Source organism: Cannabis sativa, chromosome 8 (genome assembly GCF_029168945.1).
Source record: "Cannabis sativa cultivar Pink pepper isolate KNU-18-1 chromosome 8, ASM2916894v1, whole genome shotgun sequence".
NCBI lineage: Eukaryota > Viridiplantae > Streptophyta > Magnoliopsida > Rosales > Cannabaceae > Cannabis > Cannabis sativa.
In genome coordinates this window covers 10,097,386-10,169,474 of record NC_083608.1, presented here as the reverse complement: position 1 = coordinate 10,169,474, position 72,089 = coordinate 10,097,386, and the positions used below count along the sequence as shown (strand labels likewise).

The 72,089-nt window shown below is 34.4% G+C and overlaps 5 protein-coding genes across 6 annotated transcripts; 1 reads left to right on the top strand and 4 right to left on the bottom strand.

The window, feature by feature from the left end:
- Positions 1-24,666: 24,666 nt before the first annotated feature.
- On the top strand, positions 24,667-28,601 carry LOC115712279 (uncharacterized). The gene is made up of 5 exons (XM_061102366.1): positions 24,667-24,775; positions 24,889-25,927; positions 26,580-27,324; positions 27,529-27,976; positions 28,266-28,601. Exons 2-4 carry the CDS (start codon positions 24,903-24,905, stop codon positions 27,973-27,975), a joined length of 2,217 nt encoding a protein of 738 aa, XP_060958349.1. The 5' UTR covers positions 24,667-24,775; positions 24,889-24,902; the 3' UTR covers position 27,976; positions 28,266-28,601.
- A 15,764-nt stretch (positions 28,602-44,365) lies between these two features.
- LOC115713494 (uncharacterized) lies at positions 44,366-47,300 on the bottom strand. The gene is made up of 5 exons (XM_061102363.1): positions 46,902-47,300; positions 46,373-46,788; positions 46,137-46,287; positions 45,491-46,047; positions 44,366-44,717 (listed from the first exon to the last, which is right to left on the bottom strand). The coding sequence occupies exons 2-5, from the start codon at positions 46,675-46,677 to the stop codon at positions 44,525-44,527; spliced, it is 1,206 nt and encodes a 401-aa protein (XP_060958346.1). The 5' UTR covers positions 46,678-46,788; positions 46,902-47,300; the 3' UTR covers positions 44,366-44,524.
- Positions 47,201-51,747, bottom strand: LOC133030386 (uncharacterized). The gene is made up of 5 exons (XM_061103123.1): positions 51,577-51,747; positions 49,550-49,619; positions 47,581-47,661; positions 47,432-47,497; positions 47,201-47,305 (listed from the first exon to the last, which is right to left on the bottom strand). The coding sequence occupies exons 1-5, from the start codon at positions 51,720-51,722 to the stop codon at positions 47,201-47,203; spliced, it is 468 nt and encodes a 155-aa protein (XP_060959106.1). The 5' UTR covers positions 51,723-51,747.
- A 1,783-nt stretch (positions 51,748-53,530) lies between these two features.
- On the bottom strand, positions 53,531-54,969 carry LOC133030016 (uncharacterized). Its single transcript, XM_061102195.1, has 3 exons — positions 54,817-54,969; positions 54,265-54,711; positions 53,531-54,100 (listed from the first exon to the last, which is right to left on the bottom strand). Exons 1-3 carry the CDS (start codon positions 54,913-54,915, stop codon positions 53,783-53,785), a joined length of 864 nt encoding a protein of 287 aa, XP_060958178.1. The 5' UTR covers positions 54,916-54,969; the 3' UTR covers positions 53,531-53,782.
- Positions 54,970-55,733: 764 nt separating this feature from the next.
- LOC133030140 (uncharacterized) lies at positions 55,734-59,856 on the bottom strand. 2 transcript variants are annotated; one of them, XM_061102364.1, is made up of 4 exons: positions 59,639-59,856; positions 59,045-59,134; positions 57,069-57,154; positions 55,734-56,718 (listed from the first exon to the last, which is right to left on the bottom strand). In XM_061102364.1, exons 3-4 carry the CDS (start codon positions 57,150-57,152, stop codon positions 55,801-55,803), a joined length of 1,002 nt encoding a protein of 333 aa, XP_060958347.1. In that variant the 5' UTR covers positions 57,153-57,154; positions 59,045-59,134; positions 59,639-59,856; the 3' UTR covers positions 55,734-55,800. The 2 variants fall into 2 exon arrangements, with proteins under 2 accessions (XP_060958347.1, XP_060958348.1); XM_061102365.1 differs by lacking the exon at positions 59,045-59,134.
- Positions 59,857-72,089: the final 12,233 nt, after the last annotated feature.

The window sequence follows — 72,089 nt, the reverse complement described above, 5'->3', positions numbered from 1 at the left end:
GTATAGTGATTATCGTATGTGAGTATAATGTGCGGTATGAGACTTGATGTGTGCATGTGAGAACAACATGCGTTGTGGATATATTTATGGAATGTGAATTACTGTTGATTAATATTAAAGAGAAAATTATGTCAAGTAACTAGTTAGGAGGGTTATGTCCTACATAGCTCTTCTTACTGGGCGTTAGCTCACTCGGTACTCGTGTGCGGTGTAAGGGTAAGGGCCAAGTTGAGAATGAAGAGCTCGAGGCGTGGACCGCATGTTGTGGGCCGGCACAAACATTTTGCTTTTAATGTTTTTTTTTATCTCATAAACATTTTGGAACTATTATTTTGACTTAACTAGTTCTTATTTAAGTTTACAGTACTAAAAGAATTTTGTTTTAAACAATGAGATCTCATGCTTGAATATTTTTCAATAAAGAAGTATTTGTTTGTTTTTATTTTATTAAATTGTTTTATACGGACTATCCTATGTGACATCTCGGGAAATCGGGGTGTTACAATATGGTACCAGAGCAGTACGGTCCTAAAGAATGTGGTTAGCCCTAACATGTAAAGTTCACCGCCATGAGACGAGCTCGACTCACTGTACTGTAAGTGGTTATTACTTATAATTAAGTTGCCTTAAATTTCTGCATGCGAGAGGGTAACATTATTTTCATGTAAAATTGATGATCAAAATGATCTTGATGTGTATTGGTTTGTGTGGTTCAGGAGTTTAGAAATGCCTCCTAGAAGGTCAGTTAGAGTGGGTCGAGGTCGAGGTCGAGGCCAAGGCCAAGGCCGAGATGATGGAGGGATCAATGAACCACCTCAAGCACCACAGGGATGGGAAGAGCGCATTGCCGCACTGGAAGGAATCATTCATAGGCAGGATGAAGAACTTCGTCGACTCGAGACGTCAACCGAGCCGCCACCAATAAGCAAGCGGTGATGCGTAAAATAGAGACCCACCACTCGCAAAAGGGTATATCCCGGCTGGCGCAGGCTAGACATGAGTTGTTAGCAGAGAGATTTCGAAACAACACCCACCCGAGCTCGAGGGAGGCATAGACCCGTAGTGGCCGAGGAGTGGATAAGTCGCATAGAAAGCATTTTGCGTATGCTAAGGGTGGATGGCAATGACCGAGTGAAGTGTGCATCTTACATGCCGAGGAAAGATGCTCGTATCTCGGTGGGAGGTGGTGGAACAAACAAAGGATGTAGATACCATGAATCGGGACGATTTCAAAAGGGTCTTTAATGAGAAGTATTATAACTCGCCAGCTTCTAGCAAAGAAAGGTCGATGAATTTACATCGGGTTAGTCCGGCGGGAGTCTTACTCGTGACCGAGTATGCACAAAAATTTGATAGATTGGCAAAATTCGCTCCCGTATCCGGTACTCATCGATAGAGTGTGAGCACATCGATTTGTGGAGGGCTCCGAAACCAATGGTTGCTCGAGATGTGGAAATTGTGTCAAGTGGGTCAATTCAAGCTATGCTCAAGTTGTCGAAATGGCTCTTGCGATGAGCGAGTGAAAACAAAATTTGGAAGGAAAATGCCGCTAGAGAGAATCTAAGAAAGGTGGAGCCAATTCTAATGACCACAAGAAACGGGGACAGACTGGGCCCGGCAGCCAAGTCAAGACAAGAGGTACAAAAGTGATAACGACCAACGATTTAATGGCAAGAAAGGGGCGAAACATTCCAATGCCCTAAATGTACCAAACGTCATCTCGCGAGTGTCGCGCAAAAGCATGCTACAAATGTGGAAAAGAAGGACACATCAAACGCAATTGCCCACCGTGGGGACAAGATCGGGGAACAAGAGCAAGTAACCCAAGAAAGATGACAAGTATGTTCCAAACCGCAGTTTTTGCCATCACTCGCGTAAGCCGAGGCCATTCTTCCATTGTATCAGTCGTATTCCTATGGCCAACACCACTTGTAAAGTTTTGTTTGATTCTGGTGCAACTCATTCCTTTATTGCTAGCACAATTGTAAATCATATAAATGCACCGAGTGAATTATTTACCGTGGGGTATTGGACCATGTTACCATCTCGGGGAGGTTGTAATCTCTAGAAGTTGGCTTAGGGGTATACCTCGTCGTGATAGATGGTAGAGAATTATTTGTAGATTCCGATTGTATTAGATTTATTTGATTTTGATGTAATCTTGGGCATGGATTTTCTTACCAAATATGGAGCATCAATTGATCGCAAGCAAAAGAAAGTTGTTTTCACACCGTAAGATGGAGAGACTTTCGAGTTCGTGGGGGTAGGAAAGAAACCCCGCACTCCTATTATTTTGGCAATGAAGGCCGGGCAACTATTACGCGTGGGTGCTTAGTGGTATCTAGTTAATGTGGTTGATGACACCAAGAAAATTGAAAGAAAGCCGAGGAAACACGGTAGTTGCTGAGTTTCTTGATGTATTTCCGTAGGAGTTACCCGGTTACCACCACACAGAAATCGAATTTGTGATAGAATTAGTGCCCAAGACAAAGACTAGCTTCTCGTGCACCATATAGAATGGCACCATCCGAATTGAAAGAACTCAAAATACGCTTGGAAGAATTGCTTAAGTTAGGGGTTTATCGACCTAGCTACTCTCCGTGGGGCGCACCCGCTCTATTTGTTAAAAAGAAAGACGCGTACTATGAGAATGTGCATAGATTACCGAGAATTGAACAAGGTGACTATAAAGAATCGTACCCACTACCGAGGATTGACGATCCGTTTGACCAGCCTTCAAGGGGAAAAGGTGTTTTCTAAGATTGATCTTCGTTCGTGGTATCATCGCTTAAGAATCAAAAATGAAGATATACCGAAGACAAATTTTCGTAACGAGATACGGCATTATGAGTTCATGGTGATGTCATTTGGACTTACAAATGCCCCAAATAGCCTTTATGGACCTCATGAACCGAGTCTTCAAGGAATATCTCGGATCCGCCTTGTCATTGTATTCATGTATGATATACCGGTTTATTCTAAGACAGAGGAGGAACATGAGGAGCACTTACGCTTGACCTTGCAACCGACCGAGAGAACATCAATTGTATGCCAAGTACAAAAAATGTGAGTTCCGGTTGTCCGAGGTTGCATTTTTGGGCCACATTGTCACTAATCTGGGAATAAAAGTAGATCCCGCCAAGGTTGCCGCAGTTGAAAGAATGGCCTAGACCAAAGACCGCCTCGCAGGTTCGAAGCTTTTTTTGGGTTTAGCAAAGTAGAAGGTTTGTTGAGGGTTTCTCAAAGATAGCCACACCCTTAATGTAATTAACTAGGAAGAATCTAAAATTTTCCCGGTCGACAAGTGTGAGCAAAGCTTCCAAGAGTTGAAGAATAGACTTATCTCAAGACTAATCCTCGCCTTACCAATGTAAGAGGGACAATTTGCGTATATTGTGATGCATCTAAACAAGGGTTGGGTTGTGTTCTAATGCAAGAAGGGAAGGTAATTGCTTACGCTTCAAGGCAATTAAAAGAATACGAACAGAGATACCCGACACATGACCTAGAGTTAGCCGCAAAGGGTTTTTGCACTAAAAATCGCGTCATTATCTCTATGGAGTGAAATGTGAAATCTACACCGATCATAAGAGTTTAAAGTACTTTTCACCCGCAGAGAGTTAAACATGAGGCAGAGGAGATGGTTGGAGCTAGTCAAAGACTACGACTGCGAGATAATGTACCATCCCGAGAAAAGCCAATGTGGTAGCGATGCACTCACTGCAGAGGTCCCGACTCAGTTTCCACTTCACAAGGAGTATCAAGGGAAATTAGTGGAAGACATGGAACGAGCCGGTATAGAGTTTATTACAGGGCAACTTGCAAAGGTCACACTTCAATCCACTTTGTTAGAAAGAATTAAGGAGGGGCGTACGATGCATCAAAAGCTCGTGAACTAAAGCAAGAAATTTTGAATAGTAACGCCAAAGATTATAAAATATCGTACACCTGATTAATTCTGGCTCAAGGGACGAATTTGTGTGCCCGATAATGATGAGCTCAAGAAGGGGATATTGGTAGAAGCTCATACTACACCTTATTCCGCCCATCCCGGACCACTAAAATGTACCATGACCTAAAAGCATTGTATTGGTGGCCCGGGTATGAAAAAGGATGTAGTTGAATTTGTGGCCAAATGCTTAACATGTCAACAAGTTAAAGCAGTAGCATCAAAGACCACGGGATTGTTACAACCACCGAAGCTCCCCGAATGGAAGTGGGAAGAGATTTCCATGGATTTTGTGACCGGGTTACCTAAGACTACAAAGCAAAGATGACGCCATTTGGGTAGTCGTCGATAGGTATACAAAATCGCCCATTTTCTACCGCACGCATGACTTACTCCATGGACCATTTTGTCGAACTTTATGTGAATGAGATTGTGAGATTACATGGGGCACCGTATTCTATTGTTTGTGATCGAGATGCCCGGTTCACTTCATCTTTTTGGGAAAGCTTACAGAGAGCAATGGGAACTCGATTGAAGTTCAGTACTGCATATCATCCAGAGACAGATGGTCGACCGAGAGAACAAATCGATCTTGGAAGATATGTCGTAGGCATGTGTGATAGATTTCCAAGGATCATGGAGCAAATACCGCTTGATTGAATTTTCTTACAACAACAGCCTATCGGGCCTACTATCTGGGTAGCACCCTATGAGATGTTGTATGGAAGAAAGTGCAGTCTCCACCGCATTGGGGATGAGCTGGGAGAGAACAAACTCCTAGTGGCCGTATGCAGCTCAAGCACACCAATGAAGCTATTCAAGATCGTGGCTAGAATGATCACAACAGCGAGCGTATTTAAATCTTATGCATCGAAGCGGAGAGAGACATTGAGTTCGAAGTGGGTGATCATGTGTTTCTTCGAGTGACACCACGAAAAGGACTCTGCGGAAGAGATTTGGCAAGAAAGAGGGAAACTAAGTCCCGTATATGTTGGTCCATTTCAGATATTGGATAGAGTGGGCGTGTAGCTATAGTAATAGCTTTACCGCCATCATTATCTCTGGGTGCACAATGTATTTCTATGTATCTCAACTCCGAAATATGTGTCGACCCATCGCATGTTTTCGAGCTATGAAACACCGGGTTTGCAGGTGAGGATTGGTCCTACAATGAACGTCCGTAAAGATTCTTGATCAAAAGGATAGGATTTTGAGAAATAAGACAATTACCCCGGTGAAAGTCCTATGGAGAAACAAGGTGGTTGAGGAAGCTACTTGGGAGCTTGAATCCGATATGCGAGAACAATATCCAATTATTTCGAGTAAAGTTTCTAGACGAAATTTTCTTTTGTAGGGGATAATTGTAATATCCGCTAACTCCGAAAGGGTATTTTTGTAATTTTATTTAGCCGAGAGTATTTTTTTTATGTTACATATTTATGGATTTAAATATGTATGGGATTATTTTTATGATGATATAATATTTGATTTTATTGGCATGTGTATAATGCCTAATGTATACATATGTCCGGATATTGTTATATGGGTATATTATTATTATTATTATTATTATTATTATTATTATTATTATTATTATTATTATCATTATTATTATTATTATTATTATTGTTATTATTATTATTATTATTATTATTATTATTATTATTATTATTATTATTATTATTATTATTATTATTATTATTATTACCGTATGTATATGTGATACGTATTCACGAACCGAAACGAACCGAACGCCTATTTTGGTGGAATGGGAATCGCTCCACTTCGGTTCAATGCGATATTTTGCTTGGGTTTAAACACGATAGAAATTAGGTTTTAAACTCTATTTTCGTTCACCCAAAACAGAACCAACGAGAGAGAGAGAGAGCACGTATACGGCGTATACGATACCGAAAATTTTCGTTTTCTTCAAGCGAGTGAAACTCGGGTGAACGTGGGGGTTTGGGATCACTTATATACGACCTAAGGAAGCTTTTTAACGTGGTATAAGGGGCTAAGTCGTCGTTTTGAGATTCGCCATTTTGAAGCTTCAAAGGTGCGCTTAGTTACGACTTTTCGAATTCGAACGTGTTTAAGCTTGTTCTTGGGTCAAGAGAGGTTATATTTGAGTGCATGGGACCCTAAGGATTGTTTTTGACGTAAGAAAACGAAGCTTTAACGTCCAAAACGAAAATCCAAAATTTTGACTCCATTAAAGGCGGTACACCGCCAACGAAGAAGACAATCCCGATCTGCCCTCTCGGACCACTTTTCTTGATCGTTTTGAGGTCCTGAGCATTGTGGAGAGCTTCCCCAATCGAAAGGACGCTTCAAGAGCCATCGGAGACAAAGTTACACTTTACCGGCGACGAAACCGACGAGAACTCCGCGACACTCCGTTCGTGGGTTTTTGGAGGTTATTTTTCGATTTTCTTTCAGTTCTTGACTTGTGCTAGGTGTTCTTAGGCCTACTATGAAGTTTGATAATTTTCTTGCAATTATTTGATTTATTATGAATTATTTGGTTTATTTGTTAAATTAATTATGAAAAATACTTAGATTACTCAGAAAAATCTAAATATATTTTATATGATTAGTTATGAGGTATAAACTATTGCAAAATTGGTAGATTCGAATTTCGATTAATTTTGTATTTTTCATGAATTATTTGTGTTATTTATTAAATTAATTATGAAAAATACTTAGGTTGCTCAGAAAAATCTAGATTTATTTTATATGATGGACTATGATATATAAACGGTTATAAAATTGGTAGATTGAATTTTTAGGCGATTATGTATTTTTCATGAATTATTGATGTTATTTCTTATTTTAATTATGAAAAATACCTAGGTTGCTTAGAAAATTCAAAGAAAATTAGTTATGACTTATTACAGATTATAAAGTGTATTAGAAGAGTTAGATTCGGTTTTTAATTAATTTTGGTATTTTTCATGAATTTACTTAATTAATGCTTAAGTTAATTATGAAAAATAGATAAGTGTTGTTAAAATAGTAAAATGTATTTTTGAAATACCATTTACTGTCTATGATATCAAAAGGAATATGTTTTATTATTTATTGGTTGCTGTAGGTATTTATTATAATTATTAGTGATTAATTAACTATTTATTTGGACTTTAATAAGAATAAATGGTATTTTAGTAAATTTTACGTAAAAATGTGTTGTATGAATTCATGTTTTACGTTAAGAATGTTTGTTTGAGTCCATGCAATATGTTTGTGTGAATCAAAATAATAAATGCTTATGTATGGTGTGTCATGCAAGTGAATTGGACCTATGTGTTACGTATTTTTACGTAAGTTTCTGTATGAGTTTAGAGATTCATACTTGAATGTATTTTGAGTGTATTGTTGTGTTAATGAATGTCTAGGATCTTGTTCTCAACAAGGAAATTCGTTGAGGTGCTCGAGGTAGCAAGTGTGGTCTTAGCAACTGAGGTAAGAAGAGTGGACATTTGTACACAGGGTGTATATTATGCATACAACTTGCCGGGTTTGCTATTTAATTTGATTGTGTTGTGATTTCCTTATATTTTGTGAGCATCGTTAGCATGAGAATAATATTAGGGTCTTGTCGTTTGTGTGAGCATAACACTATGTGTTATAACATTATCATGGGTGAGTACAACTTATGGTAATTAATTGCCCTGTTGGATGCCAAGTGTGAGAATAACACAAGGCAGGGCAGGTTACCTCATGTCTGATCAACATGAGTGTATAGTGATTATCGTATGTGAGTATAATGTGCGGTATGAGACTTGATGTGTGCATGTGAGAACAACATGCGTTGTGGATATATTTATGGAATGTGAATTACTGTTGATTAATATTAAAGAGAAAATTATGTCAAGTAACTAGTTAGGAGGGTTATGTCCTACATAGCTCTTCTTACTGGGCGTTAGCTCACGGCACTGTGGTGCGGTGTAAGGGTAAGGCTAAGCAAAGTGAGAATGAAGAGCTCGAGGCGTGGACCGCATGTTGTGGGCCGGCACGTGATTTTGCTTTTAATGTTTTTTTTATCTGCTAAACATTTTGGAACTATTATTTTGACTTAACTAGTTCTTATTTAAGTTTACAGTACTAAAAGAATTTTGTTTTAAACAATGAGATCTCATGCTTGAATATTTTTCAATAAAGAAGTATTTGTTTGTTTTTATTTTATTAAATTGTTTTATACGGACTATCCTATGTGACATCTCGGGAAATCGGGGTGTTACACATACCGTCCGTACAACTCACATTTTTTTTCGTTTTTCTTCATTTTTTCATGGTTTTTCATGGATTTAACTTCCGATTTTTTGTGTAGTTTTGTATTTAGACATTTACTATTCCTATTTCAATTCTAATTATCATAATTAAATTATTTAATATTTTTTTTATTTAATTCATGATATTAGTGTAATTTGAATTTAAAAATAGTAAATATCTATTTTTTTCTTAATTATCTATCTTATTTTTAAATTTGATTATATCTTATCTTATTTTTAAATTTAAGGTCAGATATTAAATTTTTTAAAATTAAATTTTTTTTAAATTATTTGACCTTATTTAAATTTAAAATAAGATAACTATAATCATGATATTTTAAATAGATGTAAGATATTTTGCTAACTTTTAAATTTTGTTATTTAATTTATTTAAATTAAATTTAAAATCTGAAAAAGATATTTATTTATTTTTTTTAAATTTTTATTTATAAAATAACATTTAATTTTTAAAAGTAGTTAGCAAATTTTGAAATGATATTTAGGTTAGTTGAAACCTAATTTTTCAAAATAGTAGAATTAATTTTAAATATTATTTTTTAAATTAATTTCGAAATATATAGATATTTTATTTAAAATTTTTTTTTCGAAAATTATATATATTTTTATTATTTAATTTTTTTTTTCGAAATTATTTATTTAAAATTAAATAAATCCTACATCCAATTATCCAGCTAACCTTGTTGCAGGAGTATGTGGTTTTAGCTTGTTTGTAAGTTTTTTAAACCTATTATTGCTTGATTGCAAATAGCCATGGTTAACTTGTTGACAGATCCAATGATCTGATTTTAACTCATGGCTCCCTTGGTCAAGTAAATAATTTGTAACAGGTAAATTTTACAATCTTCTTTCATCTGTGTATGACCTAACAACATGATAGGATCCATCCAAATGTGTGCCTATGTGAGCCTATATGTTTATTTTATTATATAGATGCATATAGGTTGTTGCTAAATAAAATGTCACACCATGATAGATTTTATTAAGGTCCATTTAGTTTTTGGACCTATTCAATTAATGACAATTATTTATTTTAAGGTTAAATTCCTCTCTTTTGGGCCTTGTGTGAGAGTTGGGAGCCATAGAAGTGGGTACGACATACTGAACCCAGCACCCCCTCACATGAACTACCCCAATTGTGAAGCCCCATTTGCCTGATTTGAATAACTGTACTAGGTTAATTATATTAGTTTAACCTAATAAAAATTGAATTAGCAACATAATTAACTTTAAAATATATGAAAATTTATTTTCATTTTAATATTTTAAAGTTAATTTTAAGAAAAACACTTTTAGTTTTAGATATTATTTCTACACAAACTATTTGTATTTTTCTTGTATTTAATTAAATAAAGAATTTTAACCAACTAGATTCTTTCTGGAACTTATTTAATTAAATATTCCTATTTAAGTTATAAATCAGTTACATTAACTGATTTTTCATATCTAACTTAAATTTGAATATTTTATTTAAATTTAAAATTAAGTTGAGGAATCCTAGGCATTAGTTATTAAAGATTCTTAAGATATTTTTTAAGTTAGTTTTAAACTTAAAATGGAATATTTTTCAAATTAAGTGGTTATAACTTAATTTTTGATATTTAATTAAATCTAAATTTGAAAATATTTAAGTTTTAGATTTTTTCTATACAACTTAAATTAGATATTTTTTCAAATTTTTGTTGAAAAGATACTTAGTCAAATAAGATATTTTCTAGATAGTTATTTCTAGACTACTTATTATTTCTAATATTTAAATAGGAAAATATTATACATTGTGAAATTAATTATTTAAATAATTAATTTTGGTACAATTTATTTTAAGTATATTTTTTCCTAGTATTAAACTAGAAATTAATAATTAAGCCTTCTCTACTCTTAATTATTTATTTCTTGAATTTAATACATTTAATTAAATTGAAAAATTAAATATCTAAGTTGATTTTCATCATGATACTTAAATATTTATTTTTCATGACACTTAATTAAATAGAAAATTATTTTTAGGTTGAAATTTAATTTTTCAACTTAAATTTAAATAATTTTCAAAATATATTTTTCTTTATTTTATTAATCAATTTCGAAAATTGCATTTTAATTATGCAATATTTTTGAATTTTTCTTGAAAAATAGATTAAGTTGTAAATTAATTATTTTTTTTTAATTAATTCTTGGACCAACTTAAATCAATGATTTTTTCATCTATTGATTAATTTAAAATAAATGAATTTAAATATATTATTAGAAATTGAATTAATTTGTCAAAGGAAAATCTAGATAGGTGATATTTTTGCTTGAAGTATTTTTTCTAAGTATTTATTATTTAAATGTTTTCGAAAATTTGTATAGTTTTATACTTTATTTTTCGAATACAATAAATATATTCTTATGAAAATTTATTTTAAGTTGCTAATTAATTTAAATTAATACAACTTAAATTAATTTTTCTTAATATTTATATTTAAAATTACTACTAAGATGGAAATAATTCATTTTATTTCAATCACCATCTAAGTATAATTTTATAAATATTAAATTAAATTCTTATTTTGAATTTTTAATTCTAAATTTGATATTTAATGAATATATTTATTAGAATAATAAAGAAAATACATTTAAAAGAATGAGCTTTATTATTATTAAGATATTCGATCTCCATTGTTGGTTTTACATCGCGTTTGTTTTAGTGAGTAATCCTCCCTAATGGAGGAACGTTCATTAGCAATTTCGCACCGTTTAATCTCGAAAGATAAGTAGTTTGTAAGTGTTTTATATGGTATGGATCACCCTAATGGTGGCGACCATATTTGACTTGTAAATTGCGAAACAATGGTAGAAGCTCATAAGATAGAATAGCCTTGACTCTCGCCTAAACGGGACAACGCTGGATTCCAATCTTGATCGAATAAAAGGTTGCTAGAATGTTTAACATTTTAGATGAGCTTACAACTCTATTCAATGGATGGTAGCTTTGACTCTCGCCTAAACGGGACACTGATATCAGTTTGTTGAAAAACCTTGGAAATTATTTAGGATTGTATTTTTTAGTATTTTCTCTTATCATCCCTACATGCTATGTGCTTATAATTTCTGAATTGATTTTGTGTTAAACCATTATTAATTTCTATTTGTTGATATCTATTATTTTGTAGTATCCTGTATAATCATGATGAATTCTATGTTATCACTGTTGACTGAAAATAAGCTAAATGGATCTAACTTTCCTAAATGGAATGAGAACATTAATATCGCTCTCATAGGAGAAAGTGCCTTGTTTGTTTTAACTGAGCCGTCACCTGAAGTGCCTGGGGATAATGCATTCAAAGCTGTGAAAGAAAAGTATGAGCATTGGCAGAAAGCAAATGACAAAGCTCTATACTTTATGCTTTCCAGCATGGTTGACACCCTCAAAACTCTGTTTTCTAAAACCGAAAAGGCTGCTGAAGTAATGACAAAGTTAACTGAGCTATTCGGTAGGGCATCTCTTCAGTCTCGCTTTGACGCGACTAAGAAGTACATCAATGCACGGGTGGAACCCCATCAAAACGTGTGTGATCATGTTCTCCTCATGGCAAGTTATTTTCAAGAAGCCCAGGATCATGGTGCTGAAATAAATCATACTACTCAAGTAAGCCTTATCTTGAATAGTCTGACTCCAGCATTTCTGCCCTATACATCAAATTATGTCATGAATAAAAAGGACATAGACTTTCATGAGTTAGTCAATGACCTTCAGACTTATGAAAATTTGATTGGAGGACCCAAGAAGAAAGGGAGTAAGCCTCAAAATTCTAGGAATGGTAATGGGACGGTCAAACCTGAAGCAAATGTTGCCTCTGCCTCTAAACCCAAATCGAAGAAGAAGTGGAAGAACACCAAGAAGCGTGCAAAAGCCATGAAAAACAAAAAGGCTGCTGCTTCTGGTGATGCTACACTCAAAGGAAAGTGTTTCTACTGCAATGAGAAAGGTCATTGGAAACCCCAGTATCCTAAACTTCTTGCAAAGAAACAAGGTATTTCTTTTTATAAACTTTAAAAGTTTTAGTGAATTATTATCCAATTGGATTTATGATTCTGGACTAACTTTGTTTATTTGTTTCTTCTTCTTATAGGCCAAGCTACTTGAATTCAGATGAGTTGGATCGGAAAGCTGGACCAAGGGTGAAGTCGTCCAAGATGAAGATGAAGCTCTTCTATCTATTTTTTAAATTAATTGTTTTAGTTTAAAGACAATTTGGATTTCGAATTTTAGTTAGGGATTTTTATCCCTATTTTTCTCATATTGTTGCAATACATTTTTTTTATTATTAATAAAGTTTATTTTATTTTCGAATTCAAACCAATTGCAATTTATGAGATTAAGCTTCATTTACTTTATCTTTCAAACATAATTACCACATTATATTTATATGTTTGTATGTGTAAGTGTTTTTATTATTGATGCAAATTCTATAATATTTACAACTCTTCATAGAGTTATATTAAATAAACACTAGAAATTATTTCTATGTTTATTAATAATTGTTAATTCTAATACAATCATTAAGAATTTGTTTAATAAAAGGATCTTTTGATCTGATAGGGGTGGAGAAAAGTTAAGAAAACTATGCAGTTCAACGATCTTTTATATCTAATGAACTCTAGATAGTATTCAACTCCACATAAGCTCTATCACACTTAGAGAATCATGATCTTTACAACCTTTAGGGGTGGATCATAATCTCTATATACTTAGGGGTGGAGTCTATTCCACAATACCCTATGTAACACATATTTTCTTTTCTTTAAACATGATAGTAATATAATGACTTAGCTATTATCAATATAAATCCTTGATCTTGATTGTATATTCCAATTTAGTTTTACTGTTGTAGTAAAAATTTGATACCTATAAAAGTTCTTTGATAAAGTTTCACACTACCTTAATTGAGTGGGAGAATTTTAAAATTCTATACCCATCTTCATTAGGTTGATACTTGTGATAGGTACTTAAGAACACTACTGAAAAGCAAATCTAACCATTCACATGGATAGGTATAACTTATCAGAATTATGAGAATAAGATAAAGAACTCTAGTTCAGTCTATTCGAATGACTTGAACCTTGATTTCTTAATTCTCACAAAATTTTATGGTATCTTAATTTTGATTACTTAATCTCTGGCATGTATTTTTCACTTCAAATACTAGTCTGCTATGTTGATGACTTAGTCTTAACTTAAAGTTTTAGACTAATACAAAAGTCACAACTAGATAACTCTCCAAACAATAAAGAGGTTAAATGCATTATTTAACAAGACATCTGCTATTGAGTGGGAGCTATCTGAGATGTAATCAAATAAGGAGCATTAGAAGATATTCAAGAAAGATTTATGAAAAGTGATCTATATGTTAGATATTAAGGAACTGTGTATCAGTTGTCCTTTGATCTTCACCAACTCATTCGAAATTCTTGAGATGGTGGTTACTTTGGGGGTGGAGGAGTTATTCTACAATAATTCAAGCTCTACCAGAGAAGAATTATAACTTTGTAAATTCGAAATTACCAGAAAGTTATATTACTGAAGAAAAGTCTACACTGTATTATCTCAATTTCATATTTTAAAATATGAGAGATATGTCTTCTGTTCATTCAGATGTACTTTAAACAGTAAGGATTTCAGTATCCCTTGATGAGTAAAGCATATAGTAAAGGATGTTTCATAAATATTTTTATGAACTAGTTTCCAGAAGTTTGGGTGGATTCAAATATACTACACTTGATCTAAAGATCAAGACATCAGATTGACTTATTTGCACACTTTGTTTTATATTAGTGCAAGTGGGAGTTTGTTGGGTTTTATGCCCTAAATAAAACTCTTTACAATCTGATTAGTTATCAATATAAGAAATTTGAAGTGATTAATGTTTGCATGAATTTTACATGCTAATGGTTTAATATGTTTATAACATTTACACACAAAATCAGTTAAATCCAGATCATATGTTTATTCACAATTACAGTATCGTCAACACAGTGGAATGTGATTGTGATCATATGAATCAAAAGACTAAGCCCTGTTTCATTAGTGTTTTGGATTTACACTAATGTGATAATCAGCGATGATGTGTACTTACACTTGGAGTAAGTGTTATGTTCTTTCCAGGACATTAGTAAAGTATACCAGTTTCGAATGTATGGAGTATACATTGGACTGGACCGATATTGCAACTTAGTTAAGATATTACAAACTTACCGTTATATCTTTCCAAGTCAATATCAGTAGTTGATCTTAAGATTAAAAGAATCTAAATCCTGATATGCTTAGGCTCAACTCAGGAGTACTATTAATGTTCTTTGATTTATTAGTTAAGCCTACTTTTCGGTCAGGGTGATACGTATATTTTGGGAACATGATAGTATGATTGAGTGAGAGTGCTAAACATGAATATGGAATCTATAGCTTCTACTGCTGTATAGAAGTCAAGTGATGATTCCCTTCGAGCTTAACAAATAGAAGTAAATGGATGAGCTCTTGTTTAAGTGACTAATTCTTAGATCACTAAACACCATTTACAGGTAGCTAAGTGTTTTAAGGGGAAAAATACATTGAGGGGTGAGAACGGTAAAATTATCCCATCTCGATGTAAATCATCTATATAGAGGATCTTTGATCACAATAAGATTATAACAATAGTTAAATGAGATAGCATATCTATATCGTGGAACATATAATATGCTATATATAAGTCTGAGAGTGCAATTCTAAGTTCTAAGAGTGGATTCAACGAAAAATTAATAAGTAAGAATTTACTTAGTAAATTCGGTTCACTTATTGGAAGCTCAGCATATAGATTCATGGTCCCAATTCTAGTTGAGAACATACTGCTTGTAAGACTCAATAATTGATTTGTGATCAATCAATTATAATTCTAAAGTTAGACTATGTCTAATTTGTGAATTTTCACTAAGCATGGGCTAAATTGTAAAGAAAAGAGATTCTAAGTTTATTTATTTATTAATAGACTTTATATGTCTAATTAATAATTAAATTAAATGACAATATTATTTAATAATCTATTTTAGTTATTAAATAATTAGTTTTGGCATTTAAAAGGTTAGAATTGGAAAATTGGCATTTTTGAGAAAATAGAAATAAAATTTGTGAAAACTGCAAAACCAAGTGGGGCCCATAACATACACCTTGGCCGGCCACTTTATGTGGAATTTCAAATTGATATTTTTATTATTTTAATGCCAAACAATTCCTAACCTAAACCTAGTAGTTGCCTATAAATAGAAAGTGATTGCTCAGTCAAAACACACTATTTTTCAGAAAAACAATTTTTCAGAAAAACTGAGCCTTCCCTTTTCTCTTCCTTGGCCGAAATCTCTCTCTCTCTTTTCTTCTTCAAAATTTCGAACCTTAGTAATAGAGTAAGTGCCCACACACAGCAAGTGGTAACTCAATCATAGATTGGAAGACTGTGAAGGATCAAACTCAAAGAGAAGGACATTCGGGCTCAGATCTTGATAATACTCTGCGACAGAAAGGATACAAGGGTTAGATATCTGAGTGGAAGGAGACATTAATTCCGCTGCATCAATGTAAGGTTTTCTTAACTTTATATGTGTTTATTTTCTCGTTTTAGAAAGTTCATATTTAGGGTGTTAAACAACATACTTGTGAGTAGATCTAAGATCCTGGTAAAATAATTTCCAACATTTTAAAGGACAAAATTATCATTATATATTTAATATTAAAAAATAAAATAAAAATAATTAAAATTCATTACCCTTAATGACATTCCTTATAAAATTGGTGGGAGAAATTTTCCTTTTCTTTTCTCCCTTATTTAATCAAGTTCTCCCTTTTCTAATTTTAATAATGTAAGTAAACAAATGTAAGAGAATTGTAACGCCCGTATTTAAATATTTCTAAACTCAAAAGATAGCTTTATTATATTATAACTTTATAATTATATGGGTCGGGATCCCGAGTTTCAATATACAGTTTAGAAGTATTTTTCTAATACAATACTTACTAGTAATATATTTTTTTTTTTTACAAACAACAAGCAACAAAATTATATTTCAAAATATTGAAAGATCGAGACCCTCCAGGTTGCACTGCCGCGATATGTACAATTATTGCCAAGCTCCATCTCACTGTTCCTCTAGCTTAGCTTTGCATTTACCTACACAAGGTAACAAACTGATGAGTCAACAAACTCAGTAAGATATGCAAAACATATATATAAGCAATGCTAGATCGGCTTAATGCTTAAGCCGCCCTGAGCTCAACAACGAGCTCACCAAATAATTAAGAACGTTCTTAAGGGAAGTACGACCACTGTACCAAATGCACTAAAGTGCCAACCCTGTACTCGTGTTGGTAGAGCCATTATTGTACCCCCGAAAGTTACGAAGTGTTGTACCACATGCACGACGTACTCCCTGATACTCGTGTTGGTAACACTGTAACTATTCTAAAACCTACACTACATTAACACCCTTAAAACCGTACAAACATTTAGTGTTAGTAGTGTAAACATTTAACACAAGCATACATTCACATATATGTAATATTTATGCTATCTTACCTTGTTCCGTGCTCAAGAGTGCCGGTCAGCTTGAGTGGAAGTGCAGCTCGACGTTTTATAGGACCCTAAACCATAACGTTCAAAATTTAATGAGAGACATGCTAAAACACTTATCGGGGATTTAAAATTGAAACTAAGGATAACCCTATCGATAAATAGGATGCTAACACCTTAAATTACATAAAAACGAGACAAACTAGGGTTTGGGAAAAAGTCCAAACTAGCAGACCGGTTCCCAACCGGAAGTCCGGTTCCTGGCACCAACCGGTCGACCGGTTGCTACAGGCCCCCAGGAACCGGAATTCCGGTTCTGAGCTAGGAACCTGAAAAATGCTCCCCTAATTCCAAAACAAGCCCAAACTTTACCAAACTCTCCAGTATACCTGTATACACTATAATAAACCAATCCCAAGCAATAGAACTCAACAATTCACACAAAATCTCAAATCACCATTAGAGAGCTGGTTTGAGTTCTTAAACTCAAACTTTGCCCAAATCTCAACTCAACCAACAATTTTAGTCCAAATTAGCTTGAACAATACCAAAAAATCTCCAGAATACCAAATCAAGCTATCTTAATTCATACAGCAACATAAAACCCAAATTCACACATAAAACCTAACTTAGGCTAAAGAAAAATTAAGGAAGAAGAGTAAGGAGAGAACCTTGAATCACAACACACAATTTCCACTAGAAATTCTTGGAATCACTAAAACAACTCCAATCCTAGCTGCTGCCTTGAAGAATCGAAAAAAAAGAAAGAGAGTTGTGAAGAGAGAGAAGTGTTCTTCCTAAAGCCTTTTCCTTAAAACCTAAGTAAATAAATTCTATGATTTTTAATTATATTCATGACTTAATATTCAGCTACTAACATTAACAAAAGACAAAAAGTCTAAGAAAAGACTAATCATGCCCTTGACTAACAAATGCAATCTTACCAACACGAGGGGCAATTTAGTCAAATTCCAAACCTCGACAAAACCCGGTATTTCAAAACCTAACAATGATACCCCGCTAATAATAATATTCTAAAACAAATAAAATGCGACTCTCTCTAAGGCCCAATGTCACTTTCCACCGCTTCCGAGCACAATCACGAACATTAAGAAATTTACATAAATAGCATAATAAACATATATGAACTTAAATAAATTGCACAATATACATTTTATAAATAATAATTAAATTTCATGTATAAACCCTAATTATTTAATACTCCAAAGTATTAATCATAAGAGGTCTTTACAAGAATGATTACCTTACCATTGATTCCCATTACTTATTAGTAAACATGCCATTAATGTTGGTGATAATGGTGGAGGTTACTCATAGTAACAAGTAACTCTCCTATATGTTACAAAATAATGACAAATAATATAAATTGTCATATGTTACATATTATTAGTTTATTACACATATTTAAACTATATATTATATTATTTAATAATAATATAACAATCCCCCACTAGATTAAATATTCTCTTTACTAACAAACTTGTAACTTTGTAACATATATTTAATCAATCAAAAATATTATATCAAAATATAACATTATCACTATCACATTTTTTTAAATAAATAAAGTTACATATATTTATATCATAATTAACAAAAAAATAATGATTACTTTTAAAAATAGATAAATTAACAAAGATATTAATTTTTTAAATATCACTCATTAATTAATTACCGATATTTTTTTTTTATTTTCAAACTATAATCAATATATAAATCATATATTCCTCTAATACTTTTCACCGACATATGTATATATCTATATAGTTTTCATACTTCTCACTACTTTCTACATTAGTATATATACTTCTTATTATCAATTTTTTCTTTTTCTTTTTGTTTTTCTGTTTTGTTTATACATATTATAAAGGAGAAGTATGAGGTAGTAACATGACGCTCTAAAATTACTCAAAATAACTCTATTTATATTCTCCTTAAATTTTATGTGTATAAAAAAATAGCTTTCCACTTCTACATCATTTTTTTATAGTTACTTTCGTTAGCATTGATTTTGTATTTTGTTTATACATATTATAAAGGAGAAATATGAAGTGGTAACATGACGCTCTAAAATTACTCAGAATAACTCTAACTATTTTCTCCTTAAATATCTTATTTAAATTAATAAAATAACACTTTAAAATCACTTAAAATAGTTTTATCTAATTTTTATTTTTAATTCTTTTTATAAATATTAATTGATTAATTAACTAAAAAAAATATTTATATACAATTCAAAAAAATTTCTAACTAACTAAAATAACAATCGTTAGCAACCAAAACAAAATATTATTATGGGAAAGAGAATGGGGTCTCTACTTGGTCCTACGGGTTCAAGAGAGGACTTAGAGCATTGGGTGAAACCAGTTATGGGAAAGATTAAGGTTAATGTCGATGGTGCAATCTTTGCAAGTGATGGTCGATTTGGAGCGGCAGGGGTGGCCCGAGATTCTCAGGGTCGATTCATTGAAGGCTTCACAGTTTTACGAGTGGGGTGTGTGGATTCGGCTATGGCTGAATTGGTAGGGGTTAAGGCGGCCTTGAGTTGGATAAAGAGGAAACATTGGGGACCGGTTGACCTTGAAACCGATTCTTTGGTTGTTGTCCAGGCAGTCCAAAGCACGGTGGAGATACCTTCTCCTTTTGGCCTTCAGGTGGCAGTTTGTCATTCTCTTTTAGCCGATTTGCCGTTAGTCTCAATTAATTTTGTTAAACGTTCTGTAAACAAAGCTGCACATTGTCTTGCTCGTAGCTCTTGTTTGTATCCAGATCGTATTTTTAGTGAGGATGATGTTCCTCCTGATTTTCTTTCTATTGTAGTGGTTGAATCTTCTTATTAATAAAGTTACCATTTTCCTTCCAAAAGAAAAAAAACAAAATATTATTATTATTACTAATTAAAAAAATATTTATTAAAATAAATAAATAAATTTTCTAAACTAATAAAAAAAAGATAGGAACCAAAACAATATTTTTTATTATTATTATTAAAAATAATATATATGTGTAGTAAAAAAAATCGTATTTGAAAGTATTAGAAAAATATTATGTCAAAAAATGTAATCCAAATACGACCTATGTATCCCATTTATAAAGAGAAATTTGAATTAATATGCTTACATTATCTTAAAAATTTTCTCCTAAACTTATACTTAACAAAATTAGTTATATATGACACTTTTACTGTTTTCCCCATAATACCCTCCCCAATTACATCTACCCTCTCCAACCCTCTCTTCCCATCAATTTCACACCCACACCCGAATCCCATATTTTACCACCACCAATTTTTTTTTTCTTCTCTTCACTCATTAATACACTAGAAGCTACAACATTCCACACTACAAGCCACCACACTAAGCCACCACATTAGAAGCTAGAACACTACAAGCTCCCATATAGCATCAATGGGTAAGTAATTATTTTTTTTTTAAATCTTGTTTGTTGTTGTTATATTTAATTAAGAATGTTGTGTTTGTTGCTTGATCTGTAGATTGTTGCTGTTATTTTACTGTTTTTTCTGTTATTTTAAGTTTATTTTATTAATTTTAAACTCTTTAATATTTTGGTTAGAGATTCTCTTTAATCTCGTCCCCTCCCAACTAAAACTTATTATATGAAACTCTTACACTAAATTCATATTAAGATTCCAAATTCGATCATCTATTGTATTGAAATTAAGATAAAAAATTTGGTTACCTTTATTGTATGATACGAGCAGACATAATTTAAATTGTTTTAAACACAACAAATTATCTCAACATTCTCAAAATATTGCAAGAAGTTTTATTTTATGAAAATGTATTTTTGATAAAAGGATTCAAAATATCCAGTAGTTTTTTTTTAAAAAAAAAAACATATTACAATTTATATAATTTCATAGAAAGATTAATAATTATTGTAAATAGTAAAATACTAGAATTTATATACTTTCATAACAATACAAAATAAATTAATAATTCATAAAATAATAAATAATAATTAATAATTCATTACAAAAATCATTAATTAAAAAAAAGGGCATCAGGTCTGATGGGTTCGATTGGTCCGATGGGTACATGAAAATCGGACCCCAAAGAAACTAAACCATCGGACCCCATAACATCGGACCATCGGACTGGACCCATCAGACCATCGGACCGGACCCATCGGACCAACCCCATCGGACTGTCTTCTTTCCCAAAAAAAATTCACAGATCCGAATCCACCCATTCCACCCCAAATTTTTTAGATCTAACAAATAATAGGTTTCACAAACAATTCTAAACAAAATCACAAACACAATAAATCTAAACTTTCTAAAAAAACAAAAAAAGAAAAAATGAAAACATACCTTGACATGGTTTCGGTTCGGCGTGGGTGGGCTCGTCGTCGATTGGCTGGGTCGAACTCGCCTCCACCATGCGCCGTCAACGTGAGCACAACTTCGGATTTTGGTGGATTGAGGAGGCTGACCGAGAGGGGAGTCTGGGTTGAGAGAGAGGAAGAGAGAGGCTGAGATTAGGATTTGAAATGTGAGGGGTAGATTTGGGAAATTAGTAAAGTGGTCATATATGATCACTTTTAATAACTATGCATTTAGGGAAAAAAATTATAGGGTATTGTAAGTATGAAAATTCAAATTTCCCTTTATAAATAGTGGAGTGAGATACGATGATGACAATAATGACTTTAAATATAATGACAGGATACAGTGATAAAAATAGTTTTGAATTAACGTAGTCTCGACTACAAGATAATCATACAATAATTTTGAGATCATATATATGGTCATTTTTCTATAGATTTATTAATTATCTTTTTTTAGGACCCAAGATTGTGTAAAGGTTCTTCAAATTTTCTTTTTCACTATAATGTTTGAAGATATATCTGTATTTCCTTTATTTATTAAATAAAAAAATAGTAAAATAGTTACTCATATTATTAAAATAAAATATTAAATTTTGAAATTTATTATATAATTTTCAAAAAAAAAAAAAAAACTTTTTCAACTATCATTTCACTTGTATTGAATCTTTTAAGTTCAAATTTTAGTAGTAAAACCCTCCAAACTACTCAACCAGTAGTAAATTTAAGGTGTGATTCGATTAACTGCCACTATAAACTTCTTATGTGCATACTCTTGTACATGTAATACATTTATATTAGTATACCGAATATTATTATTAAAAATTATTTTCAAAATTCATTTAAAATTAAATAAAATTATAAAAAAAAAATGTTTAAAAAATAAAAAATATTATAAAATTTTAAATATTTTTTATATTTTTTTAATTATAACATTAGGTGTACTAATATAAATATATTATGCATATAAGAGTGTACATATAAGTAGTTTATGTTGACAGTTAATTGAAGAAAGTGAATGATATTTTAAATTTGCAAACAATAAAATAATTTGGAAGGTTTTGAAGGTTAAAATTTAAATTTAAAGAATTAAATGTAAATAGAATAATATTTAAAAGAGTTTAACTAAAAAGAAAAACTAAAATAGTGATTTGAGTTATGAGGACATATGTAAAACCACAAAATTATTTTCTTTTAAAAGGTGGGAAAATTTGTAATCATGACTTAACAGATATTCACATAATTAGACGCGTAATTTCAAATGTGGTTTTTTTATTTAATTGTCGAAAGGATTTTAAATGTGTGTTTTTGTATTTCGAAAAAGAAGGAGGCTTTTTATTAGTGCCTGATGTTATAAAATCTTTTTCCTTGAATTTTTTTGTTAAGATAAAAAAAAATAGTAATTTGAGTTATGAGTACATGTGTAAAACCACAAAATCATTTTTCTTTTAAAAGGTTGGAAAATTTGTAATCATGACTTAGCAGATATTCACATGATTAGACGCGTAATTTAAAGTTTATCTACAACAACCTCGTGTTTCAAATCAAAATAGCCCATCCTCAAACTCAACGTCAACAAATAGTATAATACATTTGTCTTTTATTCTTTTGTGTGAATTAATTTTCTCTTTTCCTTCTCCCAAGCATTTTGCAATGAAAAATTTAATCACTCATTACTTCTTATACTTGTCCGTATTTTTCTACACGGGCACGTATTAAAATATTATAGCAAGTAGACTATCGATAACTTTACTCAGTAAATACTATGACAAATATAAGCTAGCTAGCCAATATGGATCAAAAGATATCTATTTATTTTTGGGAGAAGTTGATAAGTGCCCCTTTTATAATTGAATTAACTAAAAATACCTGCAGAATAAATTTAGTTAAAATATACCTTCTTTTATAATTGAATTACCCAATATACCCTCAAATATCTATCAAATTCTTTTCAGTCTTCAATGCAGCCACTTCGAATTCCACCATAGCAACTAAACGCACGCGCTCTGCAGTCTGCCATAGCCATCGTCGATCAGCCTCCTCTGGCATCTTCAGCGTCCCTCAGCCTCCACCACCACCGAAAAAAACATTACACCTTTGAAACCGCAACCGCAAAAGCCAATGTCCTTAGCTATTTGAAGGTATGTAAGTTTCTCTTTTCATTCTGAATTAGTATTAGTTTCTTTTTCTAGATCTTGTTTCTCCCTCTTTCAATCTTCTATTATATTCTGGTTTGTAAGACCTATGTTCATATGAATAAGTTTGTGTGTATTCAGTTTGACCATTTTATGAAAATATAATGCTTTTTAAGTGTTTGTTGAAATAACTAATAGAAATTATAAAATCGTCTAAGAAATCTGGGCTCGTTCATCATTATGAGATGAATATCCAATTCCCAGAAATGCCCTTCTCTGTGGCCGAGCCAGAGGTCGTCACACTAGACCATTTTGATAAATCTATTACTTACTAGAGAATGTTGTCATAACATAAGTTGGGACCACTGTTTTTTTTGTCACGATAGAGTGACAATGGCAAGGGACTTGTGTTGTGAAATTAATTCATTTGAGATGAGAAGCTCCGCTTGAGCTTCCATTCCATGCCATAGTTTTCTATTCTTCTTCCTTTTATTGTATTGTATGGGGTTACCTGTTCTGTTCTACTCTAGTAAATTAAGAGGTAGACACACGGACTCAAATGAGTTTCTATCTATATCTGCTGAATGGGATATATCACTTCTCTTCTTTTTCAAGGCTCTTTTGAGTATTTGGTGTATGTACTAATACCATGTAGTAGTAAAGTACTAAAATGGTTTATTCTTTTTATCAAGAGCATAGGCAGCAAGATAGGACCAGTGAACGAAGCCAAAGACTGGTCGAGGTATGCTGCATTATTCATTGCCCATATATTGCTATTTTATATTATGGGAGAGGTATACGCTAATACTAGCATTAGCAACTTCATATATATATATTCATATATGTTGTCTATGATTTATATACTTTTAACATTTGATGAATGGATATTTTATATATGTATATAATTATATATATCCTGAAATTTATTAAATTAGAGTTTGTATATGCATAAAAATAGAGAGCAATGTTCTCTCAAGGTAGTGGAGAATTTATAACAATAATTTTTTTACTTTGTGGCAAATCAAATGATAGCCATAATAAAAATCTTTTTCTATACTGTTGTTAGACAAGAACAACTTGTATAAACTTTTATGTCAAATGCACTTAAATAGCGTCAAAGTAAAGCAAGATAAACTTAGTTAGTACTTGCTAAAAATACTTTTTATGCTTGTGTTCTTATAAGCTTACATCTAGTTGTAAACATATTAGAGAATATAGTTTTGATTGGCAATACATTTTATCCAAATTAAATGAATTAGTTTTCAATTTCTCTTGATGAAATTTGTGCTGTGTGATTTGATTGGTGCATTTGAAAATGTAGCCTTCTCCCATCTTCTACTATGCCCCTCTCTTTTTTTTACCTTTGACTAGGATCCTCTATTGTCTTGATTTCACACATTTATGCAAGAGAAAAAACTCTTTGAAGACTATGTGAAGGACTTGTCGAGTGATTTGCAGGTAACATGACATTTTTGTTGTTCATAATTTTTGGTTGGAATTGATGGAGCCTTCTCGAATTATTTTTGATGTAAAGGAAAAGACTAATTGAATTTATAATTCTAATATTGCAGAAATAGAATCAAGGATGTTGTACATAGTATTTAACGGAAGATGGAATGCACACAACAAATATGTTGATCATGAAATCAAACTCCTAATGGTGCATAAAGATATAAAATTTTTGGATTTGGTAGATAAGATACACAACTTGCTCAATTTGAATCGAAATTTGGTTTCGATCAACATTCTATTTGATGTGAATATGGGTACAAGCAAAGGAATGAAGATAGAAAGCGATATGGATTTAGAGGCTTACTTGATCGAGAACAACACAAAGGAAGATCTGAGAAATTGTCCTCTTATTGTTGAAGTAATTGAGAAGAACCAAACAATGGCCTTGTCAAGAACAACTAGCATTGCTGCAACTACTTCAGCAAGTAACGCAACAAGCAGAAAAAAGACAGCAGCAAGCAGTAGCGCTTACAGCGGCACAAACAGCACATCATCACGAGCTTCTTGTATGGCTACTGAAGGAGGACAAGAAGTTCAATCACCTCTAACTGTCTTGCCAAGTATGGGCATTGAAGACCTAAGAGTGAATCATATGTTCAAGAACAAAGAAGAGTTGAAATCTGCTCTTTCGAGGATTGCTATCAAGAAGCACTTCCAATACAAGGTTAAGAGATCATGTTCGCTGACATTTTGGGCAAAATGCATAGATGAAAATTGTGAGTGGTACCTCCGCGCTAGAAGCTCTAAAACATCAAGCTACTTCAGAGTTATCAAGTACAAAAATTTTCACTCATGCTCCTTAAATCACAAAAGTACTGATAATAGACAGGCTAGTGCAAAAGTAATCAGTGATTGCATCAAAGAAAAGATTCGTGACCCGAAAACAAACTACAAAACAAGACAAATAATAAATGACATGCGAGATGAGTATGGAGTGCAGGTAAAATATAACAAAGCATGGAGGGCAAAGGAACTAGCAAAGAATAATGTCAGAGGATCATATGAAGAGAGTTATGCTGAGTTACCTGCGTACTTACATATGCTGAAATTGTCCAACCCAGGAACCATCACAAGAATTGAGAAAGATGATGACAATAGGTACAAAATTTTGTTCCAACTCATGTCTTTTCCTTTGAGTCTATGTTGTTTATTTTCTACAATAAGTGTTGTATATTTTGCTCATTTTTTTTTTCCTTTTATGATTATTTATCTGGAAGATTGATTACAAGATTCTTGAAATAATTTTTGTTTTTTGGCATTGATATACAATGCATCTTTCATAAATTACATAATTCATATAAACTACAACAAAGCCATAAGAAGTAGGATTATTTTTTATTTTTAATTTAATTGACTGTACAGTTCATGTTCTTGTTAATAAAATTATGGATGAAATTTTTATTGCTAGTTTAAGATTGGAAGTTTAAGATCTTATAATGAATAGGTCTTCAATATTTTTTTTTTCTTTAGTTGCTTTCCTTCTATGTTAAAACAGCTTGATCATTACACTAAATGAAACATGTTCATAGTTTAACAAAACACCAACACTGATATCCATGTCGAGTTTTATTTTCTCATTGTTTTCATAAATTCATAATCATCATCATCAATATCGATTAATGGTATAGACATTTTATTAAAAAAGGATTTTGAGAGCATGGGAAGTTCAAAATATATGTATGCAATAGTGGAATGATTTTTAGGTGTTTTTAATTCCGATATTTGGTGGTTGGTTTGTATTTTTTTACAGGTTTAAATATATGTTTTTGGCTTTTGGTTGCTCGTTGGATGGATGGAAACATTGCAGACCTGTTGTAGTGGTTGACGGAACTTTTTTAAAAGCAAAATGTGGAGGAACGTTATATGCAGCTTGCGCTAAAGATGGAAATAACCAAATCTTTCCTCTTGCCTTTGGAATTGGAGACTCTGAGAATGACAAAGCGTGGAAATGGTTTTTCAAAAGGCTTAAAGAAGCAATAGGTGAACGAGAAGAGATGTGCATAATATCTGATAGGCACATCAGCATAAAGAACGCGATTGCAGAAGTCTTTCCAAGAATATACCATGGGATATGTGCTTACCATTTGAAGCAGAACTTAAGGAGTAGGTTTAGGGGTGTGCACGTGCAAGCCACATTTGAAATTGCTGCTAGAAGTTATTCAGTTCCAGAGTATGATTCTGCTATGGCTGAGTTGCGCAACATCAATCCTGAAATTACCACATACTTATTGGAAGCAGATCCAAAAAGGTGGGCTAGATCGTTCTTTCCGAAAAGAAGATATAATATTATGACCAGCAATATTTCTGAGTCAATAAATTCTACCATTGAACATGCAAGAGACCTACCTATAACTCCATTAGTAGAAGCTCTTAGAGAAATGGTACAAGATTGGTTCTCAAGACGAAAAGAGGCAGCTACATGCCAATTTTTTGACATGACAAAATGGGCAAATGACGTAATGGAGAGCAAACTTGATCAAGCATTTCGAATGAAAGTATGTATAGAATCTGTTTATTTATTTCACAACATATATTTTAAATTGAATATTGCTGAAATGAAATTATTGCATGGTCTATATTATTCTATGCTATTGTGGATAACCTTCTTATGGCTAACTCGTTCTATACGACCTGTAACAATTTTACATTCCAAATAACTATGCTTTTATGTTTTACTTAATAATTAATTTTTTTCACAGGTTGATAAAATAGATATGTTCAAATATCAAGTCACCTATGGTGACACAACCTTCATTGTTGATCTGACTGAAAACTCATGCTCTTGCAAGGAATTCCAACTAGAGGGAATTCCATGTGCTCACGCCATTGCAGCAATCGATGCGAATCATTTTGATAAATACAAGTTTTGCTCTGAGTGGTATAGCAAATCTGTTTTGTTGGAAACATATGCAGGTTCAGTTAACCCTCTTCCAAATAAAGAGGATTGGAACACCCCAGATGAAATTAAAGAAGACCGCATCAAGCCTCCTGAATTCAAAGTTAAACCAGGACGTCCTAAGAAAAGAAGAGGAGAAGGAATTGGAGACTATGCCAAGCGTGGTCGACGTCGAACGATGACATGTGGAAATAGTGGAATATTGGACCACAATAAAAAGAGTTGCAACCACACAACCAACCAATTCTAAAGTAAGGCTAAAGAAATATCAAATATTTGACATACTCTGTTGCTTAAACACATATAGATTTAGGCTTGCATCATACTCTGTTATTTGCTATTTGGTTTGTCAGCCTTTTCCTTCTATTAAGTTTGGTTTGGCAATGTGGAAAATGAGAATTATAATCATTTGATTAAACATAAATGTGAACTACAATGAATCATGAATGAATAACTGTCTTCTAATCTCAACCATTGGAGGAAAGCATGGTTGATACTTCCTGTATTCTTTTGTATCTCAAGTATTGATCAACTTTGCAGGCAAGGATTCTAGCATTGAATGATAATTACTTTTTAAAAGTTGGGGGTCACTTGGTAATCTCCATCAAGGCCAATTGCATAGACTCTACAATTCCCGCTGAGCATGTTGCTTGAACATATATAGCTTTATGTTTTAGACTTGAAATTAATAATAATATGTATCAGTTGAAGAAGCAAAGATAGCAGAGCTTTATTGATTTGTTTTTTATTTTCTTGTTGGATTGTAATTGCTGAACATTTTTGATGCATGAGCTTTATTGTAATCAAATATTTGACCACACTTTTTAAGACTGTAGACATACCTTTTCATTTTAATTTTTACACATTTGGTTCTCATTTATGTTTTTGATGATATAAATATATTATGATGCTTACTTTGTAGGAGCTAATATTGACATTTTTATACTATATGGTTTCAGAATTCTAAGAACATAAATTTTTTTCATGTGCAATGTTTAGAGAAATGCCTATATTTCAACAATTATTTCATGTCTTTCTTTTACTTTATTAAAACAACATTGTCATCAACTATGTATGTAATCATTTATAAAAATTAGACAAATAACAATATAATATATGTTTTAGGGTAGTAATCATAGTTTAAGTTATTTAAGGTATATTGTTTACCTTATTTTAGGCATGTTGTTTATTTCATTTTAGATACGTTATTTACCTAAATTAACGCATGTTGTTTACCTAAAAAAAACATGCTTTTTTCACCTTATTTTAAGGCAATTTGTTTACCTAATATTGGATGACTTTTTAGGTAAACACCTAAATCTAAATAAGGCACGTTGTTTATCTTATTTTAAGGCACGTGGTTTACCTTATTTTAAGGAACATTGTTTACCTTATTTTAAGGCACGTTGTTTACCTAAATTAACACATGTTGTTTATCTAATGAAATATTGTTTACCTTATTTTAAGGCACGTTGTTTACCTAAATTAACATATGTTGTTTATCTAATGAAATATTGTTTACCTTATTTTAAGGCACGTTATTTAAAATTTTAAATAAATTATTGTTTGTTATTTTAAATTACATTGCAAATTGTTGATAATGTAATAATTATGAACATCAAAGTGCCAAGAAACAAAGATTTTTTTTTTTTAAAAAAAAATAGTGTTTAAAACTTATTATTATATTTTTCTTTCTCAAACAAAATAAATAATATTTGGAAAGTTATTTGTATTTTTTCTTATCCATTTATTTCTAATGGATTTATTATGCTTTTTTTTTAACATTGTGCATATATTTTGACTTTATCTTCTGCAATATTCAATAATTGTCCTAAATTTTTATAAAAAATCATGACTTTTTTTAGTGACAACTCATATACATATATTTATTTTAATCTTTATATATTTATGGATTTTTTCATAAAAATTTAGCTAATTATAATTAAATAATAAAAAATTTAAAGTTTTATTGTCTTGCACTCTCCTCGGTATCACACAAGAAATTTTTTTAAAAAATATTGCTAACCAATCGTGGGACGCCACCTATAGAAATTACTAGGCAAAAGTGGTGCCCAATAGCAATGTTGTTTCTACAATATGCCTATAGCCGTTCTCTTTCCTTCACTTCTCACACGAAATTCTTAATTTAGGTAAATAGTTTGAATTTAAATATTTTTGTGCGATATTCAAATAATAAAAAGGTAAACATCATGCCTTATTTTAGGTAAACAGCGTGTCTAAATAAGGCATGTTGTTTACCTTTTTTAAGGCATGTTGTTTACCTTATTTTAAGGCACGTTGTTTACCTTATTTTAAGGCATGTTGTTTACCTAAATTAACATATGTTGTTTATCTAATGAAATATTATTTACCTCATTTTAAGGCACGTTGTTTAAAATTTTGAATAAATTATTATTTATTATTTTAAATGACATTGCAAATTGTTGATAATGTAATGATTATGAACATCAAAGTGCCAAGAAACAAAGATTTTTTTTTTTTAAAAAAAAAAATAGTGATTAAAACTTATTATTATGTTTTTCTTTCTCAAACAAAATAAATAATATTTGAAAAGTTATTTGTACTTTTTCTTATCCATTTATTTCTAATGGATTTATTATGCTTTTTTTTTTAACATTATGCATATATTTTGGCTTTATCTTCTGAATATTTACTAATTGTCCTAAAATCTTCATAAAAAATCATGACTTTTTTTAGTGACAACTCATATACATATACTTATTTTAATCTTTATATATTTATTGATTTTTTTCATAAAAGTTTAGCTAATTATAATTAAATAATAAAAAATTTAAAGCTTTATTGTCTTGCACTCTCCTCGGTATCACACAAGAATTTTTTTAAAAAAAATATTGCTAACCAATCGTGGGATGCCACCTATAAAAATTATTGGGCAAAAGTGGTGCCCAATAGCAAAGTTGTTTCTACAATATGCGTATAGCCGTTCTCTTTCCTTCACTTCTCAGACGAAATTCTTAATTTAGGTAAATAGTTTAAATTTTAATATTTTTGTGCAATATTCAAATAATAAAAAGGTAAACAACATGCCTTAATTTAGGTAAACAGCGTGTCTAAATAAGGCATGTTGTTTACCGTACTTTAGGCACGTTGTTGTTTACCTTATTTTAAGGCACGCTGTTTACCTTATTTTAAGACACGTTGTTTACCTTATTTTGAAGCACTTTGTTTACCTAAATTAACACATGTTGTTTATCTAATGAAATATTGTTTACCTTATTTTTAAGGCATGTTGTTTAAAATTTTGAACATCAAAGTGCAAAGAAACAAAGACTTTTTTTTTTTTAAAAAAAATAGTGTTTAAAACTTATTATTATACTTTTCTTTCTCAAACAAAATAAATGATATTTGGAAAGTTTTTTGTATTTTTTCTTATCCATTTCTTTCTAAAGGGTTTATTAAGCTTTTTCTTTTAACAATATGCATATATTTTGGCTTTATCTTCTGTAATATTCACTAATAGTCCTAACACTTTAAAAAATATCATGATTTTTTTACTAACAACTCATATACATATATTTATTTTAATCTTTATGTATTTATTGATTTTTTCATAAACGTTAAGCCATTTAAAATTAAGATTTTAAAAAAACTATTTAATATAGGTAAATAGAAGAAATTTTAATATTTTTGTTGTTTACCTAAATTAACACATGTTGTTTACCTTATTTTAGGGCACGGTTTTTACCTTGTTTTAAGGCACGTTGTTTACCTTATTTTAAGACACGTTGTTTACCTTATTTTAAAGCACGTTGTTAACCTTATTATTGTGCAATATTCAAATAATAAAAAAGGTAAACAACATTCCTTAATTTAGGTAAACAGCGTGTCTAAATAAGGCATGTTGTTTACCGTACTTTAGGCACGTTGTTGTTTACCTTATTTTAAGGCACGCTGTTTACCTTATTTTAAGACACGTTGTTTACCTTATTTTGAAGCATTTTGTTTACCTAAATTAACACATGTTGTTTATCTAATGAAATATTATTTACATTATTTTAAGGCATGTTGTTTAAAATTTTGAATAACTTATTATTTGTTATTTTAAATGAGATTGCAAATTGTTAATAATGTAATGATTATGAACATCAAAGTGCCAAGAAACAAAGATTTTTTTTTTTTTTAAAAAAAATAGTGTTTAAAACTTATTATTATACTTTTCTTTCTGAAACAAAATAAATGATATTTGGAAAGTTTTTTTGTATTTTTTCTTATCCATTTCTTTCTAAAGGGTTTATTAGGCTTTTTCTTTTAACAATATGCATATATTTTGGCTTTATATTCTGTAATATTCACTAATCGCCCTAACACTTTATAAAATATCATGATTTTTTTACTAACAACTCATATACATATATTTATTTTAATCTTTATGTATTTATTGTTTTTTCATAAACGTTAAGCTATTTAAAATTAAGATTTTAAAAAACCTATTTAATATAGGTAAATAGAAAAAATTTTAATATTTTTATGCAATATTCAAATAATAAAAAGGTAAACATCATGTGTAAAGCCCGCTTAGTTAATTTGGAAATTATCAGTTGATTGTGATTAATTATGAAATTATTTATAGCTATTTAAATAATTTATTATACTGTTATTTATGTTATTCAGTAGCTTGCATATTTTGCATTTCCGGTGTCCGGTATTTTGGAACTCGGCGTTTGGCTCAGTAGAAATCACAACTTAGTATGTTAGTAGTTTGGGGACGGGTTTTAGACATTGGGAATGTCGGTAATGGCCGGGAATTTAGAATTTCCCAAAAATACCCCTTTAGTATGATTTATGTGATTTTATGGTGGAGGGGCAAAATGGTCTTTTTGCGCCAATGACTTTTTGTCTTTTAGTGACTTTTTACTTGGAAATTAAATAATTATTTAATTGTATACTTGGCTGAAATGAATATTGCATGTAGTTTATTTCATTTCTCTTTTTATCAAAAAATCACTAAGTTTAGAAAAAAGAAAGAAAATTTCCAAAATTTCACTCAAAGCTCTCTCTCTTTTCCTCTCTCTCTCGGCTGTGCATGTGGGTGAAAAAGGGTGGATTTTTGCTTTGATTTTCTAGTGGATTCTCATCCAAAGCTAAGCATTCTTCAAGCTAGGTTAGCTTCTTTAGTTTTCTCTTGAATTTTGTTGAAAATATGATGATTCTTGCATGATTTTTAGTTGTTGTTGCTGCTGTGATTTTGTTGTTAATATATGTGGTTTAAAACATGTTAATTGATGTTAATTGAGCTATGTTGAAAGCATGTTGGATAGATTGTTTAAAGCTTTGAGTTTTCTATGCAAAAATGTGATTTTTGGAGGAAAATATTGTGATTCTGTTTCTGTGTTGTTGCTGTAGTTTCTAATAGTTTTCAGAGGCTTATTCATGCATATTTGAGTAGAATTAACTAGGTTTGAATGCATGTTTGTGGGAATTGCTCAAGTTTGAGTTTAGAACTCAAAGCTTGAGCTTTAATGGCATTTTGTGTATCTGTGAATTCTGGGTTAGTTTGATGCCTTGGATTTGTTCTTTGGGGTATTTAGAGCAGGTCTGGAAGGTTTGGAACCAATTGGGTTTGATTTGGTTGAGTTAGGAATTTTTGAAAAATTCCTGGGAGGAACCGGAATTCCGGATGGGTGTCCAGTAATTCCCAGAACCGGAATTCCGGTTGGGCAACCGGTCTACCGGTTGAGGAATTTTCAGAAACCCTAGTTTTCCTCGTTTTTATGTTTTTAGGGGTATTGCCATGTTTTTTATCGATAGGGAAACTTTTAGTTCCAAGTTTTAGTCCCCGGGAAGTGATTTAGCGTGTCACTTATAGCGTTGTGATTTTTATGGTTTAGGAGCGTGTCTGCCGCTCGGCTTCGGTTCCTAAGTAAAGTTGACGGCACACTGAAATCGGAATCCAGGTAAGATTAGTATAACAGTATGCATATGTAGATTACATGTTTAGCGAGCATGTAGGAAGCCTATTAGATTACATTAGTTGTATGTTGGCTTCGAACCATCCAACCCTGTCACGTCGGTACAGGCTGGAGTATGACCAGCAGCCGGAGTATGACCGGTTTGACCGATCAGGCTGACACTTGGTTGGTGGTTCCGTGCTATTGACGTATCCCGTCGGTACGGTGGAGTATGACCAAGCCGGAGTATGACCGGTTCGACCGATCGGGAGGATATAGTAACACGTCAGTACAGCCTGGAGTATGACCAAGAATGAGTATGACCGGTTTGACCGATCAGGTTGTTACGTGTCAATAGTACCGTCCCTATGAACGTTCAGAACTCAGTACCATGTTGGACATGGCAGTAGTGGCTCAGTACCATGTTGGACATGGCAGTAGCGGGACTCAGTATCGTGTTGGACACGGCAGTTAGAATTATGTATGATATTATTATGCTTTTCTTACTGAGTCTGTCGACTCACAGTTTACGTTTATGTGTAGGTAAAGGCAAGGCTATAGCTGATGGACCGTGAGCGAGCTTATGAGATTGTACATGTCGGGGCGGTTAGGCCTGGAGCGTACGATCCTCGGGACAGCAAGGCTGAAATTTTGTAACTGGTCGTTAGACGACTTTTAATTTTATGTAACAGTTAAACAGTTAAATCTTTTGTAAATGATTTTATAATCGGGATCCCGAGTCTTTTGTAATATTGTTTTATAAGTTTAATTAAAAAGCAAAATTTTAATTAATCACGTTTTTCCATAAACCTCGTTGATTAGCAACGAGCTGCACAGTACGTTTAAAAATCACGTAATACGCCTAAGGTAGTTAGGGTGTTACAATTTGGTATCAGAGCCGCCAGGTTGTCTTCCGAAGATCGTCACGACATGTACAATCATCATCAGCAGTTAGCTCGGTTCACGGTTCAGTAAGCCTTTATTGCTTTAGTAGTTTATTTTATTCAGTTATGAAAAAGAAAAGCCTGTTAGGAAGCATGTTAGTAGCCTGATAGTAGAATAGGCGCATGTTTCGTTTTTAATTTCCAAATTAAGCGGCATTAGTAAGCTCTCCTTGAATACGACCTGATATGCCAACTCTTGGTTTCGCAGGCGGTTCTAACTAGATGGACGCCAGGCGGACTACCAGGAGTCAGGGCAACTCCGTAGGGTCGAATCAAGGTCAGGGAGCTCAGTTTCCCCCACCTGCTAGGGGCCGAGGTAGAGGTCCCCGAGGCAGGGCTCGTGGCCGGGGTGATGAGAACCCGCCACAGGCTGCCCAAGCTCCCCCAGCCGATCAGGGAGCCCCGAACTGGGAGTTACGGTTTGCGGAGATGCAAGCCCGGATCGAAGAACAAGACCTCGAGATTCAGAGGTTGAGACAGCAGGGTGCTCCTGCAGTTCCTGTGCCCATAGTTCCAGTGGCACCTGCCCGCCGCCTGTGCCGAGATAGTGGTGGCGGCCCATAGATTGGAACCATTGTATGAGCGGTTCCGGAAGCAAGCACCTCCGGTTTTCCTGGGAGGTCCGGACGTGATGAAAGCCGAGCAATGGCTGACGGTGATCACCAAGATACTGAATTTCATGGGTGTCACCGGTAACGACAGAGTGGTGTGCGCCACGTTTCAGTTCCAGGAGGACGCTCTGGTATGGTGGGACATGGTGTCTCAGATCCATGACGTCACCACCATGACCTGGGAAAGGTTCCAGGAACTCTTCAACGCAAAGTATTACAATGAGGCGGTCAGAAGCGCCAAGAGGAAAGAGTTCGTTCACCTGACCCAGCGGGAGAACATGAGCGTCACTGAGTATACTACTCAGTTTGATCGGTTGGCGAGGTTAGCCTTGGGAATTGTGCCGACCGACTTCAGCAAGAAGGAGAAGTATCTGGACGAGTTGAATCCCAAGATCAGGCATGACCTGATGATCACCACCGACGACAGCACCACCTATGCTCTGATGGTGGAGAAGGCACTGCGAGCTGAGGGTGCAGTGGGGTGTATGTCAGAATCAGCCAGTACTCCGGTGAGTGGCGGAGCTCCTACCCCTCCTGCATCAGGCTATAGCAGGGGGAGTAGTGGATCGGCCATTGACCAGAGGAAGAGAGCACCCACTGCTTCCGGTGGCTCGAGTCAGAACAAGAGGTTCCGGGGGAACCAGAACAGAGGGAGTCGCCCAGGGGGTACTGAGACCCGCTTCTCCTATCCCGAGTGCCCTAGCTGCAAGAGGCACCATCGGGGTGAGTGCAAAGGTCAGGGATGCTTTCATTGTGGCATGCCCGGACACTTCAAGAGGGAATGTCCCCAGCTCCGACCAGAGGCACCGCGAGCTCCAGCGATACCCACTCCAGCCAGGGTGTTCGCTATCACGCAGGCTGATGCAGATGCCAGCCCATCAGTAGTCACAGGTCAGCTTTCTATTAACAACTCGCTATATTCAGTGCTGTTTGATTCTGGGGCTACACATTCTTATGTGGCGGCCAGAGTCTTTAGTAAATTGGGTAGACCCTATGATAGATATGAATCAGGGTTTGGAATCCTGTTACCTGGCGGGGAATTGGTTATCTCCAATAGGTGGATTAGGTCTATGCCGATCAGGATAGATGGTAGAGAGTTAAGCGCTGATCTGATAGAGATGAGCTTAGTCGAATTTGATATTATTTTAGGAATGGATTTCCTATCTAAATATTCGGCGAGCATTGACTGTAAAAGGAAGATGGTGGTCTTCCAACCGGAAAGTGAAGAACCGTTTGTATTTGTGGGTTCAGTTCAGGGATCTCGGATCCCGGTGATCTCGGCTATGTCAGCGAGAGAATTGTTGCACGGCGGGTGCTTAGGGTTTCTGGCCGTGGTGGTGGACACCACTCGGCCAGACACCATTCGGCCAGAGGACATCAGAGTGGTTCGGGAATTTTTGGACGTTTTTCCCGAAGAGCTTCCAGGGTTACCACCTCAGCGGGAGATTGATTTCGTGATTGACTTGGCACCAGGGGTGGAACCGGTTTCCAAAGCCCCGTATAGGATGGCTCCAGCTGAACTTAAGGAATTAAAGATTCAGCTCCAAGGGTTGCTTGACATAGGGTTCATTCGGCCCAGTGTGTCACCCTGGGGAGCCCCAGTTTTGTTCGTCAAGAAGAAGGATGGATCTATGAGGATGTGCATCGACTACAGGGAGTTGAACAAGCTGACGGTGAAGAATAAATATCCATTACCTAGGATCGATGACTTGTTCGATCAGCTTCAGGGGAAGACAGTCTTTTCTAAGATTGATCTCCGTTCGGGTTATCATCAGTTGAGAATCCGAGAGGAGGACATTCCAAAGACGGCTTTCCGCACTAGGTATGGACATTACGAGTTTCTGGTTATGTCATTCGGACTAACCAATGCTCCTGCAGCATTCATGGACCTGATGAATAGAGTATTCAAGGATTTCCTCGATATCTGTGTGATTGTGTTTATCGACGACATCCTCGTGTACTCTCAATCAGAAGAGGAGCATGAGTTACATCTTCAGATGGTACTGCAACGACTTCGAGAACATAAGCTATATGCCAAGTTCAAGAAATGTGAGTTCTGGTTATCTCAGGTGTCCTTCCTAGGGCACATTGTGAGTAAAGATGGGATCAAGGTGGATCCCGGGAAGATTGAATCCGTCAGGGATTGGCCGAGACCGAAGACAGTGACAGAGATCAGAAGCTTCTTGGGATTAGCTGGGTACTACCGTAGGTTCGTGGAGGGGTTCTCCAAAATCTCAATGCCCCTAACCGAGCTTACAAAGAAAAATCAGAGATTTATTTGGTCAGATAAGTGCGAAGCTAGCTTTCAGGAGCTAAAGCAGAGGTTGATTACTGCTCCGGTGCTAGCTTTGCCTTCGGACAAGGAGAAGTTCGTAGTCTACTGTGACGCATCCAAACAGGGTTTGGGGTGTGTATTGATGCAAGCCGATCGGGTCATCGCTTATGCCTCCCGTCAGTTAAAGGATTATGAACAGCGATACCCGACTCGTGATTTAGAATTGGCCGCAGTGGTTTTTGCACTGAAGATTTGGCGGCATTACCTTTATGGGGAGAAGTGTGAGATCTATACCGACCATAAAAGTCTCAAGTATTTCTTTACTCAGAAAGATTTGAACATGAGACAAAGGCGTTGGTTGGAATTAGTGAAGGATTATGATTGTGAGATCCTCTATCATCCCGGAAAAGCCAATGTAGTGGCCGATGCCCTGAGCAGAAAGGGTCCCGGGCAAGTAGCTAGTATGATTCAGATCTCACCTCAGCTAGCAGAGGATATGGTTAGATCCAGCATTGAGTTTGTGGTAGGTCAGCTTCACAACTTGACGCTGCAATCTGATCTATTGGAAAGAATAAAAGTCGCTCAGATGACAGATCCGGAGTTAGTGAAAATCCGAGATGAGGTATTGGCTGGTCAAGCCAAAGACTTTTCGGTGTCAGACAGTGGGATGCTTTTGTATAAAGCCAGGGTTTGTGTTCCGAACAGTGTGGAACTTAGAATTGAGATCTTTGAGGAGGCTCATTCTACCCCATATTCTCTGCATCCCGGCACCACCAAGATGTACCAAGATTTGAAACCGTACTTCTGGTGGAGCGGTATGAAGAAGAATTTGGTAGAATTCGTATCGAGATGCCTCACTTGTCAGCAGATTAAGGCTGAACATCAGAGACCAGCAGGGTTGTTGCAGCCTCTAACCCTACCAGAATGGAAATGGGAGGATATTACGATGGATTTTGTGGTCGGGTTACCTAGGACCACGGGTTTGTATGATTCCATCTGGGTAGTGGTGGACCGATTTACGAAATCTGCTCATTTTCTGCCGGTTAGAACAACGTTCACAGTGGATCAGTTGGCAGAACTGTACGTCAGAGAGATAGTGAGACTTCACGGGGTACCGAAGTCTATAGTTTCGGACAGGGATCCGAAATTCATCTCCAAATTTTGGCAAAGTTTGCAACGGGCAATGGGTACAAAGCTGAAATTCAGTACAGCATTCCATCCTCAGACAGATGGTCAGTCCGAAAGGACAATTCAGATATTGGAGGATATGTTGAGAGCCTGTGTTATGGACTTTGAGGGCTCATGGAGTAAGTATCTACCGTTGATAGAATTTTCTTACAACAACAGTTATCAGAGTACGATAGGGATGGCTCCCTATGAACTGTTGTACGGTAGGAAATGCAGATCCCCTATCCACTGGGATGAGACAGGGGAGAGGAAATACCTAGGTCCAGAGTCAGTTCAGCGGACCAATGAGGCGATAGAAAAGATAAAAGCTAGAATGCTTGCCTCACAGAGCAGACAGAAGAGTTACGCAGATCCGAAACGCAGAGATGTTGAGTTCCAAGTAGGGGAACATGTGTTTTTACGGGTATCTCCGATGAAGGGGATTAAACGTTTCGGGAAAAGAGGCAAGTTATGCCCTAGATTTACAGGACCTTTCGAGATTCTCGAGAAGATAGGTCAAGTGGCATATCGGTTAGCATTGCCTCCAGCCTTATCAGCAGTTCACAACGTATTCCATGTCTCAATGTTGAGAAAATACGTTTCAGACCCCTCTCATATACTCAGTTATGAGAGTCTTCAGCTTCAACCAGATATGACATATGAGGAACAACCAGGGCAGATCCTGGATAGAAAGGATAAAGTCCTTCGGAATAAGACCATAGCATTGGTCAAGGTACTCTGGAGAAACAGCAAGGTGGAGGAAGCCACCTCGGAGCTAGAGTCAGATATGAGAGCTCAATATCCAGAGTTATTCAGGTTAGATTTCGGGGACGAAATCCTTTTAAGGGGGGGATAGTTGTAAAGCCCGCTTAGTTAATTTGGAAATTATCAGTTGATTGTGATTAATTATGAAATTATTTATAGCTATTTAAATAATTTATTATACTGTTATTTATGTTATTCAGTAGCTTGCATATTTTGCATTTCCGGTGTCCGGTATTTTGGAACTCGGCGTTTGGCTCAGTAGAAATCACAACTTAGTATGTTAGTAGTTTGGGGACGGGTTTTAGACATTGGGAATGTCGGGAATGGCCGGGAATTTAGAATTTCCCAAAAATACCTCTTTAGTATGATTTATGTGATTTTATGGTGGAGGGGCAAAATGGTCTTTTTGCCCCAATGACTTTTTGTCTTTTAGTGACTTTTTACTTGGAAATTAAATAATTATTTAATTGTATACTTGGCTGAAATGAATATTGCATGTAGTTTATTTCATTTCTCTTTTTATCAAAAAATCACTAAGTTTAGAAAAAAGAAAGAAAATTTCCAAAATTTCACTCAAAGCTCTCTCTCTTTTCCTCTCTCTCTCGGCTGTGCATGTGGGTGAAAAAGGGTGGATTTTTGCTTTGATTTTCTAGTGGATTCTCATCCAAAGCTAAGCATTCTTCAAGCTAGGTTAGCTTCTTTAGTTTTCTCTTGAATTTTGTTGAAAATATGATGATTCTTGCATGATTTTTAGTTGTTGTTGCTGCTGTGATTTTGTTGTTAATATATGTGGTTTAAAACATGTTAATTGATGTTAATTGAGCTATGTTGAAAGCATGTTGGATAGATTGTTTAAAGCTTTGAGTTTTCTATGCAAAAATGTGATTTTTGGAGGAAAATATTGTGATTCTGTTTCTGTGTTGTTGCTGTAGTTTCTAATAGTTTTCAGAGGCTTATTCATGCATATTTGAGTAGAATTAACTAGGTTTGAATGCATGTTTGTGGGAATTGCTCAAGTTTGAGTTTAGAACTCAAAGCTTGAGCTTTAATGGCATTTTGTGTATCTGTGAATTCTGGGTTAGTTTGATGCCTTGGATTTGTTCTTTGGGGTATTTAGAGCAGGTCTGGAAGGTTTGGAACCAATTGGGTTTGATTTGGTTGAGTTAGGAATTTTTGAAAAATTCCTGCGAGGAACCGGAATTCCGGTTGTGCAACCGGAATTCCGGATGGGTGTCCAGTAATTCCCAGAACCGGAATTCCGGTTGGGCAACCGGTCTACCGGTTGGGGAATTTTCAGAAACCCTAGTTTTCCTCGTTTTTATGTTTTTAGGGGTATTGCCATGTTTTTTATCGATAGGGAAACTTTTAGTTCCAAGTTTTAGTCCTCGGGAAGTGATTTAGCGTGTCACTTATAGCGTTGTGATTTTTATGGTTTAGGAGCCAGTAATCCGCCGCTCAGCTTCAGTTCCAGTCAGGTTGACTGCACACCGAAATCGAATCCGGTAAGATTAGTATAACGGTATGCATATGTAGATTACATGTTTAGCGAGCATGTAAGAAGCCTATTAGATTACATTAGTTGTATGTTGGCTTCGAACCATCCACCCCTGTCACGTCGGGACAGGCTGGAGTATGACCAAGAATGAGTATGACCGGTTTGACCGATCAGGCTGACACTTGGTTGGTGGTTCCGTGCTATTGACGTATCCCGTCGGTACAGGCTGGAGTATGACCAGCAGCCGGAGTATGACCGGTTCGACCGATCAGGAGGATATAGTAACACGTCGGTACAGGCTGGAGTATGACCAGCAGCCGGAGTATGACCGGTTTGACCGATCAGGTTGTTACGTGTCAATAGTACCGTCCCTATGAACGTTCAGAACTCAGTACCATGTTGGACATGGCAGTAGTGGCTCAGTACCATGTTGGACATGGCAGTAGCGGGACTCAGTATCGTGTTGGACACGGCAGTTAGAATTATGTATGATATTATTATGCTTTTCTTACTGAGTCTGTCGACTCACAGTTTACGTTTATGTGTAGGTAAAGGCAAGGCTATAGCTGATGGACCGTGAGCGAGCTTATGAGATTGTACATGTCGGGGCGGTTAGGCCTGGAGCGTACGATCCTCGGGACAGCAAGGCTGAAATTTTGTAACTGGTCGTTAGACGACTTTTAATTTTATGTAACAGTTAAACAGTTAAATCTTTTGTAAATGATTTTATAATCGGGATCCCGAGTCTTTTGTAATATTGTTTTATAAGTTTAATTGAAAAGCAAAATTTTAATTAATCACGTTTTTCCATAAACCTCGTTGATTAGCAACGAGCTGCACAGTACGTTTAAAAATCACGTAATACGCCTAAGGTAGTTAGGGTGTTACATCATGCCTTAATTTAGGTAAACAGCGTGTCTAAATAAGGCATGTTGTTTACCTAAATTAACACATTTTGTTTACCTTATTTTAAGGCAATTTATTTATCTAATATTGGATGACTTTTTAGGTAAACACCTAAATCTAAATAAGGCACGTTGTTAATATTATTTTAAGGAACATTGTTTACCTTATTTTAAGGCACGTTGTTTACCTAAATTAACACATGTTGTTTATCTAATGAAATATTGTTTACCTTATTTTAAGGAACGTTGTTTACCTAAATTAAGATATGTTGTTTATCTAATGAAATATTGTTTACCTTATTTTAAGGCACGTTATTTAAAATTTTAAATAAATTATTATTTGTTATTTTAAATGACATTGCAAATTGTTGATAATGTAATAATTATGAACATCAAAGTGCCAAGAAACAAAGATTTTTTTTTTTTTAAAAAAAATAGTGTTAAAACTTATTATTATATTTTTCTTTCTCAAACAAAATAAATAATATTTGGAAAGTTATTTGTATTTTTTCTTATCCATTTATTTCTAATGGATTTATTATGCTTTTTTTTTTTTTAACATTGTGCATATATTTTGACTTTATCTTCTGCAATATTCACTAATTGTCCTAAATTTTTATAAAAAATCATGACTATTTTTAGTGACAACTCATATACATATATTTATTTTAATCTTTATATATTAATAGATTTTATCATAAAAATTTAGCTAATTATAATTAACTAATAAAAAATTTAAAGTTTTATTGTCTTGCACTCTCCTCGGTATCACACAAGAAATTTTTTAAAAAAATATTGCTAACCAATCGTGGGACGCCACCTATAAAAATTACTGGGCAAAAGTGGTGCCCAATAGCAATGTTGTTTCTACAATATGCCTATAGCCGTTCTCTTTCCTTCACTTCTCACACGAAATTCTTAATTTAGGTAAATAGTTTAAATTTTAATATTTTTGTGCGATATTCAAATAATAAAAAGGTAAACATCATGCCTTAATTTAAGTAAACAGCGTGTCTAAATAAGGCATGTTGTTTACCTTTTTTAAGGCACGTTGTTTACCTTATTTTAAGACACGTTGTTTACCTTATTTTAAAGCCTGTGTCTACCTTATTATTGTGCAATATTCAAATAATAAAAAAGGTAAACAACATGCCTTAATTTAGGTAAACAGCGTGTCTAAATAAGGCATGTTTTTTACCGTACTTTAGGCACGTTGTTGTTTACCTTATTTTAAGGCACGCTATTTACCTTATTTTAAGACACGTTGTTTACCTTATTTTGAAGCATTTTGTTTACCTAAATTATCACATGTTGTTTATCTAATGAAATATTGTTTACCTTATTTTAAGGCATGTTGTTTAAAATTTTGAATAACTTATTATTTGTTATTTTAAATGAGATTGCAAATTGTTAATAATGTAATGATTATGAACATCAAAGTGCCAAGAAACAAAGATTTTTTTTTTTTTTTTAAAAAAAATAGCGTTTAAAACTTATTATTATACTTGTCTTTCTGAAACAAAATAAATGATATTTGGAAAGTTTTTTTGTATTTTTTCTTATCCATTTCTTTCTAAAGGGTTTATTAGGCTTTTTCTTTTAACAATATGCATATATTTTGGCTTTATCTTCTGTAATATCCATTAATCGTCCTAACACTTTATAAAATATCATGATTTTTTTACTAACAACTCATATACATATATTTATTTTAATCTTTATGTATTTATTGATTTTTTCATAAACGTTAAGCTATTTAAAATTAAGATTTTAAAAAACCTATTTATTATAGGTAAATAGAAGAAATTTTAATATTTTTATGCAATATTCAAATAATAAAAAGGTAAACATCATGCCTTAATTTAGGTAAACAGCGTGTCTAAATAAGGCATGTTGTTTACCTAAATTAACACATGTTGCTTACCTTATTTTAAGGCACGTTGTTTACCTTATTTTAAGGCACGTTGTTTACCTTATTTTAAAGCACGTTGTTTGCCAAAATTAACATATGTTGTTTATCTATTGAAATATTGTTTACCTTATTTTAACGCACGTTGTTTACCTAAATTAACAGACGTTGTTTATCTAATGAAATATTGTTTACCTTATTTTAAGGCACGTTGTTTAAAATTTTGAATAAATTATTATTTGTGAAATATTCATATAATGAAAAGGTGAGCAACATGCCTTAATTTGGGTAAAACAGCGTGTCTATATAAGGCATGTTGTTTACTATACTTTAGGCACGTTGTGTATCTAATAAAGCATGTTGTTTACTGTACTTTAGGCACGTTGTGTATCTAATAAAGCATGTTGTTGACCTTTGATTTAGAATTCAAATGAGAGTTTTAGCATTAATTTATAATGTAATGAAGTTATGTTTGGCTGTGTTGTGAGTTCTGTCATAATCATGTGATACGAATTGTTCTGTTTTATCTTTGATGTCAACATATCATTGGAGTGTAAATTATTTTAAGGCATGTTACTTATCTAATATTAGAAATCTTTCTAGACAAACATTATTCCTTAAAAAAGGTAAACAAAACTAACAGACAAAACTAACCATGCTTGTTTAAAATTAGAAATAGAAAATTTACATCTGTCCAACAACTCAAACAACTAATCGGTTTGAAACTAGAAATTGAAATCTGTTCTGTTAGATAATTTTCACTAAACCAACACGAAAATGAACCATCTGGAAACACTCTCACTGATCATATTTGCATATTTGAATTGATGGAGTTTTACAATCATCAATCAATTTGATGCATGCATGGTCCCAAAATTCTATGGCCATTTTTCTTCTCATGTCTTCAACATTGTTTTGGCTAATACGGAAGTGAGACTCCCCCATCATCAATAATTCAACAAATTTGATGAGGTAAACGCCACAATCAGTTCTGAAAAAATACGAACAACATAGTCAGTAATTTTAATAGTGGATTAATAAATGCAACATAAACGTCATGAGATATGAAAAGCTCATCTTATCACTATGAATCTAATTTTATTTTCTGTTGTATTCAAATAAATATCTCATTTACTTTTATTTTTTAACTAATTAGTCATTATTCGAGATCTTAATATTGTAGGAAACTTAGTTGTTCTCTATGTTTAATATCATATAATACAAACTTAAATAACAGTAAAAAAATTATCCAAGGCAAAACAAGAGTAAACAAATTATACACATACACATATATTTCATCTACAACATGAATTGTAATGCATTTAATATGTCAATGAATCAAATTTGATTAGATCGAATTAAATTTAAAAGTCCTTAATATAGCCTAAAAAATTTGAAAAATGTGAGTTAGAGATGCTGTTAGATACAACAAACTAACAAACAAATATAACTCTTATGAAAAAGACAACGCATCCAAGTCTCAAGTAAAGTCTTTTATCAAATTTGAGTCAATGAACAAGAGAATGCAAAGAATTTTAAATTTTAAAACATAGCATACTTATACATTTTAACAACATGTCAATTGTTTAATAAAAATTTCAACGGCAGATTGTCAAGTAATTACAAGATCATATCAAAATAGAGCAAATGATGAGAGAATCAGCACAACAACAAGAAGCTTTGTTATCAAAAAAATAAGCAGCAACATAAAGCTTATTTTCTAATATATAAAGAAAGCAACAGGCTTTTAATATCACAACTTACTGGTTTCCTTGGTGAGGAGCATCAATCCAAACTAACTTGAATTCTTCATGACCAACAGCGTATTGTTTACGTTTTTGATGAAATCCCAAATGCTCAAGAATGAATGGAAGAACTTTGCAGTAGTTTCTCACATAATTTTTTATAGCTTCATCATTGGCCTTATAAAATGAGTCATAGATATAGATAATTCTTTCATCTATTCCTAAAACACCTAGGAACCAATGAGCTAAAGAAATACCTCCTTGAAGACACAATGGCATAAAAACATGATTAAGATCCACCCATGGCTTCGAAAACTCTATACAATCTCCTTTAATCATATTAATCAAGATTTTTATTGAATGGCACGGATGCTTCATAATCTCACCTTGGTCAAACTTTTTTATATCTGAAAATATCTTCCTTAAATGAATTTCATCCAATGAACTAACATCCCTACAAACTTGACCCATGTAGAAATCAAAAAGACAACTTGTTGTAGTGCATTTCAAAAATGAAGGGCAACATCTATGGTATAATGCTTTCTTTCGCAAATAATACAGAGATGTATCAACATGCTGAAAAAGGAAAAAAAAAATAGTAACCAACAAGATTTAAACATAACCCATCGATTTAGAAAGATAAAACAATTATAAATAACACTTACTTCATCTGATAAAAGACCTTTAGCATCATATATATCGAAGAACCACCTCTTCCTTGTAACACGTGTTGTACCCAATTTGAACTTCTTTCCACTTTGAAAAGTGATAATGTCATTTTTTCCAACAAATGGAGGAGAAGATGGAGAATTCTTGCTAAAAAGAAAACAATTGCAATTAGTTTTTTTTTAAAAAAATGAACTAAAAATATATACATATAATAAATACGCAAACAATTTACCGTTTCATGTTCATGCCTTTTGAATACCACTCTAAGAAAGCATCAGCTACTTCCTTTGAAGGCATAGCTTCAAAATCACTATCAAATGGAAAGTTGCATGAGAAACAATTTATCTTCTTTTCTAGTGTCAAAAATGTTAGAGAAATATCAACATAATTTGGATGGGAGTCGATTGGAGGATCACGATTGGGATGTATATCATTTCCTTTGATTACAGTTGTTTCAACAAGTGTTGAAAACGAAGGTGGTGAAGCAATAATTGTTGGTGGAATTTCTGCACTTGAAGAATGATAGACGGAAGTCATGTCCTCCTTGCTCGCTACCGAAAAATACGACTTTTGTACTTTTTTATCTTCATTAGATCTTTTTCTCTTGGGAATTTTCGGTCGCTTTTGATAAAAGAATTTATTGTCATCCTACATAGGTAAAATTTATGTTAGTCATATATCATTAAAAAAAGAAAATAGAAAAAAAAAATTGAAAACACATAAAAGATGCATAAAGGTAAATGAAAATTAATAGTTTATACTTGTATGACAGCTTTTAAAATTGATGGAGAAGGAGCAACACAACTGCGAATTTGCTAAGAACGATTCTCCCGGATTTTAAATCATTGATGCACTCCTCCAAGTCCTTTTGTGCAGCCAATTTTTTCTCTTCCACTTTAGTTCTTTCTATGTCCTTCTCTCGTTGATTACACAATGCTCGGAGAAGATCTTCGACACGTTTGGCATCATCTTTCATTCCAACGAGATCATTAATATTTTCACGAATCTCATCTAATTTTTTTTCCAAGAATAGAAATTTCTTTCCTACGCTCAGAATACTCTATCTTGTTCTCAGAAAGCTCCTTCCTATTCTCAGAAGCTCCTTTCTATTCTCAGAAAGCTCTTTTCTATTATCAGCGACTTCCTTTATATTCTCAGTAATTTCCTGTTAAAGATATAAGAGGGAAGATAAATATATAAAAATGTTAAAATATTTATGAAGAAAACAATAAATAAACAAGAAAAACAAAATTAAAGATCAAATTTAATGTTCAGACAAATTAAAACACACCTTATAAAAAATACCTTCTTCATTGGTACTAAATGTTGTATTTTTAGCAGCACCCTTTGGCATAACCTATACTAAATTTTTATTAGAGACAAAGAAAATCCTATAAAATTTAGTTGCACAATTTTTGATAAGGTGTCCAATTTTATTACCTTGGAAAAAGTCAGTCCCTTTTGATAAGGTGTTGATGATTTTCTTTTTTTGTACTTCCTGTTATATTTTCTCGCCATACCCTGCACTTGAACGACAAAATACAACCATGTCACAAAAAATTATATTTCATGTAAGTTTCGTAAGTAGTGAAGTGTACTACAACTTCATATGGCAAATAATCCATCTAATAACCACAAAAACTCAACAAAAATAATATTACTTCTACACACGCAAAAGTCTTAAAATTCAAAATTAATGTTTCAATTTTGGCTGACTGGCCTAAAGGTCAGAAAGCTTCAATTTTTTCAATTGTTGTTGAAATAGTTCATATTGTTTGTTCCTATGTCATTGTTTGTATCTAGCTAGTTTTTCAATTGTTGTTTACCTAAAGAAACATGTTTTTTTACCTTATTTTAAGGCACTTTGCTTACCTAATTGGATGACTTTTTAGGTAAACATCATTCCTTAAAGAAAGGTAAACAATAGCCTTAATTTAGGCTTTAACTAATACACAGATGTTGCCATAGTCTGTTTAATGATATTTGAATAAAGCAAAATACTAAATATGCATCCATTATTGCCACTGTAAGACAAGAGAAATATGTACCTGTAATAAGAGATGTAAGAGATAATCATAACAATAAATTGCCACTTGGAAGAAAAATTTCAAGGACATTGAAAATTCTTTAAAAGTCAATCAAAACATTCAGGGTTTAAACACCACCATTATAACCAACATCAAAAGCAAACAGACATTCAAAATAGCACCAATGCTGTCTAGCACCACCACAAAGTGTGATAATGCTGTTGGTACATGTATCATCCTACATATTTTAAACCTGCTACATCACATACAGTTATAATAAAATTTACTGTAGATGGTTAAAGCAGAAAATATGTAACAAAGCTAAAACAAAAACACAACAACCAATTTTTCGTTGTTCAATACTTTTTTGAGGGCCAACGTAAAAACTCACAAGGATGGCTACTACATCCTCCTATGATGTTAGCAACAAGAGGAAGTAGCCAAGTGTTTGTTGCAACTGTCGTAACAGCCAATGACACCTAATTGGCTAACCTGAGATGACAAGAAGCTGACTAGGATATCAAATACAAAACCAACACGGAATAACTATATTCTGTCTACTTATATTAAACGAAGCTTCACAAAAAATACAGTGTTGTCATTGCCCATGCTTGATTTGAATGAAGCAAAATGCATCCAACAATTTTATTATAAGAGAGGAGAATAACATGCAATTAATTAGAAACAAATTAAATAAAGCAAAATTCATCTAACAAAAAACCAAACAGTGACTCAATGCGTAATATTGTCACCATCATGCAGAAAAAATAATATTTGGTAATTTACAAAGCAAAATGAATGAAGAAAATTTCAACAATAGAGCATTATAAGATATTGAATTAAGAGGAGATGAATAGTCAAAGAAAGCCCTCAGATCTCATACCAAAAATGGTCATAACAACATAACATTAGACTTTTTCATTCAAATAGATATGTCATATAATTGTTGTTTACCTAAAGAAACATATTTTTTTACTTTATTTTAAGGCACGTTGCTTACCTAATTGGATGACTTTTTAGGTAAACAACATGCCTTAATTTAGGTAAACAACGTGCCTAAATAACGCATGTCGTTTACCGTACTTTAAGCACGTTGTTTATCTAATAAGCCATGTCGTTGAACTTATTTTAAGGTAGTAATCATTGTTTACCTTATTTAAGGCATGTTGTTTACCTTATCCAGTAATTGTAAATTAGTGTTGAACTCCAAAGCCAAAGATGAACAATTGGTATATTTATTTATACTACTTATGCTATGTATTCATATGACTCCAACTTAATTTAATAATTAATATATAATTTTCATGTTACTACAGATAAATTTTGCAAAATGGGAACCTTGGCATGGAAAATTTGGGCTTTATTACCCATGGGGAAAGTACCTTCAACTTGGTGACCACCTTAGAGAATTGGCTTCCTCTATCATTTCCTTGACAAGTTGTCTCCAATACTCTAAACAGGTATACATCGTGAGCATTAATTAATTGCATAATATATATAAATTTACAATATGGTTTTTCAAATACATATCAAATTATGTATTAGTATCAGGTACATCTAATTGTTATGTACATTTGGTACTTTATACACAAAAGTTTTTTCATCATTACAACAACTAATGTGTTCTGTTTTAAATGTATGCAACTGTAAATGGGTGCCTATTCTGTAATGTATGCAACTGTTTAGTAATATAAATTTCTGTCAAAATTAATTTTTAACTGGGTATATATTGTTATAACAAGAATCTGTTAATATGTAATATGTAAGATTATACATAGCCAAGTTTATGCAGTAATTTGAAACCCGAACATTGTTGTCAAACTTTGGTACTGTAAGTTTTTTTTATTTTTTTTTATTTTTGCTAAACGTATGTTTTAGTTTTTTCATGTGGTGCTATTTTAGTTTTTTTTTTCTTTACTACTGAAAGAGAGTCATGATGCTATCTTGATCTTGGTCTCAGTATGGTCTTGATCTTGGTCTCTGTTTTATTATGATTTATTTTTGTGGAGCAACAAATAATATTAATATGATTGAATTATATAAATTCATATTTAACTGAAAGTGAGCTCCCCAACTAGTCTTCTAGTTATGCTTACTGAGAAAATTGTTTTGGTTGCAGGAAAAATATTTTGACGGGTTGGAGACTGGAGACTTGAGCTTATTCCTCATTGTGGAAATTTTGGTAAACCCAGAATTTGCAGTGTATAAAGTTTACAACCAAATAATTGAGATCATTGATTCTTCATCACTTGAAGTCTTATTTCTCAGCACAAGATTATTCAAGTTATTTTTCAGCACAAATAATTTAAGAGGTGTTTTTGGGTAGAGTAATGGATAAGATGAAGATGATGGTTTTTAGTGGAAATGTAGGACAAAAGAGTTTAGTTTTCCAAACAAGAAGTAGTTTGGGACATGGCCTTTCTTGATGCAGTACAAGACAAACCATACTGTGCTAGTTTAGTGCTAGTTCCAGAACTTCAAGCAATACTAGAAGAATTATAGCTAGTGAAGACATATGAATTAAAATGTAGCAATTTTTTTACTCTTTTTAACTGTGCAAGCTGTAATTGGTCTGAAAGAAATTCTCACACCTACAAGGATTATTGTAGCTGCCATTAAATTCTCACACCTAACTAACTAGCTTATTGTAATTACAGCTTGATGTTTGTATTTTGTGTAAGCTATACTATAATGGAGTTCTTTAAATAGAAGAAAATCAACACATTGGAAAGAGACTAAAGATTACAACTAAGAGATCACAATCACAAACTAAACCCATCATTATATAGACAAACCTTGTTCTTTCTTTAAAGGCATAGCTGAAAAAGTTGCAGAAAAATATTTATAATATTTATGTGAGTATATAAGCTTAGTTAGTAGTTTATGTGATAGAATTTCATTTGACATGGCTAATAGTGTAAATTTTTTTCCCTTTTGTTTTTGAGATCTAAAGTGTTGTCAAGTAGTTGGGGAACTCATGGCGCAAAATCATTTAATCAAACATAGATAGTATTTTAAATGTGCATTAGGTATTTTATTGAAGCATTTAATCAAACACATAAAAGGCATGAGTGCATCCATTAATGACTAGATGCTTCTACCAACATTAAAATTCCTATAAGAGATAAAACTTGAATAGAAACTAAACAAAAAGGTGAATATAAAAGATAAAAAACTTCTCACACACCTGAAATGATGAGATTAGAGAGTGAAGAGTTGTAGTCTAAAAATTGGCATCAAAAAGGAAGAGCAAGGTGTTGCACATCAAATTTTATATCTAGAAGAAAAACAACATTTGCATATATAAGAATTTGTATAGCTCACCTAATCATTAATGTGGCAATGATACCCAAAATCTTGGGACCAAAAAAATTGAAAAATATTGAAAGTTTTCATATTATAAACTTACATGGCTGGTGTTGATGAGTGAGAAATGAAAGAGTAGCTACTAGGAGTTGAAGGAAAAATGAATATAGAGGAAATCATTAACTTGGCTGGTTGTGATGTGGGTTTAAGGAAGAGGCAAAGGGAATATGATAGGGTAAGGCATTTCATCAAAAACAACTAAAGTTTTTTTTTTTTTTTTGTCAAATATTTTGCTTAATTACTAAATTGGCTCCTATTTATCAAATAATTGATTTTTAAACTACATTTGTTGTCCAAAAAAAAAAATAAAAGACTAGAAAAAATTTATATATATTATTGGGATTCTATCTCTTTTTAATTTCTTTTTTTTTTCAACATATAAAATAAATAGTAAATAATAAAAACTTAAGTTGATTGAAAAAAATAAAATATTTTTTCAGTTTAATTTTCTAAAATAAATTTAAATTTAATTTTATATTTTTATTGAATTTTTAAGTAATATTATTATTTTTAAAATATGAATTTGTAAGTATAAATAAAATTAAATTTAAAAATATTTTGTCGTTGTAACATAAATGACCGAAAGAGAGATATTTTATCTACACTTTAAGTCTTAACAAAGTCTAAGCTTATCATCAAATCATGCATAAACTTTTTCTTATATTTAATCAAAATAGTAGAAGAAGTGAAAAAAATTATATTATTATAATGTATTAATTATGTAACAACACTAATAAAGAACAAAAACCATAATAAAATATTAGATTGGGAATAGAAATAAATGTTAACTAATATAGATATGAACACCAATATCATTGAAAAAGATAATAATGAGTCCAAAAAAATACAGTTTAGGATGGAGGTTTACCATTTTAATGATAAATTATGTTTTAGATTATTTTATTTAAGGAATTAAGTTTACCTAAAATGACATGTTTACCGTAATTTAAGATAGTGATTTACTATTTTAATGATAAATTAAGGCACCAAGTTTACCAAAATATAATAATAAAAACTTAAGTTGATTAAATAAAAACTTAAAATGAAAATTTTGAAATTTAAGCTAATTTTCAAAAAAAAAAAAAAAATTAAAATTAAGTAATTTCACAAAACCAAAAAAAAAAAAAATGAAAAACTTAAGGTGAACAATATGTTATTTATCTAATTTTAGAATAGTAGGTCACCATATTAATGATAAATTATATTTTTGAATTACTATCCCTTATGCACTTAATTTACTTAAGCATGTTGTTTACCTTACTTTAGAATGGGGGTTTACCATTTTAATGATAAATACATTTTGAATTACCTTATTTAAGTCACTAAATTTACCTAAAAAGACATGTTTACCATAATTTCAAGCAAACATTAACTTGCTGAATTTCTTAGTAATGCTAATAAGGCAATCCTATAGTATAATGTATTTTTCTCGATCTCACAAATGCACCAATTAGTTAGATAATAATTAAGGAACAAATGAGATATTGATTCATTAGCAGAACCACACATCATACAATTTTTATCAAGACAAATTTTATACTTCAAGAACCAGTCTTTAGTCTGAAGTTGCCCAAAGAGCGTAGCAAGCCAAAAAAATAAAATGATGCTTTGAGAAAAAAAAAATTACCTTGAGATAATGTAATATTTAATTGACAGAAATTGATTCAAATCTATTTGATTTTTTAATTTTTTTTAGTAATTCCACCAATTCGCTTCTAAAAGGTAAACATTATGAATCCACACCCATAAATAGAACTATAAAATTAAGTTTGATAGGATCAAACTTATTATAATGGATACAAAGAAAGTTGGGAAAATGAAATTGAACAATAAAATTAAAATGAGGCACTAAGTTTACCAAAATATAATAATAAAAGCTTAATCTAATTCCAAAAAAAAAAAAAAGCAAACTAAAAATTGTGTCATTTAACAACAAAGAATTTGTTTAGACAATGACTCCTAGAAAATAAATTATATTAAAGCATTCAAAATAAAAATTAATAATTTTTTGCAAAATTGCTATCTTGTATTACTCAATTGGTTTTAGTAAACCTTGAATGTCATTCAATCAAGTACCTATTCCAAAAGCATTCCTTAAGTATATAACAAAAAAAGGAAACTAATATTAAGAAACTATAAAATGGGTTAAAACTAAGAAGTTGTACTTTTGTTTTAGAATAACTAGAAAAAACACATATGAAGTATCAAAAAATTGATACTTGTTGAATGTTGAGTCTTTAGTGATCACGTTATCTTGCGCCCTTTGGTTTATTCAATGGCTCAAATGGAGAAATAAGATAGCGGCTTAAGGTTGTCTTCCTCTTTCTTTTACTACATAACACCTTCAATGTTTCACACAACGGCTCATTTTCATTTTCCGAAAATGATTGAGATAAAAGATTGAAGGTTGGAATATCATCATCGCTCTCAATTATTGCTTTTCCACTTTCGTTTGCCTCTACAACTTCTTTATCTTCATCATTGACATGATCCATGCTTCTAGATCCCTCATTTGCTTCCTTGTCTTGTTGTCCTTCTTTCATTTGATGAATTTTTACATTAGAATCCTACAATTGAAAATAAGATACATGTCATTGTTATTTGATAGATAAAATTATAAAACATAACATAATGAAATATGGTCATTTTGTAAATACTATACATACTTGCAAAAATATAAGAAAACTTTGATAAGAGAATATTCAAATTGAGTTAGATTCAAAAAAATTACCTGTAAAATCTCTGCAACATTAGGATGACAATCTGGACTGCTAAAAACAGTATTACTAGATTTCAATTCATTTGTGCACTCGTGAAAATTCCTTCGGGAAAAAGTGTTTTTACTTTCATTCAAAAAGACAAGATCTTCGCCGCTTTCTTTAGCATTCTCTTTTTCTTCACAAGTTCTCTTCTCTGCACCACCATTCTCCGCTAACCATAATACAAGTTTCTCAATATTTTTGAAACTTGTCTTCAACTCGAGAAGATCTGTAAAATATTGCATGAACACATCAACTTGTTTTCTCAGGGCAGCTATTTCATCTTTTAATCCACAATTCTCGTTTGTTATTTCAGTAATTTTTTCTCTGATTTCAGCATTTTCTTTCTTAATTTCGACATTTTCTTCTCTAATCTCAACATTTAATGCTTTAAGAGAAGCACTCTCTTTCATTAAATCCTGCAAACATATAAGAGGCAAAACACAAAATCTTTTATAAATTTGTAAATAGTATGAAAAGACTAAAAAATAATAATATATGAAATAAGAATATAAAAATAATACCTTTAACAAAATGGTGTGTTCATCTTTATTCATTTTTAGACTAGAAGAATGATGATTTACTTCAATCTCTTTTTGCAAATTTGTCCTTCTATCATTCATTATTGGACTAGAAGAGTCGTGATTTAATCCAATTTGCTCAGCGTTTGTACTTCTATTATCATCCACAGGAGCCAAAGGAACACAAGTAATCTATGATCAACGATATAAGAATAAATTTTTCAATGACTAAAAATGAAGTAGTAGCAACTTGTAGTAGTAAGCAGAAAAAAAAAAAAGAATCAAACAGAAGTATATTGTCACTTTATGTTGTTTCCCTCTCTGTGAGATTCCTAATATGGAAAGAACCAATCAATCAAAATTCTTACTAGAATGAAATCTAACAATGCCCACCATAAAATTATATCACAATAGGAAAAGGAAAGCATTTTTGTCAATGGTGGGAGTGAGGAGAGGCCCCAATCACATCATGTGTGTCTCTTTTTCTTTTTAGTTGTTCATATAATTGGAGTCAAGGAAGGCACTAAGTCAAAAATATAAATATTTTATGTATAAAGCAAGTAGTTATTACATTCATATTATGCTGATTCTAAGCTAAAGTGACATTATTAAATGAGTGGTAACAACTAAGTAGAGCACATATAAATTAAGGAGCCCAAACATTTGATGACATAAGATGTGATATGGGTTTTATCAAAAAAATCAAAAGTGGTGTATATAACATAATTTCATTGTATTCATTATTTAAAAAAAAACTTGTAGTTTAAACAAATTTGTGAAATGATAAATTAAGCCACAAAATTAATCTTCGAGGTACTAGACCACTAACAACAAGTGTGTAGATTTTTATTGGATATTTTAACTTGAATTGGGTCTTTATTTTATGTTGTTATAAATTGAGAAACCAAAAAAACAACAAACAAACAAATAAAATTTTTCCATAAAACCCCAAAATAATGTATGAAATTGAACATAAGTAATTTAAGATCAAAGATAGAAGATTAATATCATATGAAAAAAAAAACATGAAATTGAAAATAAAACAATTAATAATTGCAAAAAGAACATAGACAATATAAGAATACACACCTTATTTTTTCCGAAAACTTCTTTCCAAATTGTTTTCAAGCGTGAGCTACGTTGCAAGTTGGTCATCTTCCAGTTTAAAATTTTAGGAATGTTATTTCCAACCTTAATTGCAAAAGATGAACCTAAACTTGGAAGAATTTCAAAGCCCCAAACTTGAAAAGCTAACGGGAATCCACATATCTCATATCCCGTTTTTCGGCGATTCAAAACAGTAGAAAGACTGTTAACTGTGTCATTGAAAGAACGACGACCCCAAGGATACTTTTCAAACATTTGTTCATCATCAACCAACTTCATAACAAAATTGTCTACATGACATTGGCCACGCTTACTTTGTAAAATATTCTGCACAATGAAAACCTTTGTCAATTTTACAACATCATCATCATCATCAATTCGGGTTTTCATAAGACATTCTGCCAACTCTTTTCTGCTAATGGATTCATTGCCAGAAAAGTACTTGTTGAGTAATCGATTTGGGTGCTCAATGATATCAGAATCTGGGGGAAATTCATTGCAATTCAACCCTGTAATGATGCCAAACTCAACAATACTGAACTTCACTTTGTTGCTGTTAAAACTTAATTGAAGCTCATTCCCATTAGAATTGCACTCTTGATGAAGTAAGAGAGAGTGCATAATCATTTGTGCTGGTTTGAGAGATTCATCCAAATCAAAAAGATACCCAAAACATGACTCTCTCAACTTTTGTAGCTGTAAATCGCTTAGAAACTCTTTTATACAATTAAAACCGTGCCAATGACATGTAACATGGATGCGAGAATCATCAGAAGAAAATTTTTCAGGACCTACATCCTACATATAAAGCAAACATTGAAAAACAACTCAGATCAGAAAAAAGGAAAAAAAAAAGGTTTAAAAGAACTATTAGCATCAATTACAACATACATTAGAAACTACACCTACCAATTACAATAACAATTTCAAAGGTTTATGTATCAGCTTACTAAATATAAAGTGCAAAAAATAAAAGTCAAAATAAGTCTGCAAGGCAATTAACATATGTTTTTGTACATAATTACTAATGCATATTCATCTAATTTTTAGTGCACATATACAAAGCAAGAAAAAAAGAATCAATATTTCTTCAAACACATAAAATACATTAAGTATAATAAATTTTAATTTATAAAAAAAAAATATACCTGAAAAACAACATTCTTTTTTCCACCACGATGACGACTTGATGAAGCTCTTTGCGCTTTCTTCATAGGTGATACTTTCGTCATATCTATAACAATAAGACAAAACACAATACTTAAGGCTAGCAATAACAATAACAACATATATGCTTATGCTTGTGGTGCTCAACACCCATGCAACTTCCCCAACACTTTTCTTGAAAAGTTATTTGTGTTATATCAATGTCTTTAAGCAAAGCAATATGTGACAATGTTGGAGAAGTTGAAAAAAAAAAAAAGAGAAAACTTAATAAAAAATTTTTTTGATGGTGCTCAATCATCGTGACAAATGAGCGTAAAAGGAACTACTACTATATTATTATGAGTCTTTAAGCAACTAAACAAGTTGGAAAAGATATAGCATATACTATTGTTTAAAAGCAATTATTTTTTTACCATGAAACTCTAATTGTAGGTTCAAAATTAAAAAACAAAATTAACTTGCTACGCTGCAATAGAACAGCTTCACGACTTTAAAATTGTCCTCGTTAATTGATACTGAGCTGAGTTGTTTTAGCACAGTCTTCTTTGGAGACTTACTAATGATATAAAATACAATACTGGATTGAAAAATTAGTACTAACCATTACTAGTCAACAAACAAATAAAATAATTATGGTCATATTGAGAGTTTCTTTACAGAGCCTAATTGGTATAATTATGGTCCTTTAGAAATTCTTATGAAGCAAGATAGCATGAAATAGCTTCCTCACAACACACACAGTAATCTGAGTTATCTGTCATAATAGGTCAAAAAATAAATACATAAGAAATAAGTAGCATGATTTCAAACGAATTAACTTTTGCACCCCAGTATCAACACTGCACAACACATCAAGATCCAAAAGGTTCAGTATTATCAGTGGTTTCTTAGTTTATAAATAAAATAAACTTAAGAGAAGGTAGAGCCTCATATGCAAACCTCCATGAAATACAGCAGAATGATCAAATGTCTCTTTTAAGAAAACTAATCAATTTGTGTGCAAATCATTAACAAAATCATGCAATGACAGAAAAGAAGATAAATTATATTTAACAAAGAAAAGAACAGTAACATGTATTTTTCAAATTCACCAGAGTAATTTATAAGCATTAAAGGGAAAACTTCTATCCATTTTCTTACAGTGCAGCAAGTTGCTGGAGAAAATACTAATCACATTCTACAGCTATATGAAAAATTTCAAGGCAAAGATATTTGCTGTCATCTAAGCAAATGTTCATCATTTGATATATGGAGTGAAAGTTGTACACTGTGTGTCTCGTATGTGTCCATTAGCTAACAAAGTGGCTAAACAAATATGAAGAAAATAACAAGAGGGTAATTACTTTGCTAAGCTACAATCTTAGTAATATATATAAATGAGTTAATTGTGTTTGATTACCTAACTAACTAGCTTATTGTAATTACAGATTGATGTTTGTATTTTGTGTAAGCTATACTATAATGGAGTTATTTAAATAGAAGAAAATCAACACATTGCAAAGAGACTAAAGATTACAACTAAGAGATCACAATCACAAACTAAACCCATCATTATATAGACAAACCATGTTCTTTCTTTAAAGGCATAGCTGAAAAAGTTGCAGAAAAATATTTATAATATTTATGTGAGTATATAAGCTTAGTTAGTAGTTTATGTGATAGAATTTCATTTGACATGGCTAATAGTGTAAATTTTTTTCCCTTTTGTTTTTGAGATCTAAAGTGTTGTCAAGTAGTTGGGGAACTCATGGTGCAAAATCATTTAATCAAACATAGATAGTATTTTAAATGTGCATTAGGTATTTTATTGAGGCATTTAATCAAACACATAAAAGGCATGAGTGCATCCATTAATGACTAGATGCTTCTACCAACATTAAAATTCCTATAAGAGATGAAACTTGAATAGAAACTAAACAAAAAGGTGAATATAAAAGATAAAAAACTTTTCACACACCTGAAATGATGAGATTAGAGAGTGAAGAGTTGTAGTCTAAAAATTGGCATCAAAAAGGAAGAGCAAGGTGTTGCACATCAAATTTTATATCTAGAAGAAAAACAACATTTGCATATATAAGAATTTGTATAGCTCACCTAATCATTAATGTGGCAATGATACCCAAAATCTTGAGACCAAAAAAATTGAAAAATATTGAAAGTTGCATATTGCCTAAGTCTTCTTCTACCACAACTTTCAGTTGCATAAGTTGCATATTGGGACCAAAAGAGACTAAAGATTACAACTAAGAGATCACAATCACAAACTAAACCCATCATTATATAGACACAACAACACCCAACGAATAATGTTGCATATTGCCTAAGTCTTCTTCTACCACAACTTTCAGTTGAAAATTTTGACCAATATAAATCTGTAATAAGGGAAGATAGGCATAATAATGAGGGGATGGTTGATAAAGAAAATCAAATGTTTGAGTAATAATTACTGAACTACATTATAACCAATAATCAAACAATGGAAGGGGTAAGAGGAAAGGAGGCACAAACTTAAAAGATAATTCAGAGGATATAAAATGGAAATGAAATTTACCTAACTTTGATATTGCAGAAAGGATGATGCAGAGGTACGAAATCGCCGGTGGTGGAAGGGGCTGGCGACGAAGGAGGAGGGCTGAAATCGTAGGGTGGAAGGGGCTGGCGATGTTGAATGGAGGAATGAAAGTGGTGAGGAATGGCTACTGTTCTGGTGAGGAAGGTTATTAGAGAGGGTATATTGGGAATGTGACAAATAAATGAAGGTATAAATAAAATAGATAGATAAGGAAGGCAAAAATGAAAGTAGTTAACCCAAAATGGGTATAGGATGCAATTTCCTCTTTATTTTTAGAATTATAAATCTATTTATATAATGAAACACGGTTAAAAATTTACTGATTAATGTTGTCGAGTGAATTTCGCAACACCAAACTATATAGTATTACTAATAATCAATAAGAAATTTAGGTGAAAAGACAAATGCGAGTATTCAATCTAGAATGGCGAGTACTCGACTGGAAATGAGAAACAATCAACGAAGGCTAGAAAATAACAATTAAACAGAGAATTATAGTGGTTCAGTTAGATTATGATCTGCTTAGTCCACTGTAGCAAGAGATTTGTAGGTGCCATTTCATGGTGGATCACCCCTTTATATACAAAGCAGGTGTCCAATCGGTTACACACGGATCACATTCATTGTTAATCCATTATTTACATATTTAATTACAATAATTAAACCCAAGCAACGTTAACATTAATAAATGAACGACAGTTACTAAGTCCATCAACGTATGCGTCTCTCTCATCTGCGAGTTGACCGTTCATTTTCGTTGTTGAGCTCGCAGGGTCATCCAGTACGTTTGGAACGTCTGCGCCCTTAGGTAATCGCCTCTTGCTCAACATCGCATGTCAAGCTGATAGAACCTAGACATGCGAGTCTATATCGGTTTATCAAGGCTATTGGGTCGTTGGGACCAAATCACACCATAGAGAGTTGATCTCTATGCTTTCGCAGAAGTATAGAGAGGATACTCACATATGTCCTGACACATGCGAGTTGGATCCATCCTGTATAATGCGAGTTAAAGTTATGCGATCTGACTTAGGTCGTACTCGTAGTATCTCACTGGTTTTATCCTGGGCGAGGTCTAAACTTCGAGAAGTCTCTCATGGACATTTCAGCTTTCAATGGAAATCTGAATATACGTGTCCTTTAAATAGGAGTCTGTTCTCGAGTTTCTAGGTGAGAGAAATCTCACTACAACACATGCCCCTAGTTTCGCGATGTGACAGGTGCGGTCACAGAGGGAAACTATTGCTCGAGAGACAGGTGAAGGGTTGTCACGAGGAGGTGACCTTTTGGTTGTCCCATCGAGGTTTTCGAAAAATGACGACTGTAATTATTACTTTTTATTGCATTTATGGCCCCACGTCACAAAACTCCTCGGTTTTCGTGTAGGCGTGGCCATCGTTGGCCGTTGGATTGGGCGACCTTAGGCATTCTGGCTACCACGTGTCATGATCCCAATTAATGAGGGATATGGGTATTTAAACCCTTTGATACGAATCAAATCCTCCATTTTCCCCTCTTGTTTCTTAACTTCCTTCTTCCCTCCCTTACAGAGACTTCAAAACCATTTTCATCTTTTGCCCAGATTTCTACCGTTCTTTTCTAAAATATCCTCAATCTCAGAAGTGATCGAGAGCAATCGCAGGAACAACTTGCCAAAACGAAAGGTTGGCTTCGAGTCTCACTGTATTTTTTGTTTTCTGTGTTTGAGAAAGAATGTTTTTCTGGGTTTTGGTATTTTGAAGTTCTTTAGGAATGTATGTTTGTAAGGGATATGTATGAGGTTACGTTTTTTGGGTAAAAAACTGGGTAATCTTATGAAAAATGACCTGTAAATTGGAATAACTGCATACTGTGTAAGAAATATTTAAATAGGCACTGTTTCATACTTTGAATACTCGCGGGTATTCGGATGAACAGTTTGAATACTCGCACACTGACAGAACTTATTTACTTCTGATTATTGGCTAGATCTTTTAGGATTTTATATGCTGTGAGTTGAATTGCTAGAGTATTAATTGCTTTTCCAAATGGTGGGTGTGTCACAGTATTCTAATGGTCATATACGCGGTTATATGCCCCTTGAGATACTGTGATACACCCAGCCATTTGCGACATGCGTTAATATTCAAATGAGTGTACTCCTTGGCTAATAGGTAGTCTCGGAACGGTGGGAGTAACTCAGTAATTTCAGGGTCATGCTTGAGAGCGCATGCCCCTTGAGTAACTAAGTTTTTCCCAGCCGTTTCTGGAGGTATATCGCTTGGCCCAGAATGTGTGACTTATTCGCATCTCTACTTGCATATGGATGGGGTGGTCAGTATTTGTAAGGATGCTGACCATTCTATCAAGTGCGACTTTATAGTTTTAATGCGGGTGAGATCACTTATTTTTTTTTCACACATTCATCACGCTGAAAAGATCTTCTATCTTTCAGAGGAGCGACCTGTCGGATAGCCAACTGCTCGGCTTGGGAGGCCATGCATTCGATGGCGACGATGACCAGGAGAAAGACAGTTTTCTCCCAGCTTCGATTTCAGAAGAGGAGGTCGCACCAATAGAGCTAGGCCCGATGTCCTCTATAGACATCGAAAGAATGGTGCAGGAACTCGCCGAACTTGGGACCATCGATATTCGAGACAGCGAGTCTACGATGTCGGCTCGCGACTACCTTATTCATTTGAGGCATGCTCCTGACGTCGAGGTCGAGGAGATGGACGATGACTGGACGGCCCCAGCTCGCAAATCAGGCGAGGATGAAGAAGAGGCGGAAGGGAGTGGGACAGACTTGGTTGATGACGCCCAGCTGAACGAGCCCTTCGCGTGCAAGGATCTGATTTCGAGGGTTACCAAATCAGACTTCACTACCTTTACGAGGTTAAACCTGCTGCGACTTGCGTTTCAGCGACCTAAACCGACCCAGAGGGCGCACCTTCCTTTTACTAATCCTGCGATTATTCCCACAGAGGATGTGGTAATCTCAATACCCATTCTCCGATGTGGGGTATCAGTCCCTTTCCATCCCTTCATCGCAGCCATCCTTAAACGGTATGATGTATCACCTTTCCAACTAACTCCAAATAGTTATCGCACTGCCCTGGCCTTTTACGCGATGTATATGGAGTACGTTCATAGGGCTCCCTCGGTAGAAGAGTTCAGCTACTTCTACGATATAAAAAGTGTAGGCCTTTATAACGGTTTCTACTGCTTTAGCAAATGGGCGACTTCTGAAATCAATGGAGTAGAAGGAATGGTGTCGAATATGGGAGACTGGAAATCAAAATGGTTCTACATCTTCAAAGTCCCTGGGATTAGGACTGATTTTAATCGCAGACCTAGTACGTCGCGTGTTTTCTAACTTAGGCATTTTCTGCATTACTTTGAGTTTTTATGCTAATTCACTCTTTTTGTTTTCGCAGATAGACCAGCTCGCCCTGCACTTGACGCAACTCGCAGACAGACAGCTGAAATTCTCGGGAGCCTTCCGGTACAAGATCGCGACTGGCGATTATTGTGTACGACTGCCAAGCTGCGAGAACACCAGCTGATTCCAGAGAACGCCAGTCTTCAAAGGGAGCCAGTATACAAGGAACCATCTGAGAGACAACAAGAGCGGATAGACAAACGCCTCTCCAAGCAAACTTCTCGACCAGTCTCAGGTAATTTATCTCATGCTATAAACTGGTGCCTTGAAACTTATTCATACTTATCTTTTATTTATCTTCGCAGAGATGACTTTTTTGAAGTCCGCGCCCATCCTTAAAATCAAGCCAAAGAGTGGAACAGCGACGACATCGCCCGTTATCGCCCAAAAGAGGAAGAGCGATGTTGTAACTACTCTTGGCGCAGATTCTTCCAAGAAGCTGGCTAAGACCACGCAGGACAAGGGGAAGAAAGTCATGATCGAGCCAACTATCTGAGCCCGCAATTTTCTGGCTATGCACGAGAAGTTCGTGGGTGAGGAGTTCATATCCAAGGCGGAGAAGATCCCTTCTGAGGAGCTTTTTCCGCGTTCTGTGGAGTGGCTTCGCAGTCGATGACTCTGTTCATGAAAGCTGTTGCCGCTGGTTCTAAGGAAGCTGACTCGCTGAAGAGGCACAATGCCCAGCTCCAGGAGAACATGAAGAGACTGAAACAAGAGGCGGCTAGAAAGGACAAAGAGCTTGAAGACCTTCGCAAGTCTAAGGAGCAGGCTGAGCTCGAGGCCAAGAACTCTCAGGCGAAGATCGAGGAGATGGCTTGCGTCTTAGAGGTCGAGAAGGAGAATGGGAAGAAACAGTATGATCAGGCAGTTTCTGATTATATTTACACCACTCTTTCTAAAATCCCAGACTTTGACTTCTCTATCCTCGGAGCAGAAGCCGCTGAGATGGCCGAGGCTTTTCGCGCCATGTCGCCTACTCAAACTCAAGGTGGTGGAGGGAATCTTCGTGAGGAGGCTGAGGTTGCGGATGCTGAGGAAGTCGAGAACGAAGCCGTTAGCAGAGTCGCGGATGAAACTGCTCCTGCTGCTCCAGATGCTTGACTTTTCTCTTCTATGTTTAAACTGTTATGCTTTTTGAATTTACTAGTTTAGTTCATATGCGGTACAGGGGTACTCGCACTTTGTACTCAGACAAATTTGCAATTTACTTTGGACAAATTTATATCCTCGCGGGGATAATTATCCTTTAACATTTTCGCAGTACACGGGTACTCGCGTTTTTAATATATATATGCGACTTTAATTACAGCTTGGTGTAATAAGTAGAAATATTTACAAGTCTTGACAAAATTTGAAAATTTAACAAACATGAGGCATTTCCTTTATATAATCAATAGTACATTCTGGCATATATACCCCCCTATACTTAGGATTTTTTTTTATGAAAAATGTCTAAGTATAAGTACAAGAGCAAACATAGTTTAATAATGCGAGTACTATTGATAATATAATTTTAAACTCTCGCCATTCCTAGCTCGTGGAATCGCAGTACCATCGAGTGCTGCGAGTTGGTATGTGGCGTCACCAATTTTTTTCGCGATGAGATATGGTCCTTCCCAATTATCTCCAAAGACCCCATGTGTTGGGTTCTTGGTATTTGGCATTACCCTTCTAAGGACCAAGTGTCCTGCTCGCAGGACCTTTACTTTCACTTTGGAGTTAAAGTATCTTGCAGTTCGCTGCTGGTAAGCCGCATTTTTTAAGTGCGCTTGATCACGTTTTTCCTCCAGAAGATCAAGGCAGAGTAACTGCTTCTCGTCGTTCTGCGAGATGTTGAAAACATCTCTGCGTAGGGAACCTGCCCCGATTTCAACTGGCAACATGGCCTCGCACCCGTAAGAAAGTGAGAAGGGTGTTTCGCCAGTTGTAGATCGAGGAGTTGTATTATAAGACCATAGGACTTGCGGTAACTCGTCTGGTCAAGCCCCTTTGCGATCTTCTAGTTTCCCTTTAATGGTGTGTTTTATTATTTTGTTAACAGCTTCAGTCTGTCCATTGCTTTGCGGGTAAGCAACCGCGGAGAATACCTTTTTGATTCCCAAATTGTTGCATAGTTGTCGCATCTCTTTACAATCAAACTGTCTTCCATTGTCTGAGATGAGCTTGTATGGAATACCAAAGCGACAAATTATGGATGTATAGACAAACTCGCGCAATTTTGTTGCTGTGATGGTTGCGAGTGCTTTGGCTTCGGCCCATTTCGTGAAGTAATCTACTGCGACTACCGCATATTTGACTCCACCTTTCCCTTTAGGTAACTCGCCGATTAAGTCAATCCCCCATACTGCAAAGGGCCATGGACTTGTGATAGAATGGAGGTTACTTGGAGGTTGGTGGGTATATGTGGCTATTCGCTGGCACCTGTCACACTTCTTCGCAAATGCGAGAGCATCTTGTCGCAATGTTGGCCAGTAATACCCTTGTCGCATGATTTTTAACGCAAGGGAGTTACCTCCGGTATGATTGCCACAAATCCCCCCGTGTACCTCGCGAAGTATATAACCACAATCTTCCCCGCTGATGCATTTGAGTAGAGGTTGACTAAAACTTCTGTGATACAACCTTTGGTCATATATTACATAACGGGCGGCTCGCTGTCGCAGCTTTCTGGGTTCTATTTAGTCATCAGGCAAGAGCCCCTTTTCCAGATATGCGACGATAGGAGTCATCCAGGTGATCTCCTGAACGGTATCTATTTCCATGATCTCTTCTTGATTTATAGTTGGGTGAGCCAATACATCTACCGGAATTACATCGAGCAATACGGCTTCTCTAGTTGAGGCCAAACGGGCCAGTGCGTCTGCATGTGAATTTTGAGCACGCGGTACTCGAGACACAGTTACTTTTTTGAATTTCTGCATTAGTTCGCATACAATGGCTAAATATTTAACCAATCTCTCGCCTCTTGCCAGATATTCTCTATTCACCTGGCATACCACGATTTGTGAGTCGCTAAAAGCCTGAAGGTATTCGACTTTCATTTCGAGAGCGAGTTTCAATCCTGCGATTAATGCTTCATACTCGTCTTCATTGTTAGATGCAGAAAATTCAAAACGTAAAGCAACGTGTACCTTAAAATTATTGGGACTGATTAACAAGATCCCACTACTAGAGCCTTCGCTATTTGAGGCTCCATCGACGTACAATGTCCACATCTCTCTGTTCGCTACAGCAATGTCGCTTCTATCTTCTATGAGTGCAACCTCGGTGCTGGGGAATTCAAGTATAAAATCTGCCAAGGCTTGCCCCTTGATCGCAGTTCTTGGTTTATACTTGATGTCGAACTGACTCAACTCCATCGCCCACTTCAACAATCTCCCCGATGCTTCTGGTTTTGCCAGAACTTGCCTTAAGGGGTAGTTCGTCAGAACTTCAATACTGTGACCTCGAAATAAGGTCGCAATTTTCTTGACGATGTTATCAAGGCAAATGCCAACTTCTCCATTTCGGGATAACGCGTCTCGGCATCCAGTAATCTCTTACTGACATAATACACCGGGTATTGACGTCCTTGGTCCTCGCGTACTAGTACCGAACTTATCGCATATTCTGACACTGCTAAATAGATGGACAGGACTTCACCAGTCATTGGCTTTGACAAGATCGGAGGTTGCCCCAAGTGTGTTTTTAAAGTTTGAAAGGCCTGCTCGCATTTTTCGGTCCAATGGAACTTTTTGTTGCCTTTCAAAATTTGAAAAAACTCCCTGCACTTATCAGAAGATCTGAATATAAAGCGGTTTAAAGCTGCGACTTTACCTGTGAGGCTTTGAACTTCCTTTGGCTTGGTTGGTGATGGCATTTCCACCAATGCCCTGATCTTCGCAGGATTGGCCTCTATTCCTCGCTGATTAACCATGAACCCAAGGAATTTCCCAGAGCCAACTCCAAAGACACATTTCAGAGGGTTTAGCCGCATCTTGTACCGTCGTAATATATCAAACATGGTCTGTAAGTGGGCAATATGATCCTTCGCATGTTGAGATTTTACGGGCATATCGTCAACATATACCTCCATGGTTTTCCCAATGAGATCTGCGAACATCATGTTCACTAGCCTTTGATAAGTCGCACATGCGTTTATTAAACCAAAAGGCATTACTTTGTAACAGTATAATCCTCGATCAGTAATGAACGAGGTATGTTCCTGGTCTGGTTCATACATCAGGATTTGAGTATATCCCGAGTATGCGTCCATGAAACTCAAGAGTTCGTGACCTGCAGTGGCATCAACAAGCTGGTCAATGCTAGGAAGGGGAAAGCTGTCTTTGGGACAGGCTTTGTTTAGATCTGTAAAGTCAACACATGTGCGCCATGAGCCATTAGGCTTAGGCACGAGTACGGGGTTCGCTAACCAGTTGGGGTAAAACGACTCCCGTATAAAGCCGCAGGCAAGGAGGCGGTCGACTTCTTCTTTTAGCGCTTGGTACCTCGCGGGGTCCATTTTGCGGCACTTTTGTCGGACACCTCGTACCTCGGGGTCAATGTTCAAGCGATGACACATGACTTGCGGAGATATCCCGACCATATCTGAGTGTTTCCAAGCAAAAACATCAAGATTTTGCTTTAAAAAAGTCGTTAATTGTTCTCGCAGCTGAAAATTTAATTTAGAACCAATTTTCAAAACTTTATTATTATCTACAGGATCTACAGGTACCTCAATAGTGTCTTCCGTGGCTTGGGCTGTGGCGGTGTGATCGAGGATTCTTGGATCCAAGTCTGGTTCATCTATGTGCAACACCTCCTCGATTCTGAGGATCTCCTGGCGAGGAGGTGGTGCCTCCAAAAAGTAGATAACATTTACCGTCCTTTTCTCTGCGAGTTTAACTGCTGTGTTGTAGCATTCCCACGAATCTGCTTGGACTCCCCGCATAGAACCTACTCCAGCGGGAGTAGGGAACTTCATTGTCAGATGATAGATCGAGGTTATGATCTTCATCTCCTTCAGGATCGGTCGACCAATTACGGCGTTATAGGCTGAGTACTGGTCGATTACTGCGAAGTCTGCCATTGACTCGGCTGTCACTGGGGCAGTTCGTTCCCAAAGTGATTGGGAGTTTGATCATTCCTTTTATTGTTATGACGTCGCCTGTAAAACTATAGATACTCGATGTCACAGGTCGCAGATCCTTCTCCTGCAACCCCATTTGTTTGAATGCTTGGAAATTCAACAGATTCACCGAACTCCCATTGTCGACGAGTATACGATGGACATTATCCCTGCCAATATTGGCGATTATGACTAGTGCATCGGAATGCGGGTGATGGACCCATCTCGCATCACTCTCCATAAAGGTGATGTCATCGCATTCTTTCTTGAAAAGTTTCTCGGGCCGCTCACTAAGATTGTTGACATTGGTGAACGACTTTTCTTTAGCTTCTCTGGCATATTGCTCTTGTGACTTACGAGAGTCCCCTGCGATATGGGGTCCTCCAATGATAGTTAGGATGTTGCGAGGTGTTCTGGAGCCACTCGCATTCTGGTTTTCTCCTTTGTCATCCGCTTGGGGATGACTTTCCTCGTTCTTCTTATACTTGTCGAACTTTCCTCTCCGAATTAGCTCCTCGATTTCATCCTTCAAGACCCAACATTCTAAGGTAGTATGACCAATGTCCTTGTGGTACTTACAGAATTTTTTAGGGTCTCTCCTGTCGCGATTTCCCCTGATGGGGGGCGGCTTCTTGAAGACTCCGTTTCTTTCTTCGATTGCGTAGATATGGTCTCGGGAGACTGCGAGTTCAGTATAGTTGACGAAACGAGGTCCACCTTTCCTTTTCGGCGAGGATTCCTTCTTTGGAGGAGACTTGGCCAACTTCGGACTTCGCTGTCTCCGCGGGCTATGTCTCCTTGGGCTTCGGCCCCTGGAGTTCTTCCCTTGGGGATCGCGAGATCGTGAACGCGGTACTGGTGACCGGCGTTTGTCTTTTCCCTTCTCTAACTCTGCCAGAGAATTCTCGATTCTCTTGTGGGGTTCGGCCATGGCGAAGAATTCGACTAAGGATTCAGGCCTTCGAGCTTGTAACTCCTTCCAAAAGTCGGTCCTCGGCAAGATACCTGTTATCAGCATGCAAACAAGCGAAGACTCGGGAGCCTTCTCGACTTTTGTTACTTCTGCATTAAAGCGTTTAAAATAGTCTTGTAAAGACTCACCAGGTTCTTGTTTGATGTTGGCCAAAGTCGTATAAGGTGGCCTATACGTCATTGTGGCCTGGAAATGTGTGAGGAATAAGTCGACGAAGGTTTCCCACGTCGATATCGACGCCTCAGGTAATTGGGTAAACCAATCGTGGGCATTTTCCTCGAGTGTTGCCGCAAGAATGCGGCACTTTGCAAGCTGTGGTACCTGATCCACTTCCATTATAGTATTGAATTTTTCAAGATAATCTATTGGGTTAGAAGTACCTTTATATTTGAGGGATTCAGATAGACGAAACCCCTTTGGAAGTTGAGCTTGTCGCACTTCTGTAGTGAAGGGCGAGGTACCATGCAACTTGTATATGGGCTTCCGTTGCTGCTCGAGCATTTTCAAAGCCTGCAGAAGCATGCTCTGGTCAATCCCTCCAGTCGCAGGAGTCGGGGCTGCTACGACTGCGGGAGTCGCAACTACTGCGGCGAGATTTGCTGGGACATTGATCCCAGTGGTCGTGATCGGCGCGGTAGGCGGGTTATTATAAGTGTTGGCACCCTGATCGTCCGCATGGGGATCACGGAGTGTCTTAGTATTACGTGAGGCGCGAGAGCATGCCCTAAAAACTGCGTTGAGGTGATCACGCAGATCACCCCAATGTACCTGGTAACGTCCTCCCTGTTGCGTCTGTACAGAGCCGGACCTTGTATATCTACTTGGAGTACGACCATGCGATGACAAAGAGGCTGATTCTACGTCGTTGTCTCTTGATGGTCGACTGCGAGGATTACGCAGTTCAGGGTCTTCATCAACTTGTGTGCTTTGGTTTGGATACCTTGCGGATTGATCCCTTGACGTTGGATGGTTCAGGTCCAAACCTTCAGGGTTGGTTCTCCGTTCCCTGCGTACACGGTTAGTATGACGTCTAGAAGTTGTTACCTGAGGGTTATCGGTGCGAAGAGCAGGAACTCGAGGAGGGCGTCGGGCTCGGTTTTGTCCATCTACTTCGGCCTGTAGCGCGCGCAGTTGATCCTGAATCGCAGTATATTGATCAGTGGTGAGTTGGACGATTCCCTCGGATACCACTGTCGGAGTGACAGGGGGAAAATGCATGGTTACTGGTGGTGTGGATGTGTCCCCGACTTGAGGGTCAGTCGTTTCTGGGAATAGGTTGAGAGGTTTGATATTGCTTCTTCCTACTCCACCGTTAATGACGTCCACAGGTGGCATTCCAGTTCCAGATAATGGTACGTTCATCATCCCAATGTTGATGGACCCGTTGTTAGCTCCTCCGTTTGTGTGATTTCCAGCCATGATGATATTTTTCTTTGAAATGAATAAAATCTTAGTCGATTCCCACAGACGGCGCCAAATGTTGTCGAGTGACTTTCGCAACACCAAATTATATAGTATTATTAATAATCAATAAGAAATTTAGGTAGAAAGACAAGTGCGAGTATTCAACCTAGAATGGCGAGTACTCGACTGGGAATGAGAAACAATCAACGAAGGCTAGAAAATAACAATTAGACAGAGAATTATAGTGGTTCAGTTAGATTATGATCTGCTTAGTCCGCTGTAGCAAGGGATTCGTAGGTGCCATTTCATGGTGGATCACCCCTTTATATACAAAGCAGATGTCCAATCGGTTACACAAGGATCACATTCATTGTTAATCCATTATTTACATATTGAATTACAATAATTAAACCCAAGTAACGTTAACATTAATAAATGAACGACAGTTACTAAGTCCATCAACGTATGCGTCTCCCGCATCTGCGAGTTGACCGTTCATGTTCCGTTGTTGAGCTCGCAGGGTCATCAGTACGTTTGGAATGTCTGCGCCTTTAGGTAATCGCCTCTTGCTCGACATCGCATGTCGAGCTGATAGAACCTAGACATGCGAGTCTATATCGGTTTATCAAGGCTATTGGGTCGTTGGGACCAAATCACACCATAGAGAGTTGATCTCTATGCTTTCGCAGAAGTATAGAGAGGATACTCACATATGTCCTGACTCATGCGAGTTGGATCCATCCTGTATAATGCGAGTTAAAGTTATGCGATCCGACTTAGGTCGTACTCGCAGTATCTCGCTGGTTTTATCCTGGGCGAGGTCTAAACTTCGAGAAGTCTCTCATGGACATTTCAGCTTTCAATAGAAATCTGAATATACGTGTCCTTTAAATAGGAGTCTGGTCTCGAGTTTCTAGGTGAGAGAAATCTCACTACAACAATTAAATTAGTAAACATGCCCTGCTTTGCGTGCGGCTATATATAAAAATTTTAAATTATATATATAAATATTAATTGATTAATAAAATCATATCAAATAATTTCAAACATACTTTATGTATTTACGTATAATTTTAAAAAAATATATATTTATTACAAAAATAAGAAATCTATATAGAGAACTCTTAAAAAAATTATCATACAATTTTTTATATAAAAAAAAATACAAAAAAAAAAAAAAATCTTCAAAACAATTTTCATCACCATAACTCACTTGGTCACTACTATATTTAAAATTAATGTCATTACATTATCTGACTTGTAGTCATCATTCAAATCACTTGTAGTAAAAAAAGATTAAGGAGAGAATTAAAAGTAAAATAAAGTAAAATAAAAGAAAAATTAAAAAATTAAGAAGACAATAAATAGAGAAATTTTTGCCGCCTTATACCAATTAATTACCTAATATTTAATTTTTTACTAATAAATTAATTAATATCAAATATAATTATTTTAAGTTAATTAATTATTATAATATACATTTCATTGATAACCATTTAAATTTTTAGTTTATTTTACCATAATT

Bases quoted from the DNA above. Each gene is read 5' to 3' on its own strand.
- LOC115712279 (XM_061102366.1), top strand. From the start codon at position 24,903: ATGTTGTACATAGTATTTAACGGAAGATGGAATGCACACAACAAATAT. The intron at 25,928-26,579 runs GTACAAAATTTT...ATTTTTTTACAG, and splicing joins GAGAAAGATGATGACAATAG to GTTTAAATATATGTTTTTGG. The intron at 27,325-27,528 runs GTATGTATAGAA...TTTTTTTCACAG, and splicing joins ATCAAGCATTTCGAATGAAA to GTTGATAAAATAGATATGTT.
- LOC115713494 (XM_061102363.1), bottom strand. From the start codon at position 46,677: ATGACTTCCGTCTATCATTCTTCAAGTGCAGAAATTCCACCAACAATT. The intron at 46,048-46,136 runs GTAAGTGTTATT...TTCCTTTTTCAG, and splicing joins AAGGTCTTTTATCAGATGAA to CATGTTGATACATCTCTGTA. The intron at 44,718-45,490 runs GTAAGTTGTGAT...GTATTTTTTCAG, and splicing joins GCTCCTCACCAAGGAAACCA to AACTGATTGTGGCGTTTACC.
- LOC133030386 (XM_061103123.1), bottom strand. From the start codon at position 51,722: ATGAAATGCCTTACCCTATCATATTCCCTTTGCCTCTTCCTTAAACCC. The intron at 49,620-51,576 runs GTAAGTTTATAA...ATACCTGTTTAG, and splicing joins CACTCATCAACACCAGCCAT to AGTATTGGAGACAACTTGTC. The intron at 47,662-49,549 runs GTACTTTCCCCA...GTTCAAGTGCAG, and splicing joins AGGTGGTCACCAAGTTGAAG to GGTATGGCGAGAAAATATAA.
- LOC133030016 (XM_061102195.1), bottom strand. From the start codon at position 54,915: ATGAATGATAGAAGGACAAATTTGCAAAAAGAGATTGAAGTAAATCAT. The intron at 54,712-54,816 runs GTATTATTTTTA...ATATGTTTGCAG, and splicing joins AACACACCATTTTGTTAAAG to GATTTAATGAAAGAGAGTGC. The intron at 54,101-54,264 runs GTAATTTTTTTG...TTTCAATTGTAG, and splicing joins ATGTTGCAGAGATTTTACAG to GATTCTAATGTAAAAATTCA.
- LOC133030140 (XM_061102364.1), bottom strand. From the start codon at position 57,152: ATGACGAAAGTATCACCTATGAAGAAAGCGCAAAGAGCTTCATCAAGT. The intron at 56,719-57,068 runs GTATATTTTTTT...CTTTATATGTAG, and splicing joins AAAAGAATGTTGTTTTTCAG to GATGTAGGTCCTGAAAAATT.